Below are 72,089 nucleotides of genomic sequence, written 5' to 3' on the forward strand. Positions count from 1 at the left end.
TTGTATCGTTGTTATACATTTTTGAGTTGTTGGTTCGCATTCCGATCCCAGAATCCGTAGTTTAAATTTATTAAACATTTGCGTAACGAAAGCAAAACGGTGCCCCGTTAAATTTGGGAGTTTCTAAAACGCAGGATTCTAAAAAACCGAAACGCCGAAATACCGAAAAACTTTCTAAGAGAAACTGAATAAAAAACGGAATGAAAGCAATGAAAAACTGGTAGTCAACCCCCGCGTTGTTTAAATTTCACTTGTAGCTACTACTTTATTAGTAAACATTGTTTAAATGTAACTTATCAACCGCCGCGTCTATTAATTGCTGCTTTAAATTTTATAATAAAATTTTATAATAAAATTCATAACATGTCAATTTAAATTCACTTTATAATAAAATTCAAAACATGTAAAATTAAAAAAATAGTGTAGCAATAAGTTTTGTATTGCTATGGCATCTGTGTATCGTACATCGAAGTTAGAGTGATTTGCAGCAATTAAGTAAGTTTAGTGGAATCTGCAGAATAAGAGAAAAGTCTGTCACTAATGTTAAATATGCACAGTAAGAGAAAAATCTGTTATCACAGCAAGAGTAAATTTTTTAGTAAATTTTTTGTTGGTAATTTTTTCTATATGTTTCTTTATTCTGTGTTAGTTAACACAGATTAAAGATTAACTAATTTGTATTTTTTAAAACTGCGTTAGTTTTAATTTGTAACAGAAAAATTAGAAATGAAAGAATTGAAAGTTTCTTTTTTTAGTTTTTTTTGTTTAAAATTTTTATTTACATGATATAAAGTAATCTTTGAAGTATGCCTGTTTCAATAGTATGGTGGATTCATCAGTTTGACAAACCTCAAGACTTGAGGTTTGTCAAACTGATGGATCCAAGTACTTTAAGTACTTGAGTCAAGTACTTTTATTTATATAAGGAAATTTATTTTACTTTTATAAGGAAAACAGCCATTTTTTCTATAAATAAGCTGAAGCAACAACAAAAAGCAATATACTTACCAGATATATAGATATTTTACATAGGCATGTTATAAATTATAAAAAATATATTACAGTCTACATTCTGTATGGTTCACTCTCATATAGCCTGGCTAAATGAGCGCTTGCTTTATAAGCAGGAGATCCAGGTTCGAAACGAGCTCTGGACAAATCTTCGCGTCACGGTAAGGAAGGAGGCGTGAGCTTGCATTTAACTTCCCAGTTAAATGCACTTCCGCGGTGCTCTGTGACAAGACCGTTAGGACTTCTTGGGGCACCTAAAAATAAAAATAAAAATAAATAGAGTGACCATAAACAAAACAAAACATAAGCAAATAAAATAAATAATACACACACAGAAGGTTGCTATTAGTCAACGTTCATATTTATATCTTATATATCTTCTATGGTGATATATTTTTTATCACCAGTGATACAATTGTTGTTTCTATTTATCTTGATGTAGAAATTAGTATTTTAATTTAGTTTTAAGGACATATTTTTTAATGTTGTAAGGAGGGATTGTTTTTGATTTATTTTAAAGTTGATTCCAGTCCATTAATGCAGAGTATTTAAAGGAATGTTTACCGTAAGATTTTGTATTATATGTTTGCGCACTAAGTGCACCTCTACAAGATTTTCTTGTGAGTTAACAGCTAGTTGCATCGCGAAGAATAAACCATTTTTAAATATTCGAGGTAATAAATAAACAATTTTCAATTTTGATTATATCATGTATTTTTAAAATTTGTAGTGCATCAAAAAATCTGAATGTATGAGTATTTTTGGTAAAAATATAATTATCCTGACTGCTTTTTTCTGCATGATAAATTTATGGCAATTCACTTATGTTTTGATTCCATGATAGAAAACAATATGTGAGATGAGAGTGAAATAAAGCAAAGTAAATAGATTTTAAAGTTTTTTTGTCGTATGAAATGTCTTAGCTTTGACAGAATGACAAGGGATGTATTCAATTTATTAGAGATATTGTTATAAGTCCAGGCTAAGCTATTGTCTAACTTTATACCCAAGTAGTTTAAAAATTTTTTGCACCAAAGTTTTTCCCATTTAACTTAATTTTAAGCTGCTGGTCTAATTTTTTATGACGACTTTTAAATAATATTAAATCAGTTTTTTTAGAGTTAGGGAAATTTTGTTGGCATTTAGCCAGTTGCATAATTTTTTAAGGTCATAGTTAACGTATTTTTATGGACTTAATAAATTAGAGAAGGTTTGTGTCATCTACAAAAGATTCTACAGCATTTTAAAGCTTTAGACATTTCATTTATATATATAAGAAACAGCAAAGGGCCAAGGACACCTACTTTGATATTGTTTATGTTTGAGCTCACCCCACTAATGGATACTAATTGAGTAATTTAGTAAAAAAAGATTTGAACCAGGAGTTTGAAACTCCTTTAACACCATAGTAGGATATCAACATTTTGAAGTTTGATAAAGAATAACACATCCAAACCTTCCTTTATCCAGAGAATCTTTAATTTTTTCTGTTAAACTTAGTAAACCAAGTGATGTAGAGTAGTTTGTTTGAAATGTATATAGTTTGGTATAAAAAGTTTTGAATCAGTTTTAAAAACAGATATAACTTTGATAGTTTTTAAGTTTTTTGGGAGAACACCATTTGAGAAAAAGATATTACAAATGTTAGAAAGAATTCTTGAAAGTTCTGTTTTTAATAGTTTTAAAATTTTAGACGATTGCTAAACATTTATTTTATTGACAGTAAATATAGAGTAGTTAGTTTAGCAGCAAACTTCAACTTGATTAAAAAATGTTTATTAAAGAAACTTTATTTTTATTATTCAATAAAGTTTTTATAAGTATACCAATTTTTTTTTTTTGTTTATTTATATTTAGAAAATTGACAAGAAATGCCAGCATTAGGAGAAGCTTTGAGTTTTGGAAAGTGTTGTCTATGGAAAAAGGTCCTAATCAAATGTCCTAATCAAATTATTATAGTAAAACTGTCTAGTAAGAGGAGACTTGAGTCTTAATTGATGAAACACAGTGTAAAATGAAAAAAGTTTGATAATTGATTTTCTACTAATTTATTATTGCTCTGTTCTTTTAAGAACCTTGAGTACTCTATTCAAATTTTTTGTCTACCGTTTCCTTGCTCTATAACTCTCTTCTTTTTTTTTCCTAGTAACTCCCAACTTAATAGTGGTTGCTTGTTGCCTTGTTGGGAGTGAATCCGAATTTAAAAAGAATGTGTAGAACACATTTAAAATTAATTGTATATATATATATATATATATATATATATATATATATATATATATATATATATATATATATATATATATCAGGGTGGTCACAGCTCCTCTAAAATCCTCTAAAGTCCTTTTTTTTTAAAAAAATCTTCTCTAAAATCCTGTATTATCCTTTAAAAAGTTGAAAATTTGATCAAATCTCCTCTTTAACTCCTTTCTTTTATTTTTTAATTTCTTGATGGTATTATAATGTTACGAATTTCTGATCTTCAAAACTGGTTAACGTCTTTAAGGGCATTGGATTGTAAAAATCATTTTTAGGAAATCGATATCATTAAACATTAAAAATGGCATTTTTAGCCTCTACCCTAACCCAAAAAATGTTGAAACACTGGTGTTAAACCTAGATAATTCTAATTTTCAATCTTTTAAGTTGTCTTTTAGCATATGCTGATGTAACTTCAAAGTTGTGTGAGGGTCAAGGAGTTTAGACGTTAAAGTACTTTCACACAAACTAATTTGGCTTTAGTCAATATACAAAAATTAATAAAAATAACTTTCAGAAGATTACGTATACTTTCATCCTGGCATCTTCAAAATGTTTGAAAAATTAATTTGGTATTGACAGGTTAAATACTTTTTGTGTTGCTAGTAGATGAGACATTTGTCAGTTTTAAAATTTAGACAAACCGATACTTTTCTTAATATTTTATATATACTGTGGATGAGTGAAATAAAAACGTTATTTAACAAGAATTTTTACTCATTTATTCTAAAGTGTTACTTTATAAGGCATAAAATTATCAGTAATTTTTATTTAACAATTGCTGTTTTGACAATTTTTTTAAACTCAATCATTTAGATTTAATCCAATTCATTAAATAGTAAAAAACTTTTTTTTTTGGTCTTCAACGGTTGAAATTATTTTGTAACCTTCAACTCATTGAAGGAACTGCTTGTCATTGCTCTAGTATAAATTCAGATCGTAGCACAATCTACCTCATGAAAGATGGTATTACTTATATATGTGATAATTAATAAAAGTCAATTAGTTTTTAAATGATCATATGAATGCTGGCCTTAATTATATGGCTGGTTGTGTATTATATGTTGTGCATAGTTAATGTAATAATATCAGTCTCTTTGTTCCAAAAGTTTTTTCTTTTAAGTCACTGGCAACTTAAAAAGAAGGATCGTCCTACCAAAATTGTGAATGTAGCGCAGTTCCGTTTACTGATTAGGTCTCTTTGTTGATTTAAACCGCCACTGCTCATATGAGCAAAATAACAGCATTTCAAATACATTCTTTTTTACTGCGCTCAGCATTTTTTCTTTGATACCTTACTAATAAAAAAACATTTTTTTCATTAGATTCTAAAACATAAATGAATTCTAACAAAAAGCCACCTTAATTTTCTACAAATGTTTGTGGTCAAGTTTGCAGTTCTAAAGTCTTTGAGCATACTCAAGGTGAGTAATCCTTTGATTAAATTAATTTGAGTAAGTACTGCAGAGATGATTTACTAAATAATCCCCCACGTACTTTAAAACTTAAATGTTATATTTTTCTGTTTAATGAAATAATTAATTCGATTCAAAACTAGGATATATATATATATATATATATATATATATATATATATATATATATATATATATATATATATATATATATATATATATATATATATATTTGTAATTTATTTTGTCACTACTTATTTTATATTCGATTAGCTTTAATACATTTATAAATTAGATAGGAATTAGAATAATGACAGGAGCAAGTAGAAGACTGTAGTCTTATCATCAAACCCCCTTTCATTTGCAGTTTTGCAATAAATTTCACGTGAGATTAACGTGACATTAAAAAGTAGAAATAAACCAATGATATAATCATCCATAAGTAGAATTCGTAAGTAGAAATAAACCATGGTAAAATCATCGTTTGTAGTCATCCAAAAGGGATAAATTCGTTTTAGTTATTACTGATTTGATCTTTAAAAATAAGAGAGTATGTCGAAGTCACTTAAGTTAAACAGGTGCTGTTTGACTGTTGCTTTAAAGAGATCTGATGACTTCATGTTTTTTATTTCCTCTTTAAGGATCGAATTCCATACCTTCGGTCCTCGAGATGAGATAGAGAAGTAAGTTATTTTAAGTAAAGTCTTCGGAAGTTATTTTAAGTAAAGTCTTTGGATTTTAAAGTTTTGAAAATAGTACTTCGTTGGGTATTTGTGATCAATGGTGGAAAGTTGATTTTCAAAGTATTTTGGCAGAAATTCGTTTTGCGATTGAAACATAAATAATAAATTTTGGAGGAGGTTCAGTTCATAAATATTTAGAGCTCCAATTTCCCTGAATAATGGTTTGGCGTGGGTATGTCTATTAGCATTGCATACTATTCGACACGCTTGCTTTTGTTTAACGTATGTTTTCTTTAGTTGTGAAGAGTATGAACTTGAATATTTAGCTCTATCTTAGTAGTTTTAAGATTCAGTTGGTCTTCAAGATGCTCATCGGTTAACTGTGACCTTAAACAAGACTTGATAAATGTCATGTGTGAAAACGTAGATTCACAGCAGTAGGTTGTACCAAAGCAGCTCAGAAGACGCCTGGCAATTTGACGAAGTTTTGGATACTCAACTGCAGTTTTCCAAATTTCCAATGGATCCTTCTTGTTGTCAAAGAGAGATTTTAGGATACTGTCCTCAGAAAGCTCAATCAATTACATCTTAATATATTCTGGAACTGTTGAAATTTCAACAAGATGAGGCTAAAAAGCTAGTTTCAGTGTTTCATTAAGTTCTTCAAAATCTTTAAACCTGCCATTAAATTCTGCAATCAAAGAATCCAGGACTGTTTTATATATTGATATATCATTATTTTCCAACCTTTTCTCATTTTTTTGTTCAAGAATAATTTTTGTGAGCTCTGGGAAATGTTCTGTTCATAAATTTGACTTAGAAATAACATCTTTGAGAAACACAAGTTTTTTCTTGAATGCATGAATCTGTTGCCACATTTCATAGATTGACTTAGTTTTACCTTGCAATGAACTATTCAGCATGTTATGCTTTGCCATCAAATTGCAGAGGAATGCAGCATCTCTACAAAATTTTGGGTTAGAAAGCTCAAAGATCTCCATTTGACTTGTAAAAAACTCGTCAATTTGTTTTCGAAGCTCAAGCAACTTTTGCAGTACTAACCCTTGTGACAGCCAACGAACTTTGGAATAGTAAGAAAGATCCACAAAATATGTTTCTTCATCAGATTGCAGAAGGTTTTGAAACTGTCGATGGCGTGAAGAACTTGCCCGTATATAATTTACAATCCCTATAACTTTTTTAAATGTGTCATCCAAAGTAGCAACTTTTGCACAAAGATTTTGCTGATGGAGAATACAATGAAATGTAATCAGACAATCTGGATCAGGCAATTCTTTTTTCAGCAATGAACCCTTCATTTTTTCCACGCATAGAAGGAGCTCCATCAGAACAAATGCTGACTAGATTTTTCAACTGAAGTTGAGCTTGAAAATTTTTTTCTTTGAAAGCAGCAAATATATCACAGCCTCGTGTTTTTCCTTTTAGTGTTGCTAAAGCAAACAACTCTTCATAACTTTTGAAGTCTGCAGTTATAACTCGAATAAATAACAGAAATTGGGCAGAATCAGTCACATCAGTGGACTCATCTAAAGCAATTGAATAATATTCGTCCTCCATTTGACATATTGAGATTAATTGCTCAGAACTATTTGTAGCAAGCTCATGTTGACGGTCCGTAATTGTTCGCCGAGAAAGCGGGGAACAATTACGGACTTTATTTGGATCCATACATGACACTGCTTCAATGAGGCAAGCCTTCAAGGTTTCAATATCACTATATGGTTTTCCTCCTTTGCCAAGAACGAGAGCAATTTTATATGTGGCTTCAGATGCTCTATTTCCATGTTCTTGAACAATTGAAAATGTCTGCTGTTGTTTGCTCTTTTGAGACTTCAGTTTTGCTAATACATTTTTTCGAGCTTCTCCCTCTAATTTTGCATACTTAAAATCCTTATGAATATTTTCATAATGTCTCTTTGCAGTAGCATTCTTCAAAGTAGCAATTGTGAGGTCACACAACAAGCAAAGCATTTAATCCTTTGTTGGAATCATGAAGTAATCTCCTCCCATTTTTTATTAAAAGACCGATTTTCCTTTTGCACTGTTCTTGCTTTTTAGGGAGAACTGACATTTCGATTATAAATTAGACATAAATAGAAAACCATGATATACATTATAATACAAAAACTTACACTCAATTGATTTCTACTGTCACAAAAAAAAATCCGTATGGTGTTTTTATTTATTCATTTTGTTTTGTTTTATTGTTATTTCTGTCAATCAATTACTACTGTACCAGTTTTGCCAAGTGAAACATTTTTTTCCCTTAATTAACATTAGCATTCATACACTTTAATATAACTAAAATGTAAAAATAAAGTAATTTTTTAAATTTCATTATTTTTTCTAAAATATTAAAAAAAAAATTTAAGTTCCTAATTTTATATTTCAGGGCCGCACAAAGAGTGTCTGGGGGCCGCAGGTTCCCTACCCCTGTTTTAGATTAATGATTTTGTCATACCTGATGGCAACATTCTCACCGTTTTGACGTCTTTTTTTGACTTCAGTTAGCAATCTCTTTCTAATAATTAAGGCATCGAGCGAAAAATCTTCGTTTATATACATGTTTGTTCCTTTTAATTTGTGCATTTCTTGAAAGACTTGGCTTTATCTTTGTGTTTAAGTAAATTAATTAAAACTGTTCTTGGGCGTCCATCCTTTCTTAATCCGGTCCGATGAGCTTGCTCGATTTCAACTCCATTCATTCCTAATTTATTAAATAAAAATGATTGAACTTTCTCTTTGTTTTCAATCCAAGTTTCTTTTGCACTTTCTGTTCGCAGATTTTTTTTCGAGATCTATCTTCGGTTTTTTCGGTATTTTTCGTTTCTATTTTCCGCTAGAATGTTTTTCTGTTCAAAGCGTTCGTTGTTTTCTTCGTAGACTTTAGCTATTTTTTTTATCGAAAAGTTCTTCTTGAAAATTCAAAGATAGTTTTACGTCTTCAATATCTTTTACCAGAGTTTTGATTTAGTTAGCATTTTCTTTAAAATTTCGTTCGACTTTATCAAGCCGCCAAATATTTTTTCTTGTTGTTTCAGCATCGCCTCTGTTTCTTTTCTAAATTCCAATAACATTTCCTGTAGCATTTTTTTTATTTTTCTGCAAGTGTAACTGCCATAATGTTTTAACGTACAATAAATTTTTTATTTATTTATTTTTTAAACTTTTTTAAGTAGAACAATTTTTTTTTTTAAACAGATAAAAACGCGTCAGCTCTTCTTCAAGACTTATTGCAAAAAAATAAAAAATAATTAAAAAAATAAATAAAAATATATATATAAAATAGAAAAAATATATAAAAACTCTTTCAAAAGTCTGGAGCTGAGGCCAAAAAAGCTACATTTTGTTCCGTCATTTGTTAAAAATTTTTTGGTCTGTTTAACATCGCTCACAATAGCTTTAAAAAGATTTGTAGAAGACGCTAATTATTGGTGAGGACCTTCAAAGATATCGTGCGTCAATGTTGCTCAGTGTGCAAGGATTCATTTTAACAAGAATTTGAGGTCCGGACAGAATATTTTTTAGTTTCGTGTAACAAGAATTGATATCACAAGAGATGTTCTCTACTTGGAGACTAAGCTTGCTTAAAATTCTTGTTGTGTACCGGTAGGCATTCTTACCCACAAACGATGGGCTTTTTCTTAACACAGCTTTCTTATAATTATCTATGTGAGCATTCGCTTGCCATGGGTCACCGTGGTGATTATATTATTATTATTTTATTAAACACCCTCTGTAAATGTGTTTACAAGGTAAAAGGCATAAAAATAGTTTAAGATATATAAAGAGAGAATAAAGTATATCACTTGAGAATGTTTTCTTCAAGAGTATTTTTGAAAATTGTTCGCTGTTGCTTTGCATTCCAACATTGAATTGCCTGTACTAAAACTTGATAAGTATCTTCAAGAATTATATTTTCTGAAATATTAATTTTCACTTTCTTTTTATCCTGAATTAAGTTTTTCATATTTATTTTATAGATCTTTCATAATTCCTTTATATCATCTAAAAACGAATATTTTAATGAACAATAGTTAAACTGAGAATTGATGATTTCAAAAGTTACTTTATTATTTAATAGACGGATAAATAGGTTTATTTTTTTTGTTGTATGTAAGTTGACATCTCCCGAACTTTAAATAGAGAGTTTATATAGTTTTTGCTATACTTAGAGATATTAAAAAACGACTACTTAGAGATATTAAAAAACTTAACTGCATTTCTTCCAAGTTTATTAAGTCTTTGGATTGTTGACGCTCTATTTTCACAGAGTTCCAGACCATGCGTTAGCGTCGGAACTGCTAAAGATGGATATAACTGAATAATTGAAGATGGATGTACAAACCGAATACAAGATTGAATCAGAGTTTGCACTATTGTTTGGAAATTTGATACTCTATTGTTAATATTTGTTCTATTGAGTGAGGCAAAAATAGATTTTTGTGGAACACAAATAAAGCCAAGATGATTAAGTTTTTCATTTGGTATTATTTGATGGTCGTCTAGGGTATCATGCAATTAGTTAATTGTCTTTTTCCCGAAAGCAACAGTTGTTTTGACAGCATTGAGCTTTATACCGTTTAAGTTATTGTAAATATTGCATGTTGTAATCAGCCTTTCAAGACCAGATAGAGTAGAGCTAAGAAGAATGATGTCGTCAGCATAAGCAACAACACCTGTGAAGTTTCCATGTATAGAAGTACCCACAACATTATCATTTTTTATAGTTTCGAGTAACTTTTTGGTGTATTTTTTTTTTTTTTTTTGTAACTTTTTTCAGTGAGCAAATATAGGTTTTACGCTTTTTTTTATTTATTTGTTATGCATTTTTTGTTACATAGTATACATTTTCGTGATTACATAATAAAGATTCGTTAAGATTGAATATACATATAAATATAAAAATAAAAATAATAAAAAACATATATAATAAACAAACTTCTGTAATACGTACTGTATGAAAAACGCGGGAAACTTGTAGAAGACCAAAAGGTCTTATCATCAAGAACCACTTTACATTGTCATACATATATATATATATATATATATATATATATATATATATATATATATATATATATATATATATATATATATATATATATATATATATATATATATATATATATATATATACGTATAGAAAAATTAAAATATTTACAAAATTTTTACATGAAATTGTTACATTATAATTGTATTAAAGTGTAAGGTAACAATTATACAAACATGTATCATTACTTTTTCTTAATATTACCACGTTTATTGCTAACGCAATGTTTGAAATATATATTAAAGTATATTAAAAAATAAGAGTTTATATAAGAAGCTAGCAGTGAACAAATTTAGAAAAAATCAGTAAGTAAATTTTTATACTTTAAAATACTCTTTTTGATAGTTTTTTTAAAGCCATTTAAGTTTTCAAGGTTAATAATATTTTGATTAAGTAATAAAAAACTTATTCCAGATATGAGGTGCACAATAAGTAATTTTAAATTGCACAAGCTTAGTTTTGCATGAAGGCTCAAAAAGGGTACTATTTGTGCGCAACAGGTATTTATACTCGGGCTTTTGTTTATAAAGACTATAGAAAATTGAAAGAGTTTTTTTGCATTTTACTATTATACATAAGACTTAGAACATTATATATATTTAGTTCAAACAATGTTAGTAAAGACATCTGTTCAAAAAGAGGCTTTGTGTGTTCGTTTTTATTTTTAAAATTAATTACTCGTATAGCATGCTTCTGTTTACGATAGAGAGGTTCTAGTTTGCTTTTATAGGTACTACCCCATGCTGTATTACCGTAATTTAAATAACTTTGAACAAAGCTATAGTAGATTTGTTTAAGTAGCGGCTTTTTCAATAAATGGCGTGATCGGTATATTATTCCGATACTTTTAGATATTTTACTACTTAAATAGGAGATATGTTTATTGCAATTTAGATTTTCGTCAATAAAAACACCTAAAAATTTAGTAATATTATCCCTACTTATTTCTTTATTTTCAATAAACAATTTTGGACGAGAAGATTCAACTTCTTTTTTTTTATAAGAAGGATGAAATAAAGAAAACTTCGTTTTACTTAAGTTAATAGAAAGTTTATTTGCCCTAAACCATCCAGAAATTTTTTCTAATTCTTGATTCATTTCTACGCACAGTTCGTTTATAATTTTTCCGGAGATAAAAAAGTTGCTATCATCAGCAAACATTATAGTTGAAATTCTTTTTGATGCCCGATAGAGATCGTTAACGTAGATTAAAAAAAGCAAAGGCCCAAGTATTGAACCCTGAGGAACACCACACTTTAATATGGAAGGATTAGAGAGTTTATTATCTCCATAGTATATAGATTGCACACGTTTGTCTAAGTAGCTTTTTATCCATTTGTTTGTTCTACCCCTTATGCCATACATGTTAAGCTTTGATAATAATATTTTGTGGTCGACTGTCTCAAAAGCCTTAGAGAGATCTATGAATACACCTAATGTAACTTCTCCGTTTGTAAAAGAGTTTTTTATTTTATCAACTAGGTGAAGGATTGCGTGTTCAGCTGATGTATTTTTTTGAAAGCCGAATTGCTTGGAGTAAATAAAATTATTTTCTTTAAAAAAAGTATATACTCTATTGTGCATAATTCTCTCAAGTATCTTAGAGAATGTAGAAAGTATTGATATTGGTCTGTAATTGCCTATTTCACTTGTATCTCTTGATTTTAAAATAGGTTTTACTTTCGCAGTTTTCAGTTTTTCAGGAAAGATACCTTCCTCTAAGGAGTGTTTAAATATTTTAAATAAAGGAACTTTAAGCTCGTTTTGGCAATTAATTATAATGTTGCTATTGATGTCGTCGATTCCGGTTGCTTTGTTTCTTTTTAGGCTTTTAAAAGCATTGTTAAATTCTAACATGGTTAGTTTTTCGTTAGTCAATTCATTTTTATTACGATCTAAATATTTATCAAAAGATTTATTTGCACTAGGAACTTGGGAAGCAAGTTTAGATCCTATATTAACAAAGAAGTTGTTAAACTCATTTGCAATGACGTTTTCATCATGAATTGTTTTGGGGTTGATTTTTATAGTTTTAGGAAAGCACGGTTTGTTAATTTTTGGTTTACCAATAATTTCATTTAAGAATTGCCATGTTTTCCTAGAATCTGTTTGACACTTATCAAGTAGTTTATTATAATAATAATTATTAGCTTTAGCGGTTTTTTTAATTTTCTCAATAAGACTTGCATAACTCTTGTATTCCGATTTTGTTTTATCACTTTTTTTTTTAAGGTACTTTATATATAATCGTTGTTTCCGCTTAGATGATTTTGTAAGACCTTTACTCAACCAAGGTGAATTTATGTCTTTAAATTTAATTGTTTTTACTACTTTGGGGAAGTGTTTATCATAAAGAAATACAAAATATCTATAAACGTATTATACATTATATTGGTATCATTTGAGGATTCTAAATTTGACCAATCAATATTGGCTAACTCACTTTTAAAGTTAACCTGGGTATCCAAAGAAAAATGTCGCCTTGTGATTATTTTTTTTTCATTTATTTTAATTTTATTTGAGGTACTTCTTGAAATAAATATCGGAAAGTGATCCGATATAGATGTTTTAATTACTCCTTTCTTTAAGGAGATTTCAAATAAAGAATTTGTTAGTATATTATCTATTAGTGTTGCCGAATTTTTTGTAATTCGGGTTGGTTTATTTATAAGAGGAATTACACCAAATTGAAATAAATTATTGTAAAAACTTTGTGTTTCTATATTATTTTCATAATTTAGAGCATTAAGATTAAAATCTCCTAGGATAAATAATTTTTTTTTTTCTTGTAAGCTTTTCAAAATAATATTTTGAAGATGATTTGAGAATATTTCTGTTGATGTTTGTGGCGGTTTATAACAGCATGATATTAAGGTATTTTTAGAGTCATTGTTAATGATTTCAATAGAAACAAATTGCCTGTCGTAATCAGATGTGCATAGGTCGTTTCGTAATTTATACCGCAAACTATTTTTGATGTAAATTACAACACCCCCGCCTCTTTTTTTCGATTTCCTCTGCAAATGCACTCCTTCATAGTTATTTAATTGAAAAAGCGTGCTTTCGTTAAATTCGTCATCAGTTAACCATGTTTCGCTTAAACAAATAATATTAAAAATAAAATTGCTTTCCTCTAAGAATATTTTAAAGTTTTCAAAATTTGCTTTAGCACATCTAATATTAAGATGAACAAGAAAGGCTCTTAATAGGTTTAACATCTTTTAAATACTTATTTATTTCATCTGGAAACATGTAAGGTGTTTCCATATTCATTAATGAAAAGTTATCAATAAAGTTTTTGTCAAGGTCATATTTATCAAAAGTATTTTGATTATTTATTTTAAAAACCTTCTGAAATGTTTTCAAAAAGACTTTCGTATTCAAACGTTTTCGGATTCATTTTAACGGGTTTCGTTATTGATATATTATCAATAAAAATATCCAAAAAAATAAATAAGGATTAAATAAACCGTAAATAAAATAAGTAAAAGATTACTTTTTATTTGTCTTCCACTCGCGTACAATAAGCTTGTCGTATGATATGTAAGCAAATTTTCCCAACTTTCTTTCAATTTTCATTTTTTCACGCAATTCCTTTCTTATTTTATTCGTTTCCATGCAGTAATCTTCGTTAATATATATTTTTTCCTTTTAACTTTGAGGCATTTCTAAAAATTTCCTCCTTATCTTTAAAGTCCAATAATTTCAGAACAATTGTTCTGTTCTCTTTTACACCTTTTTTACCAGCTCTATGTGCTCTTTCAATTTTTACATTTTCTACACCCAAGTATTCATTAAATTTTTTGTTCGCTTTCCAGCCAGCTTTCATTATCATCTTCTTTAATTCCGTCAACTCTTAGATTGTACCTCCTTGTTCTATCTTCAATTTCTCTTAGCTTACTGTTAATTTTTTTGAGGTCAGTGTTGTTAATTTGTATTTCATTATGGTTAGATTTATTTTTTATGAAAATATCTAACGAATTTTTTTTTTTTTTTCAATAAGTTCATCATGAAAATTTAGACTAACCTTTATTTCTTCAACTTCTGCTGCCAGTGTTGATATTTTTTAGGCGTTCTCTAAAATATTTTTTTCTACTTTGTCTAATCTTTCGTTTAAGATTTTGGTATTTGAACTAACGATACTTATAAAGTTGCTTTCTTGTTGCGTTAGCGCTACTTCCGTCTCCACTTTGTAGTTTGTAAACAAGTCTTTAATCATTTTTTTAATTTCAACAAGTGTAACTGCCATAATATCAATAATATTTATTACCACTATTATTTAAAATATTATTTTAATATTATTTTTTGTTAATATATATAAAACAATTTTTTAAAAAATAAAAAGTCATTATTACTTTTTTTTTTTTTTCTTTGTAAATTTTCAACTTGCAAAAACACGTCCGCTCGTTACAATAACCACGAACGTCTTTTTTATATGTTATATAGATTTTTATATGATATATTGTATATGTTATATAGGTAGGGGGACAGAATGGATCCTTGCTTAAAAGCAAATGAAACTGATTTGGAACCTAGGTAAGAGACAGTTGCATTACTTTTGTGGTATAAAGAAGACATAGTGTTAACTATTTGGAAAGGTAAACTTTTATCAAAGAGAATCTCCCAGTTGCAGCTGTCAAAAGCTTTTTCAGCATCTAAAGAACACAAATAAATAGGCGAATTATTGTTGTAATGCTTAATTGTTTCGCTTATAACAAATTCAGCATGCAAGGTTGAACTCTTACTATTATCAAAACTCCAATTAAAGTTTTCAAACTTTAATTAGTTAATAATTTTTGCGCAAACCTTTTCGATTAAATATGAAATTAGCAAATCAATTTATAAATAATTTTATAAGAATTAATTTATAATACGAAAATTAAAAAAAAACAGAAGCGAAAGCCTAATTTGGCTTTTCCTTCTGTCCCTTCAAACTTCAACATTAACTAATGCTCAGTAATAATGCGGCTGTTTTTATTTATTGGTTAACGAAATTCTTTCGTACAGTAGAACTACTTATTTCGATTAGTTACTTGGCGGAATTTCAAGCAGATCGAGCTAAGTAAAATTCCGATTGAAAAGTTTAGACCTCGAGATCAAATGCAACCGCTGTATAAATTTTAACAATACAAACAATATTATACCATAAATTAACGATTTTTGATTAATCAACGAAGTAAACCTAGTATAGGACTCGGGAATTATATAAACCTATTGCAGGCGGTACCAAATATTTAAGAGTCAATTAAATTTGATATAAATAAACCAACTTCACTAAGACTATTAACAAGATCTTCCCGTTTGGCATTGAAATTTCTGTCGCCATCTTGAATTATAACGCACTTAAAAAATACTTAATGTGACAATACTTTATATAAGCATCAGTAGACTAACGCATGTGCAAAATATCATATTCTAATTTTATCTACTACGATCGACTTAACGTTACAGCGACCCAATACAATATAAACTTATACGTCTTCATCGTTTACCTCGCTCAAAGAAGGTAATTCTAAGAGTCGTTAGTTTTATTAAACTGGACGTTGAGTTAATTAAACTTTCATTAAAATTTAGCTACCCAAGACCTTTGCCTATTTTAGTCTCATTTAGAGTGGAGCGTCTGATAATAATTTAACCAACAACGGACGAAACTTAGCTTAGTTCGACTTAGAATTCACACATTTAAAATTAACGTTTATATACATATTTAATACTTTTTGAATTGCAATGAAAATTATCGATAGCAATTTAGACGAAAGCAGATAGCCCACTCTAGCTAACTTAAACCTAGAAGTGCTTTAGTCAAAAACAAATGTTTACTACACAAATACTAATGCAGTAACTATGAATTTTCGTATAAAGGCCGTCTGGCTAAAATCTTGCTAGAGCATTCTCCGCCAGGTGAAATTAATATTATAGTTTGATTAATTTTGCGGAATAACAGCTTTCTTCTTTGAATCATGTATTTACTTTGTGCAAAAATTAATTTATCATCATTATAAATAGTTATATTGGCATAAGACTGTGCACCCCACCCTCTTATAAAAAGTAATTCTATTTGTTTTAATGTTTTGATCCCAACATAATAAAGAGACAAAAATTGCAAATACGCTTAGTAATTTATAAGACTATTTACTTCTTTCGTGCATCAGCTTTCATCAACTTCAGAACTGCTTTTATTTTTCGATTTTTCTAAAAGAAAAACATTTTATTAGTATTAAAAACCTAACTACACCATTTGATAAAAAAAAGCACTTTGCACTAAAGAATAAAAATAAATTTGCTTTGAAAATATTGTTTAAATGTGATTGACGAGAATAATTTTCAATAAAGTCAACTCAAATAACTTGAGATAACAGTTATAATTAAGTATTTAAGCTAACTGCCACAGGATTGAACTACAAGAAATAAACTTACATTCTGTTTGGCATTTTTACTCTTGAACCTATCAAAGTCATTTAAGTTAGATTTAGCAATTCTGTTTTTAAGTTTTGCACACCAAGCTGTTTTATCCCATTTAGCATTAATTTCGCTTTTTTCATACTGCTTACGAACAGCACCACTTCGTGCACCAAGAGGAATATCTATCTTTAAGTCTGTTAAACTTAAGTCTTTGAAACGCATTACTTGACGAGGGATGCCATTCACAGGATTTTCAACTATTCCCTAAAAATTAATGTAACCATTAGGAAAGAAGCCAAATTTAGGGCAAATAAAAATAAAAAAAAGCGTGAAAAAAACCCCCACAAGGTATCGATATTTACCTTGTACTTAAAGCCAAATAATTTAAAAATAATTAAGGGCATTTTGCTGCTTAAATGTAAAGAGGTAAACCTCAATATTTCTGGAACTTTTTTTTGTAATCGTAATTTTTTATATTTACCCCAAATTTGGCCTTCTTGTATATGTGGCTTTTGAAAATATTTTTTTTAAACACCTCTAGTAAAAATGCAATAATTCTAATATTTTTGCAAAAAAAAGGTAAAATATAAGTGACACATTAAATGCACAATCAGAATCCTTTGTAACAATCATCTTAATCATAGGTGTCCTAAGGTTATGAATCATCACCAGTGCATTTTATTTCTAGTAATATTTAATTAAAAGCCACAAATAGAGAAGAAAAGTTTAACAAGATTATTAACACAAAACCCTAAACAATTAAAACAAGCACTGCTGCACACCACTCATGTTACACGGAGAAAAAAAATTCAACCATGCAGACAGTGATTAAAAACAGAAGTGGAAAAAGATAACAAAGAGTATTTATAAAAAACAAACATAAAAACTAAAATTAGCTGTACTTATATACAAGTTATTCAGGTGCAACAATATCAATAAAACATAAAAGCTGCACATATCAGATTCCTCATTACAATCATATTACTCATAGGTGTCCTAAGGTATAAATCATCATAAGTGCTTTGTAAAAGTTATCTGAAAAAACATTAAAAATTGTCAAGAGGCTTCCAACCATTACAAATTTATGTTGTAACTGTATTTTCCTTCTATTATTATTTGTGCACTTGGGAACGAATGAGTAACTACTAAATTGGTTAGCCATTAGCTTTTATGTGCATTTTAAAACCAAAATAATCACCTAACAATACAGCCAGAATGATTAAACAAATCACCTAACAATACAGCCAGAATGATTAAAATCATGCAAGTGAGAAATTACTAATTTAAAAAAAAATTTTTTTTTAGAAAAGAAAATTGTATCACTAAATTTATTTAAATGTCAAGAGGCTTCCAACCATTACAAATTCATGTTGTAACTGTATTTTCCTTCCATTTCTATTTGTGCACTTGGGAACGAATGACTAGTGATTGACAATACCAGGCATTAGCTTTTTGTGCCGACTATAATTTTAAGTATTACTTTGGTTATAACTTACTAATTGCTATTTTTGTATAAATATATACTCTCACTGCCTTCAAAAATTTTAACTTTTAAAAATTTTAATATTCATTAACACAAGAAATAGCAAAGAGATGATTGAATATTTTGAATCTTTATAAATATATTATTGAAACTAATAAGATTTTTATATAAAAAATTATATATTTTTTAAATATTAAAAAACTATAACTTGACACCAAAAAAAAAAAGTTGTAAGGACATCAAAAAAATTATTTATAAAATAAATCTAAAAAAATCTTATACTTAAAACAACCTTTAAGTGTTTGGAGGCTTCCAACCATTACAAATTTATGTTGTAACTGTATTTTCCTTCCATTATTATCTGGGCACTTGGGAACGAATGATTAACTATTGATTTTGTTAGCCATTAGCTTTTTGTGCCATTTAAAATTAGTAGAAAAACTAATTAGAGTAATTTAACTTATAGTATTAAAATCTTATTTACTTATGGTAGTAATAATTTTAGGGTACTCAAAATTAGTTTTAAGAAAAGTTTTCTAGGATGTGTAAACATAGCACCATTATAAAATACTAATAATTATGAATATTACTGTCTAAATCCTTACAGTCAACGAATGTACGCATATTTTGTGTTAATCCCCAATGACCAGTCAATGCATGAACATTTAACTGCATCCATCACTCATGGTCAACTGATAAAATTGCACTCAAATTAATTTTAAATTTTAGATACACATGTTTTCATTTAGATAAATATGTTTTAAATTATAAAGAGGCTAGTAAAAGGGTTAATTACATATTTGACAAGATTAACTTGTTGAAACATGGGTCTCAAATAACTGATATATATTTAAATTAAATTATACAAAGTGTCAGGTTCAAAGAGAAGTCAAATCTCTTTTCTAAACAAAGGGAGTAGAAAACACAGTAAATATTTTAAATAAAAGAGAGAAATGCATCTCCTACATTAAAAGCATCAAACAAATTACAAAAAACTATATACAAAAAATAACAAATTTTAATAAAACAATAAAATTCAATAGGGAAGGATTTAACTAGAAAATGTGAAAAGCAACCCTTAATGACAAAACAAAATGGCTAGAAACTGTGAATGGAATTATAGACCAGCATGCACATTTTAGTTAAACCTTTTTTTGTGACACATTTAGACAATGTTGTTAATGTATAGAGCGGTTTCATAAAAATTAAAACTAGTTGAGACTTGTAGACAAGAAAGAGACTTAATGGCAATAAAAGTTATCACCGGTTGCTAATTTGTTAGTAAAAAATTAAACAAGCTAACAACATTCACAACTAAAAAACATTCAAGTACATTAGTGTATTAATACTCTGAAATATAAATCTTATTCTGAATGTGAATTCTTAAAGTGCATTTTCTAAAAGTAAAGTGTTTTATTACCATGCATACTACAATCACAAGATTTTGAACTTCTGAAAAACTATAATTATTATAGCATTAATGATATTTAAACATTACATTTAACAATTATAAAACTATATTCTTCAACTTTAATAAAAAAAAGCAAGGCAACACAATTACGCAAGAAAGATGTTAAATATATTGTTATTGTAAAATTTTATCAAAACTTACTCTTTTTAAGTCGACTATATCACAAATGACAACCAATTTTCCTTCGTATTTTCCTAAGTTCACTAAGGCTACACGACCGGCCTCAACAAACCTCGTATAGACCTAAACATGGCAGTAAATGATTCATAAGAACAACCACATTTGTAATTTAAACGCTCAACCGAATGAAAATAATATAAAGCGTGCAAGTTTACCAACCATTTTGCGTTCTGTGTTCGCTCAAAAAGGCTGAAGAAATTCGACGAATGATGGTCGTTGGTTCAATTTTTCATATTACCTCCGGAATGTTTCAAAACTTAAAATAAAATACTGCTAGAAACGGGGGTTAAAAATGGTATCACTAACTCCAGACCGCAAAGTAGTTTAAGTCAATATAAAGTACCTCCTAACTAATGCTCAATATTTTTATAAAACAAATGGCAATTTTTGTATAGACGGGCGTAATAGGCGTTAGTTGTGTCTAATAAGAAATGGCGTCAAATATTGAAGGTACAATTTTTATGAAAAAAATATTATATACATTGTTTGTATATGCTCAATAATGAAATTGGCTACATTTATCTTAAATTCAAAACAAAAATTGTAATAATGATAATTAATGTGTTAGTCCATTATATATCCGTTCAACGTTATCTTGCTTATATGAAATTAGTATTATAAATATAAAGCCAAAGAAGCACTGTAATTAAGTTTTATTTCTAGACTTACCAAAACAAGAATAAATCATTTGATGAATTTAATGCCTCTCAGCTTTAATTTCAAAAGAAAATTAATAAATAAAGTCAGCCTAGATAAATACATAGACAACAGCAACTTTACCATTTCAAATGAGATATAAATTCATTAGAAAATAAGGGAATATTGTGCTAACTGTTTTATCCAATTAATATAGATAAAAAAAACCTTGTACAAAGACGTAAAAAGCCTAGAAAAATAACTGCTGACTCACTGTGTTCGTTTTGAGATTAATTAATTTTAAAGTTATTTTTTTTTTGCTTATTTAGCAATACAAATTTTAAATTTAAAAATTGAATTGGATGTCTAGTATTTTTTTCATAAAAACAACAATAAAATAAAGCACAAGTTGAACAATTAGTAAACAATGAGTTTACTGTAATATAATAATATCAAAAACTTTTCTAAGCTTGTTTTACATGCTTCAAACATTTGCTTAGTTTAGACAGGTTTACACAATGCTAAATTGGTTTGTTTTACCTAGTGGCCATAAGATACTTTTAAACGCCTAAAATATATCTTAAGCCTAATGGGTAGATATTTAAATTCAGACCTAGTTATAAAGCTATGCAGTATACATAACACGTATCAAATGTTGACTTATTCACCTACATGTTTAGCAATTTACGTTTAACAAAAATTTTAATCAATTGGAATATTTAAATGGTTTTTGATATTATTTTACAAACAGATAGCAATTTATATTTTTGCTTTCCTCTTTAAAAAAACAAACAAATAAAATAAAACAAAATATTTTTTTTTAATGTCGACTTACTTTAAACAACGATTTAATAAACTTTATATAAGAATAAATGACAAACTTTTTTGAAAGCTGTTTGAATTAAATAACTTTGATCTTTACTTATGCTTTTCTATTATTGAAACATTTAAATAAAGTAACAAATCACTGCTAAAGGTTTTTTATATAAATTTTTTATGAATATCATATATATATATATATACATATATATATATATATATATATATATATATATATATATATATATATATATATATATATATATATATATATTTATATATATATATTTATATATATATATATTTATATATATATATATATATATATATATATATATATATATATATATATATATATATATAATTATGTATTTTAAACTATAAATGTCTTTATATTATATAAAATTATATCAACTTTTTAAAGAAACAATTTAATTATCAATTCTTTTATTTACCTTACCGCAAAGAATTGTTAAGAATCTTTTTTTTTAATTTTAAATGTGCAATTTATTGAACAATCGTTAAATTGTTTAAAAGATATGCACATTTAAAGTTTAAAAAAATAAATGTTTAAGTTGATTCAATAACTATCACATAATATTATATTATAAAAACATTAGTAAAGATAAATGATTTAAAGTTATTTATTACAAATGTAGTTTAAGTAATCTTATTTTTATAGTTTATTATTTTTAGTTAAGTTTTAATTTTATTTTTTCAGTTTTAGTCAAGTTATTTTTGTTTTATTTTTCGTTATTTTCTCTTATCAAGATTTTTTGCTTCTTTTCAAATAAGTTTATTTATAGTTAAGTTAAGATTTTTTCAGTGCCTTTTTAAAAAATATATAAATTTTCAAAACATTTTCACAAACTCTGTCAAGTTTTCAAAATCAAATAGTATTTGCATGGTCATATTATGGTGCGAAATTGCACGCCTTCCTGGCCAAGCCTGTTAATTGTTTATGAAAGTTATGTTTGATATAAGTTTAATTATGTTTTATCGTAAATTAATCTATAACTTACAAAGCATATAATTTATGATTAATCGGTTCCATGTTAAATAAAAACTTACATAGTGTTCAGTGACAGATCGGGGGGGGGGGGGGGATTGGGATGCATCCCTCCCCCTCACTACCAAAAATTCCTGAATCCGTCCCTGTTATGTCAAGTGTTATGTCAAAGTATGCACCGCAACACTCATACTGTACATTATACCAACCTCAAGGCCACACTAAACCTTATGAGAATGTATGTTTAAAAATTAATTTTAAAAGTATATTCGTAACTAATTATTTTACTAAATAATAATATATGAAAGATTTTTTTCTATTAGTTCCTCGTAACTTTCGACTATTGGAAGAACTCGAGGAAGGTCAAAAAGGAGGTGATGGAACTGTTAGCTGGGGTTTAGAAAGTGATGATGATGTGGATCTGGTGCGCTGGACCGGAATGATTCTAGGACCACCAAGGGTAATTTTCTTAAATATTTTAAATATGTATATATTATTCCTGGGTTTTTTCAATATCGCATTAAGTAATTTTTTTGCCAAATCAACTGAAAATGTGACTATTTTTTTTAATTGTTTTATAAAAAATCACAGATTTTTTTATATTATTGCCAAACTACCTTTGAAGTTATTTGCTAATTTCCAATTATTTTAAATTAAGTTCAAATATCTAAATTAAGTTCAAATATTTATGAAATATTTATTACTTAAATTACTTTTTACGTATATTACTTATAACATATATTTCTTTTTTTTTCTTTCCTTTTTTGAAAGCTTATTTGTTAGGAAATGTATATTATTTAGTTTTAATATTTTTTAAAAAATCTTTAAAGTTAAAATATGTTTTCTCTTTCAGTCTTTTACAAAAAAACTACAAATGTTAAATTTTTTTATTTAATTACTGTATATGTAACAGTTGTTTTGTATATTACACAAACACAATAGATGCATCACTAGGACATTGTTGCTTGTGTTTAAATTACTAATCCTATTACTTCTATAATTAAATCTATTACTTTTATTTTTCTATTACCTTTTTATTTATATAAATACTAAAGTACAGGTATAATTTTTTTTTTCCTTATTTTACCATCTTTATTTAGTAAGTGATACACTAGCACACCTTTTAGTACTTTTTTCACTTGTTTTCAGCATTTAAGAACTCATGATTATCTTGAATCTAATGCAAGATTATTATTATGAGATAACGCAACAATGAATTAAGATATTCTTTACTTAATTTAACACTGGTTTTTGGATAACCATCCCAAAACATCTTTGAAAAGTTGTCATTAAAAACCTCTAACATCATATTTACATCCCTTTAAATTCTCATTAAAAACATTGTACACTTTTATGCATTAACCTTCCCAGAGCCATGGCCCCCTCCCCCCAAGAAAAATAAAACAACCTGTAATTAGGGCCCCTAAAAATTTTTTTTTACCAAAAATAAGTATTACTAAAATTGGTATTCCTAAAAAAAAGCTCTTCAAGTTTACAAATGGGCCCACTATTTTTTGCTCCCATCCCCCTCTTAATTAGGGCATGTGTAGTAGCCTAGCCATGGCTCTGAACCTCTCTCAAAACACTTTTATGCTTAAAACACTTTTACATATTAACCTCTGTCATAATCAAAAGAAATTTTTCGACCACTCCTAAATCTTTAAAGGATAGTAGCAAAAAAACTTTTTAAATTTCTAATTAATTAATTACAGGGCTCGAATTAAGTGATCGTGAGTTGCCATATCTGGAAATGCTTTAGGTCTTGAAAGGGATCCCCAAGTGCCTATGAGTTATTGAATGAGGTTTTAACAAAGAACTTCCTAATTTTTGATGCCATTTTGTTTCTCGCAAAGGAAAGTTCTGACTCTTTGACTATTTTTAATTTTATATCAGGTCTTATTAATGTGCTTATACTTGACGTCAATAAAAACTTTTTATTTCAAAATTCTTAAATCAAGATTAAGTTGCAGGGTTTCCTCTATGGCAATTAAACAAAAATATAAGTATCAAGTTTTTAATATCAATTTTATATATATCTGACAAATATGTATTAGATCATTTTAAAAACAGTTTCTTGAATTATAAGTATAAATTTTATAAACATAAGTTAAAAATATATATAAGATTTTTAAAATAGTTTCCTCAATTTATTAAAAAAAATTAAGATTTTTAAATCTTTCAAAATTTAACTATATTATATTATATTGTGTTGTATATAAAAAAATTGATTACTTATTTTCTAAGAAAAATATTCATCTCGTGTATTTTAAAGTTTGCTTTGCTTAATTACTATTTTTATTATACTAGTTTATTTAACTCAAACACTTAATGTTAAACAAAAAACAAAAACAAGCTATAGTTAACATTTTTTATAACACCACAGACTAATTAGAAAGGAAAAACCCTGATTGTATAAAAAATCTGATTGTGTAAAACTGAACTGAGTTTAAAAAACTCTTTGGTGAGCTAAAACATTCATTATTAAAACCAAATGTTTTCTTAACGGAAAAAACTATGCAGATTTAAAAGTCTAAAATTAGGCTTTCAACCAGAAATAGAACTGCTAGTTCGAACATGTTCAAGCTCGAATGTTCGAACTTTATGCAAAAATTTCAACGTTCAAGTTTAAACTTTTTTCTCCTAATAGTTCGAACTTTTAAATTTTAAAAAATAATGTCTTTTCATTAATTTTTGTAAAACAAGCTAAAATATAAATAAAAATTATAAATTTGAACATATTTGCTTTTTTTTTGTTTTGTGTTTGTCTGGAAACTCTAAAAATATAATCAAAACTGCATCACCTGTAGCTCCATCGCATTTAAGGTAGGATCGGTTTTTTCCTATTAAAAAGTAGTTAAACAACTGGTATTTTTCACCATTTGACTGCTGTTCATTTACGTTTGAAATTAAAATTATAAAGAGTTTTAAGTTCAAACAAAAATGGCTACTCAGCGTTAGCACATCTAGAAGATTTGAAGTTTTAGAGTATTTTCTTTTTTTGCGAAAAACTGCAATGAGCAAAATGTTCCTCAACATGTACTATTACAAGGTACTTAAAAATAAACACAAAACAGAGGTTCTCAAATGTAATAACATCAATAAAAATTAAATTAACAAAATAATAATTTAGTACATAAAAATGATATATTTGTTAAACCCTGTTGTTTTAGGTCAAGGTAATCAGTTTGAAAACAAAATATAAAGAAATAATATAGATAATTTTGCAAATTAATCTTATTCAAAGAATATTCCAGCTTAGAGAGATAGATTCGACATTAATAAAATAAGCCAAAAATGGTAACGATATTAGAAATTATAACAAAGAGTTGACTCTAGCTAAAAACCAAAAATGTTTTATTAAAAAATGATTTTCAAATGGTATGATCTCGTGCAGAGGCGTGGTGGCCCCAGAGGCTAAGCGAGATTCCCGCATGGGCTTTTCACTTTTTAATCTAAGTATGGGCCTTTTGGCAAATTTTAATTGTTTCTACATTTTAAAGAAATTCCACAATCATTTAAAATATTTATGTAAGCACAAATTAAATTTTATTAATCACTTGATTTAAAAAGTCTTCGAGTTTGAGCGCAATTATATTAGTATTTTGCATAATAATAATATTGCTCTGAAAACAAAGTAGATGTTTTGAGACTTATGATATTTTTTCATGAGAAAATAATGAACCCATAAACGGTTTTTAATGATTGTAATGTTGACAAATTAAATTTAAGAAAGTCCGCAGACCCAACAATAATAATAGCTATTATTATTGTTAGACTTAAATTAACTTAGTTTAAAATTTGACCCCAAAACATTTTTCTTAAATAAATTAAAACGCAATACAATTACTATATAGTAATTGTATTGCGTTTTAATTTATTTAACAAAAATGTTTTGGTGTTAAATTTTAAACTAAGTTTTATATAAATAAGGATCGAACTCATGTTTTGCATTTTTGTAACGTTTCGAAAAAAAATAATAAATAAAGTTTTTTATTTTTATACAGTTTATATTGTATATAAATAAAGAAATCACTCCGTAATATCCTGTCCTCAGACAGATTAAAAATAGGATGATGAACTGCTAAATGAAACCACATTATAAAAATTTTTATGTTTAAACTATGTCAATAACGTCACCATTTTAAGAGCGGCATTTTTACTGTTTATGCGAAAATGTTAAAAAAAAGTTAAAACACCGAATTAAACAAAAGCATAAACTAAAATGAATTTTCTCATTTTTCAAGATTTTCAATATTTATTTTAGAAAAAAAATTATACATAATTTAAAAAAATTTATATTATTGTACAATAAAATATATATTATTATATAGTAATAGAAAAATTAAAATCTTTGATTTTTAATTTTGTGTTAGGCTATGTTCTTCAAACAATAAAATACTAGTCGTATTTGCTTGCGGTAAAGTTGTGTTTTAAGAAAATCAAAACAAAAACGTGGTCGCTGCATTGTGTTGCTACCATTTTTATTTTGAAGTATTACAAACAATATTAATTATATATATATATATATATATATATATATATATATATATATATATATATATAAATATACATATATATATAATTTTTCGTATGGGCCTTTACTTCAAGCATATATGGTAAAATCCCGCATATATAGGTCTTTTAATAAAAATTCCGCATGGGCTTTCTAGAGCCACCACGCCCCTGATCTCGTGAAAGGGCTCTCTAGCCTTGGATTGTTTTCGCATAAAAAAAGAATCTGGTTGCTGGATGATACCTTGCATTTAATAAAAAGTCTTTATAAATAAGTTAACAGTTATGTGTTTACTTGTACCCTTTTGTTTTCAATTTTAATTAAATAAAAACTATTCAAAAAAGTTCAAACTTTTTTACTAAATAATTCCAAAGTGTTTTAGTTCGAACTTTTTAAAAAAAGTTCAAATTGGCAGCCCTAACCAGAAGTGTAATGGCAAAACAACTAACGCTTTTATTAATATCTCATTCAATAGTTTGTTTTGGAAAGTTTAATTGGTGGGGCAAGCAACTTACAAGGATGCAAGCATTCACATTCATGAAACATACATGATTCATTTTCTAATGAATATACAGTTAAGGCCATTATATCTTTCTTGCATTTTTTCATGCTTTACCATAAGATTCGAATTTTGATAGTGACTATCAAAAAGTGTGCCAGATTTTCTAGCAAATATGCAATGTTTGATCTTAAAAGGGAATTAACAAAAGTTAACTAAATTACTAAAAGTTAGTTGCCCCCTCCCTCCTCCTTTGATTTACGCCACCCCTCCCCTCCCCCTCACCTTAGGGAGTGGGGTTGGGATGGATCCAGACCACTTACAGACAACCAAAATCCCATAATAAAATAGAGTTTAAAGAAATAATGGTTTCGTTTTAATATTTAGATTTTTCATTAAGATATTTAGATATTAAGTATCTAAATTTGTGCCCCTATCTATTATAAAGACCAGATCAAGGAGAGGCAACCCCTTTATTTGTGCCCCTATCTATTATAAAGACCAGATCAAGGAGAGGACAACCAACCATATCTTTCTTTTTAATAAGAAATGAGTTATAGTTAGTTGCACCCTTCACATAGGCCAGTTGGCAGATTAAAGGGGGCACTGGTTTCTAGTAACATTTAACTGTTAATAATTAAAAATTAGAGTTATTTAAAAATGCTGGCATTTTTGGTGTGGATTTGACAAGTTTATAATGTTTGCATTTTCAGATAGTTGGGTCTAATGCTGCTAATCTTAGATCAAAACAAAGTGTTAGAAAAATTTACAAGTATCTCAAAATGGCTGAAAATTGGACTTTTTATGTGAGTGGACATTTTGCTTTTAGATATATTTGAGTTCTAAACTGCTGCCTATATTTTGCCCATTTATTGCAGTAGTAGCTAAACAGAAAACTTATCTGTAAAGAGTTGTGGGTGAATAGAATAATGCTACAGTTAGTTTCATTTTGGCATATTTTAGCAATTTTAGGATTTTTTCCAAAGTTGAGGAGGTCATAATTTTTTTCTACACTTTCTTAACACAAGTTAATAAAAAACACTTTTTTTCAAGAGAGAATTATCCAGAAAATGGTTCTTAAAACAATGAGACACTTGTTGAAAGTGAGAAAAAAGTTATACAGCTCTAAAGTAGTCTGTTTAACCATTTGTAAATCAAGGGGAGCCACTGTGTCATGTTTCTAAGTCTATAATTTCTAAACCATTGTATTTGGAAGTCTGAAATTTCAAATTTAACCTATCTACATAATGCACATAACAATATGTAAAAATAAGGGAAATCAGAGATGGTGACCCACAAAGTTTTTTTCAAATTGGTTGAAATATAATAATTTGACCCTTGAGCATAATTTTTTATTGGTTGTTTTTTAAATTACGGTGTAAATTTTTGGACCTTTTGTAAAAACAATTTTTTCTTAAAACTTTTTATTTATTTATAATCCTTAAATTACCTTCAAAAACATTAACTAAAAATATGTAAGTTTTGACTGTTATTATTTTTGTAATTTATTGTTTTGCTTTTTAATTAATTTTTGCAATAAATATTTACTGTTTCATTTTAGAAATGTTCACGGTTTTTAATAAACTAAAAATTTAATGATTAGAAATATTTCCAGATATTGCATTTTGCAATAACTTAATTCGGGCCTTGAATTAGCTTTTTAATATTATATATAACTTATCAGTCCTGATTATTCTTTATGAGTAATTTAAGGGTAAATTTTAGCAACCCTAATACTTAATTATTCAAAAATGTGTTAAAATTAAAAGGTCAGTTAATTTAAACTTGATAACTCTTAAATTAATTTTGATAACTCTTAAATAAATGAGAATTCTGAAAACATGTACTTGCTTTGACCATTATAAATTATTTCTTCAAAGGCAGCATATTTCTTTTCTACGATGGTTAACAAGATCAACAGATATGAATCCCATTTAAAATGTTTGATCATGCATAAAAATGTGAAAAGAGTTGCACAATTAAAACTTGTACTGAAAAAAAATTATAATGAAATTCTAAAAGAATTATTTTAAGAAATATGTGAGCATCTTATTAAATCTATGCCAAAATATATTTAAGTTTGCGCAAAAGCATGTGGTGTTCCTTCGAAATACTAAATTAGAACATGACATAATATTTTTGACGCATTTTTTTATTGTAGTTTTTTTTATCAGATTCCCTTTTTGATTGATTTAGCACCAAAATAATAAAAGTTTAAAATTTCTGATAGATTCGAAATTTAAAAATTTTATTTTATTTTTTTAAAAAAGTCTAAAAATAATTAAAGTAATTGATATATATATATATATATATATATATATATATATATATATATATATATATATATATATATATATATATATATCAAACCTTTCCAGAAAGCGCATGCATTTGCACGTCTTGTTCGTCAATGTTTAAAGTAATTTTTTTAGGCACTTTATTTGAACATTTTTATTAATGGCGAATAAATTGTATATTAAAAAATGTTTTTATTTTCGCTTTATTTTCTTATCTGCTTTTTTCCTTGTCTTGTATCAATTTTGGTAGTGGACAATAACAAACACCCTAATAAATAAAAGAAAACAAAGACAATAATATATTTAGGTATATTTTTTTTGACATTTTATTTTACAATTTTCATTATTACAATTTTTCTTTTTCTAATTTTTTTTATTATTAGTTTATTTAATTTAGAATTTCTATTTCGTATAGTATTCGTTTCTATTCTTCAAGTATTGCTGTTTTATTTTCTGTAGTTTGTTATTGCTTTATGTTGCTGTGAGTTCTTAAAATGCTTACTATAAAAACGTGGTCATGTTGTCTAAAAAATTACTTTAAACATGGACAAACAAGACATGCAACCGTTGTGCTTCCTGGGAAGGCCAAATATATATATATATATATATATATATATATATATATATATATATATATATATATATATATATATATATATACATATATATATATATATATAGTATGATTACACTGAATGGTTTTAGTTATTTTAATTAAAAAGTAATTAAAATTTTATTTACTTTTAAAGACTTGTTATGAAAATCGAATTTACAATTTGAATATTCGATGTGGCAGTAAATATCCACATGAGCGTCCAACATGCACATTTACAACTAAAATCAACATGACTGGTGTGGACAGCAATGGCAATGTATATTTTTATTTGATTTCATTATCAGTTAATATCAGTTTTACAGCCCTCGAAATTGTAAAAAAAAGGTCAGCAATTATTTGCTCATCTTAATCTTTGTGAGGTTGGCAGAAAAAATGTGAAAAAGTTTGACCATAAAACATAGAAACAAGGTCAATGATTTTTTGCCGACCTCAAATATTTCTAGGTTGGCATTGCCAAGTGCTGACCCCTAATTCTGAGGACTGGTTTTAATTGATATTAATTGATTTAATATTGTTTAATTAAATAAATTCATTTAACATTGGTTTTAGTTTTAATTTACCTACCTAGCTACCTACACACTGTGTATAGTTGTATTTTGTACTGTATGTATTGTTGTATTTTAACCAAGGCCTTTGCCTTGGTCCTGCAAAACTCTTCTATGAAGTATATCAATGATATTTTTTACTTTTTTTTTTTTTTTTGCTTTGGTAAACTATTTAAAATATATAAAAATTTTACAGCTTATAATTTTTATTCTTAAAGTCTGGGAGTCTTTTTATAATCTCAGGATGTACCACTACAAAATAATAATATAAATTCAGCTTCTAAATTTTTTTATTGTGCCAAAAAATGTTAAAATTTTAATAATAAATTAAAGCATTGATTGTTATATTTGTTAAAAAAATGATTTGTTCATGTTAATGATATTTTTTTGTTAAATAAAAAAAAAAAATTAAAGATTTTTTAAAACACAATTAGGAAGCTTATATAAGTTGTCTATTCAAAATAATTTTATTTAGTGTATGGTTATAGTTAAAACAACATTTTAAAAATATTTTTTTCTTACATCTTCTTTATGTGTTTTATGTAGTAAAATTTAAGGAAGATTTCAAAAAAAATTTTTATTTCACAATGGCCTGAAAAGATTTAATGGCACCTTTCTATTGTAAAAAAAAAATTTCAATTAAGGATGATAGAAAAAATAAGTAAATAATTTAATAATAAAGAAAAAATGTTTAAAAGTTTTTTTAATTTATTTTTAAATTATAGAACAAACATAGAGAGCATGAATACAATGTGAAAAGACATTAAAAAAACAATGTTGTTTTACTCTAATGTGGTGCAGTAAAATAATTTTCTTACAGATAAATGTTATAAACCATAAGTAATTTGTCAAGAATTACTTAAAGAAAATATTGAGGTTTCAGGTTAACTGCAAATGTTACTTATGTTATGTAATACTTCGTAGTATATAAGCTGGTATCTAAACTTTTCAGGCATACATGGGTTTATTGATACTGTCAGTTAGCAGTTGAAAATTGGATCATTTTGCTTGTTCTAAGGTTGAATCTGTATAATATTTCTCCTAAATGTCTGAATTTTTTTTTATTACGTAGTACCTGTATTATAGTTATTTTTAAATTGTTAATTATTAAGTAATTTTTTTTTTTTAAACTTAAACCAAAATAGTCAAATGAGAAAGTAAATATAACCAAAATAATTGCATGGAAAAAGTTTTAACCAATGATTTGTGTCTTGAAGAAATGTTATGTGTTTTTTTTTTTAATCTTATTTATTTGGAAGAAAAAAAACACTGAGGTCTGTTTTTTTGGGAAAGGTTTAAAAATTCATTATTTTAGCTACTAAATCTAACTAAAATTTAGTATATTAAATAACAATAAATTTAGTATTAATATTTTAATTTTAGATTTAAATATGACAATTTATACTGAAATTTACTAATGTTCTTTTTATTTTGGTATGCTTAAATGTTAGTAAAGTTGAAGCAGTCCTGTATTAAAACTTATAACTTTATCTTCCTCAATTTTATTCTAGTTGGTTTTAGTGTTATATATTGACACAATAAACATTGTTTATTTACATTTATTACATTTAATTACACCTAATATTTGATATCAGCCTTTGGATTTAAGGTCAGGATTTGGCAATGCCAACCTAAAGGTGTTTTAGGCCTGCAAAAAATTGCTGACCTTGTTTCTATGTTTTATGTTAAGACTTAAGTATCATTTTTTTTTTTTTTGCTGACCCGATCCCAACCTCTAAAAGATTGAGGTTGTGGAATTATTTTTGGTCTCATTTTTCCTAATTTCAAAAGTTGTTGTCTATATATATATATATATATATATATATATATATATATATATATATATATATATATATATATATATATATATATATATATATATATATATATATATATATTCATTCTGATTCACACCCAATAAGGCTGCAAGCAACCAATATTAAGTTGGGAGTTACTAGGGAAAAAAATGACTTAAAGAGTTGTAGGTCGTATGAGTCAAGAAAACAAGAAGATGGAAGAGATTTCCAAAGAGTTGAAATGCGAGGTAAATAACTAGACAATTAAAAGTGTTTATTTGTTGATGCTTTTTTTGACCTTGTCTCAAAGAGATCATTGGGAGAACATCATTAAGAGAACTAGCTTAAATAAGAGATTTAAGCTGGTTCTTCTAATAAGAGATTTGTAGAGGTAGAGAATAGAATCAGGGTTAAGATATTTGCGAGCATGATGAAGAGAAGGTTTTTCGAAAGATCTGTAGTAAACAATAATAAAAGAAGATGTAAAGAAGAGGACTCAGTCAGAGGGTTGCCATTCATTAATATAGGAATTTTGACAGTGTTGTGATGGTTGTTTGCAGTAAATAACTGAGTTTTGTTGGAGTTTAAATTTACAAGCCACTGCGTGCCCCAATCTGTTACAGAAGTGAGATCAAATTCAAGATTAACTGCCTGTTCAAAGCGATTGAAAAGAGAAGACTTGTTGTCAAGACAGGAGTTCAAAGTTGAGATATCTGCAAAAAATGCTACTTTAGATGTTTAAATTAATGTAGATGAGAAACAAAACAGGACCAAGGATAAAACTTTAAGGTTTAAGGATGATGAGGTACCCTTTAATAAAGTGGTTAGAAAGAAACAATTTTATAACTTCTAAAACTTTACAAGATACCCCATATGAAGAAGACTAACATGCCTATCTTTGTTAAAAGTTATAAATATATATATATATATATACACACACACACACAGTATTAGACAAAACATTTGCAACCAACATCCAACAATGCTAAAAAGTGTTCCTAATTTTACATGTCTTAAAAACGAAACGAACTATACTACCACAGCAATCAGTTCAGGAGTTTGGAATCATAGCATGCCATGACATGAGCAATCATCTGACAGGTGACAGCACACAGGCAGAATTTAGTTGACAAGTGCCATTTTGCAGCGGACAAAACAAGTGCAACTTTTTTGGCTTGTTTCATTTTCTTAAGTCTGGTCCGTGTCAACGTCACGGAAGTTTTTTTAAAAATAAAGGAAGTTTCCAGAAGTCTCCAGAAGTATGCAAAAGCTTCCTGTAGTTTCCAGAAAAAGCATCTGGAAGCATCCAGAAATATCCAGAAACATTCAGAAGCATTTAGATGCATCCAGAAGCATCAAAAAGAAGCATCTAGAATCTTCCAGAACAGGTTCACACAGGTTCATTTTACTATATAAGAGACATGTAAATCGACATGTAATTCAGTCAGTATATGGAAGTCAATCAGTCAGTATTATCAAGACTGTTTATCGAAGTGAGTTTTATCAAAGTGTTTTATCGAAGAACATCAATACAAGAAGTGAAATACAACAAGTGTTTCATTACATCAATACAGTCCAAATCCAACCAAGACGTTGTGTTCCACAGAGCATTATTGTATCATCACTAGGTAAATGTAACATGGTAAGCCTTTTTTTATGACTTTAAGTGCAAAAATGGCTCCCGACAGTCTTGGATTGGAACTAAGAAAGAAAATTATTGGCAATTACGTGAGTGGAATGTCACAAAAAAGTATTTGTGAAAAATATCGCGTGAAAAAATGGACCATATCAAGACTATGTTCCAAATATCGTTCTACGGGCAAGTTGGCAGCAGATAAAAAAGGTGGAAGACCGCGTTCCACCTCTTCTAGAGAGGATTCTATGATCGTCAGATCCGTCAAGAAGGATCCCTGGATATCATCAGTCGAGATACAAAAGCAATTAAAGCTGCCTGTATCAGACAGAACAATCAGACGATGTGCTGTTGAAGCCGGATTGTTTTCTCGACACCCTGCAAAGAAACCGCTGATTTCACTTAAAAACCAGAAGAAAAGACTCCTGTTTGCTACATCTCATATTGACTGGAATGTGCAGAAATGGCGAGATGTCTTGTTCAGTGATGAATCGAAGTTCAACATCATTGGAAATGATGGCATTTGCCATGTACGTCGACCGGCCGGAAAATGCCTCGATTTATGTTACTGTCATCAGACCGTGAAGCATGGTGGAGGCAATGTAATGGTTTGGGGGTGTTTTTCTGCTAACAGTCTAGGTCCAATACATCGAAACGATGGAATAATGGACCGTTTCATGTATAAAAATATCCTGAAAGATTTTATGTTACCTCATGCTGAATGCCAATAAAATGGGTTTTTCAGCAAGACAACAATCCGAAACACACTGCAAAAGTAGTCAAGCAGTGGTTTCAAGACAACCACTTATCGGTGATGGATTGGCTGCCTCAATCTCTGGATCTCAACCCTATCGAGAACCTGTGGGAGATCGTCAACCGCAGAATTAATTGTGAAGGTGTTCGTAATAAGGATCAACTGTTTGAACAAATCCAAAAGACTTGGGCAGCGATTCCACAAAGTTTCATTGATCACCGAATTGAATCTATGCCTCGAATATGCAAGGCTGTGATTCAAAGGATTCGCCATGAAATATTGATAGCGAAATACAGCTTGGTCAACATTTTGTCGAGTTGCACTTGTTTTGTCCAGAAGGAAATCAACTTTTTTTAATACTTTTGATTAATTTATTAATTTTCATGTACAAATAATGAACTTTGTGATGAATAAAACTTGAAGAACTTTGTTTCTAAACAGTTACATATTTATTTCTCTAAATTGAAAAAATGCAGCACTTTTATATAAAGAAACTAAGTTAGCATTATTTAGTTGCACTCGTTTTGTCCGATACTGTATATATTATGGTGTCTTTAACCCCCTTTAAATAAAAAAATCAGAACTCAGTGTTTTCAATGTGCTGTGGTTATCTTTTTTGATTAATTTAAGTCTAATTTTAAGTTTACTTATCCAATTTTTAGTACATGCTCAGGTCCATTTTATAATTACAATATTGTTTTTAAAAAATTTCTCAAAAAATGGATCAACTTTGTACACAAATAAATAAAAATTTACACTAATCTTAAAAAAAAAATTTTTAAATAGATATAAAAAGCTTATAGAAATTCTTTAGAATTACTGAGCTGTGGTTTTCTATCTAAAGGGGTTTTAAGGCACCTTAATATCTATATATACATAAATGTATACGAAGAGAGAAAGGATATCTTTAAATTATTTAGTGATTTCTTCTTGTCCTTCTTGTTCATAATCAATTATGATTAAGCTCGACATACAGGAGGTATGTAGAGCTTAATCATAATATGTTATTTAAACCTTTAATCCAAATTAGCAAAATGGAAAAAGTTCAATGTTTCTTTTGCCATAACATTATGTATAAGCTGAAAAACACCAGCAAAAAAAACAACAACAACAAAAATGCGTTTTGTTGACCCAAAATAACCCAAAATAAAAAAAGGTTTTTTCCTGCTCTTCTAGGCTTATGTACTTACCCTGCATGTAAAAAGTTACTTACCCTTATGTAAAAAGCACTTACCCTGTCACCTGAACTGATAACATAGACAACCATCATTTGATTCGACTTTATGTTTACATATTTTTCAATGTTGGTAGTTTTTTGGTGGCACTTTGAAATCTCCCATTAAAGAGATTTTATTTGATGCTAAAATAAACATAACTGTTTTAGCTTCCGTAATCTTTCTCTGATTCAATGATCTTTTATGGAACCTTTTATTTTTTTAAAAAGTGCTGTAAAAACATCTAGATCTTGATATAGGTTGATTTAACTTTTAATTTAGGATTATTAGATTTTAAGGGTATTAGTAACAGTATTGAAAACAACCAAACTGAGTAAATTTGAAAAGGGACTTTTTGCATATATATCGAAATAAAGAATGAAAACGAAAATTTGAAAAAAGTAATAGTATTAAAAGTTCCAAAAGCAGAATAAGATCAAAATTAGCAGCAAATGACTAATATCGCAATAATTAAAAATTTAGTTTGTTGAAAATTAGAAAAATAATTTTGATTCAATTTTTTTTTATTGATAGACTGTCTGTCCAAACTAAGCTCTTAGTTAATGTAGCACCACTCCTCTTATGTTCTACCTATTTGTCAGTCGATGCAGCAACACTCCTCATGTTAATAGTTGGAGATTAACTGAATATTATTTTTATTATTATTCTTTATAGGTTGATGCAAGATTATCTCCAATGTTATCAAAGTGGCAAAAGTCATATACTATAAAAACACTATTGACCGAGTTGCGTAGGTAAGATTTGCACTAAATGCATTATTTTTTGTTACAGTAAATTTTTTATCAATTATTATTTGATAGTGCATAAAATAAGTATGTGTAACTTTTTTAATTTTGTATGTGGTATGCGTGAATGTATATATATACACACATACATACATACATACATACATACATACATACATACACACATACATACATACACACATACATACATACACATATACATACACACATGGACACACACACACACTACTACAGACATTTGAGGCAGGTACTGAGTTTATGCTTTAAGATATATGTTAAAGTTCTTTATTTTCTTGATTTCAATGATTTATGCTTTAAGATATATGCTTTATGATTTATGCTTTAAGATATATGTTAAAGTTTTTTATTTTCTTGATTTCAATCAGTGTCTTTATGTCTTAGCTTATGGTTCTAGTTTATCATTAACAGTTTAGACTGCGCTTCATAAACTTTTTGTTCCACCACCTTATTTTACTCTTAAAAACTTCAAAGGATTACCCTAAGAATGGGTATATGTAGAAATCATCTCAGGGGGGGGGGAGGGTGTTAAAATCTGTAACATTTATAAGGAGTTAATTTTTTTAGTTTAATTGCACTGAAACAATCATGATTTTGATTAACAGCAGGTTTATTTTTAGTGTCAAAAAAAAATTAATATTTTATCTTTAGTATATCTTTGAGCAAAATATTATATTTATACATATTTACTGCCATAAACTTAACTAATTGAGTTTGTTAAACATGTTTTAAAATAAATTTAATGTGATGCTTAAACATACTTATTTTGACGCAATAAATTAAACCTAGGTTTAATATCTGTAAAGGCAGTTCTCATATCAATTTCTATGTTGCTAAGACAAGAGTGCTGTTTTGATGTTTATCATTACTGTATATACCATTCGCACATAAGTAATTGCAAATGGTAAGAGTATTTTTTAATTAGTCTGAAAACAGAGAGAGCACTCTCTGTTTTCAGACTAATTAAAAAATAATTCAATCCAATCCTTCTTTAAAAAATTCATTTACTTGTAAAAGAAAAAATATCTTTGCCTGTTGTATAACTTTTCATTAACTGATAAAAGAGTAAATCTTCACTTATATTGAAGGGTGAATTTGTTATATCTGTTGATTCATCGAGCTAAATTGCAAATTTCAGATTTTCTTTGCATAAGTTGCTAAAACTGATTACAGCTGATATCCTTTTAGTATTATTTTAGTATCATTGAATAGTGGAATTTGCTTTAATTTTATACCTTTAATATATCGTCGCATGAGAATTATAAGGTTCTATCTGCATTTTTTTATGTTGTGAGAACTTAACTTTCGATATTTAATTTCAAAATGTTTTAATGCTATTATTCTTTATAGTTATAAATTACAAATCGTTTATGTTATTATGGTTTCATTATTAAAAATATATTATTATTCATAATATTTTTAAAGTTGTTTGTTTTTATTATTAATTATTAATTGAAACTTTAATTGTTAGATAAAAACATAAAACATAAAAAAATGCAGATAGAACCCTATAATTCTCATGCAACGGTATTTCGAAAATATTTTAAAGGTTTTATTAAATAAGTTGTTGTTTATTGTTGCTTGTTGTTGGAATGCCTCAGTAATTTTGAAGGTTTTGTACTTTCACTCACAAAAGTATCATTAAAAAATGAACAAAAAGTAAGTTGTGCGTAATGGCAGTAAATATGATTCTATATTGTAAATATGATTTATTATACTTAATTTTTTTCTCCAATGCTAGTTTCCTTTTTTTTTTTTCTTTTTTTTTTTTACTGCTTCCTACCTCAGAAAAATTCTTGCATCTACACTTCTAGCTTTTAGTTTTCAACATTTATCCATATTTATGGAATATTTAAATGTAATATTGTATTTGAAATTCTATATTTATAGAATACTCTAATGTAATGAAATATTCTAAAATAAATTTGTAAAATTAATAAAATATTTATATGATAATTTATAAAAGTAAAAATCATTTTAATTATTTTTATTTCTTGTATTATTAACCTGTTATTGTATTATTAAGTCCATAGTAAATTGATAAAACTAAAAATTGATCTGTCATAAGTTTCTCTACAACCACCCAAAAGGGTTGCAGCCCCTAATTTAAGAATCACTTGTTTAGGCCATTTCAGCATATATCAATAATTTTTTTTTATTCAAAAAAAGATTTTAATTAAGTTTCATTTTAGTTTAAAAAATTAATAAAAGCAAGAAATTAAGCAATACCTGAGGAGTAACAATTCTTGTTTACTTTTATGTATGCATGTATACAGGATGTATGGATATATATGGATATATATATATATATATATATATATATATATATATATATATATATATATATATATATATATATATATATTAGGGTGGTCCTTATTTTCGAAAGTTCATATTTTTTCAAAATTATTTGTAATTTTGTTCAGTTACACCAAAACATTAAAAATACAAAATTTCAATCCTATAATATTAACACGTGCCGCATTAGCCTTAAAGTTTCATGCATCTGACTGTCTAACATGCTATGCGCAACTAACCAAGAAGTGCATTCTGAATTCGCTACAAGTGCAACTACAAGTCTCTACAAGTCAATTTTTTTTTTACATATTATTTGTTCAATGCTACATTAGTTTTAGTTTTGTACATGAAGTGCATACAAAAAGATGTGCTATATAAGTAATTGATAAAAGTGCTAAAATGTCCACTTTTCGAAAAAATATTTATCTAGTTGGAGTGATGAAAAATCAAATCTGCGTTAGTAAATTACCATGTAAACAAGATGTTTTGAGTGTACTTTTTTATAACATGAGAGTGGTAAATTTAAATCCTAATGACAGCAGTGCTTTAGTTATTGATGAAGTGGTCGTTTTTTGGAAAAAAGCAAGAATCCCAGTTTAAAACCGTTCAAACTGTATTTCAAACTTAAAATCTTTGTACGATAATGTCAGAAATTTAGAAAAATCTAAAAATAGAGATACTCAACAGCAAAGAGAAAAAGAAAATGATTTTAAAGAAGATTTAGACAACCTTTTCGATATTGCCACCTTAAATGCGTTAAATGAGATTAAAATCGCCGAAGATAGAGAATTTTTAATTAAGCAAAGAGAGAAAGGTAGAGTAGGTTGTATGTTGGGAGTAGATATCAAATTATTACGTAAGGAAAAGCGGAAAGAAGAACGCACAGCTGCAGAGTTAAAAAGAAAAGAAGATTTGTTAGAAAATTCTAGTTGTTCGATTGCATATTTTGAAATGGAAGATAAAGAAAACGAAGATTCACAGAAAAAAAGTGATAAATCAAGACAACAGTGAAGATGACACATATTTAATATTGGAATCTGAACAGGGTCCATCTTCAAACAAGAGAGGACGAAAGACGTTAATGACACCTCGCCTGGCCGCTGCCTTGGACAAATGTAAAGTGAGCGACAGGGATGCAATGCATATTATTTCTGCCGTCCTAGAAGCTCTTAATAAAGATATCACCAAGTTTGTTCTCAATAGATCGTCTATCAAAAGAAATAGAGAGATTTTGCGGAAAATAAAATATTCATCAATAAAATCGGTAGGAAATGATGCAAATTTTATTGAAGTGCATTGGGATTCCAAATTATTGTCTGATATTACAAAAAATGAGAAAATTGATCGGCTTCCTGTAATCGCGGTTGGTTTAGATTTTGAACAATTATTAGGAATACCTGGAATTGCATCATCAGGAGGATCGGAAGTTTGCTCTGCTGTGTTCCATATCACTGATGAATGGAATTTAACCGAAAAAATTCAAGCCTTTTGTTTTGATACTACAGCATCAAACACTGGGCGTATAAAAGGAGCTGCAGTTCTGCTTCAACAAAGGTTAGGGCGAGATATTTTGTGGCTTCCATGCCGACACCATATATTTGAGGTCGTTTTGGCTGGTGTATTCACGAGGACAAAAGCAATTGTAGCATCCGGTCCTGAAATTGCTCAATTCAAAGCACTGAAAGAAAACTGGAAGAATATTGATAAAATGAAATTTTTAGATTATACCAGCGATGAAGCCGTTTATAATGCACTGAAAGATGTAGCGCCGGAAATTATTTATTTTTTGAAACGGAAACTTGCAGAAGAGCAACCACGTGATGACTACAAAGAGTTTTTGCAATTGACGCTCATTTTTTTGGGAGATAAAACAAATGTGAGTTTTAGGGCCCCCGGTGCATATCATTTAGCGAGGTGGATGTCTATAGCGATTTATTGTTTAAAACTTTTTTTATTTCGCGATCAAATGAAAATGAGAAAGGATAATTCAAAACTGAATGCAGAAATTTGCGTTTTCGTTGTATACTGTTATGTAGAGGCCTGGTTTTCAGTAACGAATACTACAGGAGCTCCCCTAAATGATATATATTTTTTGAGAAAATTGGTTAAATTTAAAAATATTAATGAAAACATTGCAACCATTGCAATAACAAAATTTTTAAACCATTTATGGTATCTAAGTGAAGAGTGTGCTGCCCTGGCAATATTTGACGATAGAATTGAGAGAGTTGAAAAAATTAGAATTGCTCAAAAAATTATGGAATGTGCAAGTAAAAACATAGAGACTGTGAATGAAAAAGAAGAAGAAAATGAAGAGACAGAAGTCATTGAGAAAAAATTGTTGTTGCAAATCCGAGATGTCCAAAATTTTGTTCAAAAAGATCTACCAACTGAATTATTGTCCGCCAATTCACTTCAGTTATTTAAATGATTCGGTATTTGTGTTGAATTTCTTCAGGACGATCCGCTGAATTGGGAAAACAGAGAGGATTATCGCACAGGAAAAAATATCATTTCAACCTTAAAATGTACAAATGATATTGCAGAAAGAGGAGTGAAGTTGATTGAGGATTACAATGAAAAAATGACAAAAAATGAGCATCAAAAACAATTTTTTATACAGGTATGTATAAACAAATTTAATTTTTTGTTATTTTTTTCTTGAACACATTCTATAGGCTAGGTTTAGAAAACACATTCAATATTATTTTTATTTTATTCAGGTTGTTCAGGAGTACCGGAGAGAGTTCCCAGTCGCCACAAAAGGAGGCTTACTTTAATCCAAAATAAGTATCTGAAGTGGATGTATCATTTCAATAAATAAAAAATATAGTATTAGGATAAACTATATCTTTATTTTACCTTTTCATTTTAATTAGTATGTTTTTATACTAAAATTTAAAAAAAAATGCGTAATTTTATGTTAACAGTCGAGTGTACATTGTCGTTCTTATAGGTAACTGCCTTACATTGAATCTCACAACTTCAGCGTCGATGTGGCACGTGTTAATATTAACCGATTGAGCTGAAATTTGTTATATTTTCATGTCTTATATAAAGGTACATTCTGGCAAATAATTTCAAAACAATTCGAAAAAAAAATTTTTTCCTTATAAATAAGGACCACCCTAATATATATATACATATAGATAGACAGACAGACAGACACAGACACTAATGCTGCATTAGACGCACAATCATGATGTCTTACAAAAATATGTAACTGTGGGGGTTTCAGTGCATACATTGACTATCTTATACCTTGCTGCCGGTAGGTGGTACTACTATATCGACTGAGGATTTGGGCTGGGGCAGCAATTTTCTTTTAAAGTTCTTTGTTTTTTTTTTGTTTTTCTGGATGATTTAAGCGCACATTAAAATGCAAAAAGTATATTAAAAATTACTTTGGATATGAATTCATCATGATAAATTTTTACCTTATATAAAATACGATGACCTGTGCCAACTTGCATCGAATAATGTCTATATGAGTTGCCCATAAGTAGCGGCCTATGTAGTTTTTGTCATTTGTTCTTAGTTAAATAAGTGTATTTTAAAAAGTCAAAAGAGTTTTTACAATGACACATAACTAGTTATTTTTATTAGATAATCTTGATAATTAATAATAATTGATAATTATGCATTTTTTGACACATTGTTTTACATTTATAAAATGGCAAAGGAATTAAGAAGCAATTAAAAAAATTTCTTTAGTCAGTGAGGTGAATTATCAAATAACGTGCGCAAAGTTACAGCCTAACTGTAAAGTTCTTGCAGTACTTTTTTTAACATTCCTGAAGTTAAGTTGACTGCTAGTGATAGCTTAAATCTCGTCATTTAAAAAATGTTATGATTTGGTAATAAGCTAGAATCCCTACCTAACTGTAGAGAAAAAAATGTAAATCTTCACCATGCTTGGAGAGTTACAAAAAAATTAAAAAAAAAGATGTTTACAAGCATCATGGGCAGAACTTACGATACAATTTAAATAATTTATTTGATATAACACAGTTGATGCTTTGGAGTTAGGTTGGAGATATAACACAGTTGATGCTTTGGAGTTAGGTTGGAGATATAACACAGTTGGATGCTTTGAAAATAGAAGAAGATTAAGTATTTTACAAAAACAAAGAGAAGCTGGGCGAGGTAAAAAAGAAGAAAAAGCAAGACAGAAAATTGAAAAAAAAAAAGACAAGTAAATTAGTCTTGGTAGTTTATCTCCTCTCTTACTACGCAAGATTTTACAAAGCAAGAACATCACAATCAACATACCAACACTGATAAAAGCCTTGAGTAACCCATGCAATCCACATCTCAAATGAAAAATGCGTAAACTAATACAAAAAGCGGAATGAAAAGCTTTACCTTTCCTAAGTTACTTGCAGCTTCGATAGATATCAATTAAATTTGATTTAAATTAAAAAGAGATTCTGTTTATATACTTCTGGCTGTAGTAGAACCACTAGATCTTAGATGTGATCATTTTCTGATAAGCAAATTGTTTATAAAACGCATTCAAGTCTAATGTAGAGGAGATAAAGCAGAATCTAAAATATCAGATTGCAAGAATAATATGCTTGTAATAGTGACTGTTCAGGAAACTATTTCCTGGAATAGATGTGAGAAGTTCTAAAGAAGCACACCTGTCAGTTATAGTTTTATTTGGAGAATAGGAATTGCTGCTGACTGTACCCCAACTGGAGAGCTCTACTGGCCAGGATCAAGCTAAAGCTGTATTAAACGCATTTTATGGCTGGAACATTGATGCCAAAACACAAGTAGTATTTTGTGGCGAAACAACATCTAATATAGGGCAACATCTAATAAAGGAGCTTGTGTACTTTTAGAACAAAAACTAGACACATTATTACTACTCTTTGCTTGCCGCCATTACGTTTACAAACTGGTTTTAAAATGTGTTTGAAACAAAAATCTAACATATTACATGTAGCCATACTCAATGTCAAACAACATTTTTGTAGTACAAAAGAAGAATTGTTGACATTTTATGATCAAGAACTGCTACAAAACCATTGTGTGTGATGATTATCAGGAACTGATTAAACTATCTGTTGTTTTCTTAGGAGGTGATAATAAGAAAAAAACTTGAAATCAGACTTCCTGGAGCAAAGCATCAATCAAGGTTGATTGGTAAAGCTATTTATAATGGGTGGGTAAAAATATTTACTCTTTAAAAATTAAGGAATATGAAACTATTGACAAATCGATCTCTAAAGCAGCCCTAAACTGCATTTGTACTTGGTACAAAGTAACATTATTGGTACTTGTCAGGGAAGCATTGTAGTGAACATTTTAAAGAGAGAGTTTGCTTGATTCTGGAAAAAGATACATTTCATAGTCAGAAGTTATGTCTAATTATTTGTATGGTAAGTAGGAATACATTGTATTATTTTTTGTTATTGTCTTCACTAAAATGATAATAATACTGCCTTATTTATTGTCGCAGCAAAATTTTTAAGTGATAAGTGATTCTGTCCTGAGTACAATTTTTTTTTCTTGTTTAATACTAATGAGAATTTCCTTTTAAGTCCCGTCTCTATGTGGAACAAAAATGTTGGCTATATAGAGTCATAAAAAAAATCTTTATTTAAGAACAGTACATGTGCAAGAGCACAGGTATCCAGACTGTAAAAAAGAGACACTCAAAGGAAAATTTTTTACTTGATCTGCAATAATATATTATTTTAATAAATATTTTATAAAATATGTTTTGATTGGTTTAGCTACATAACGGAAAAAATTAAAAAACAGCAATTTTAAAAATCTTTTAGAGTACTGTTGGCATTGGTTAGTGTTGTCATAAGATTTATTTTTGTATTTAAGTAAATCTAGATAGTTTAAAAATAAATAGGGGTGAGATATATAGGGACCACCATAATATAAAAATAAAGGTGGTCCTCAATTTTTTTTAAAAAAGTCTGCTTCCACTAACAAAAAATATTCTATAAAAAACATAACCATTAGATTTTAAAGATAAGAAATTTTTGAATAAGAAAATGTTTTAAGGGGTGCCCCAAAACCCTTGAACACAAAACAGGTCCCTAATATTATCAAAAATAGTTTTTTAAAAGTATGTTATGTTGAGTTAATTTCAAATATATTTGTTTTAAAAAACATGTTATAATGTTAAATATATATATATATATATATATATATATATATATATATATATATATATATATATATATATATATATATATATATATATATATATATATATATACAGGGTGCGTAAAAAGTTCCCGCACTCAGTATTTACGACGTTAAAACATTTGTTCTCGATAACATACTAAACAACAAAAACAAGTCAGATCTCAAAAAGCCTTTTTTTGCCTTTTATACACGCCCTGAGGCGCTTGGGGAATGCTTTAACCGCGGCGGACACCATATCATCGTCAAGAGTGGCCCATTCTTTTTCGAGTGCTTGCCGTAGAGAGTTCAAATTTGGATAACGAACAGCTCCAACCTTGGCCTTCATATTTCCCCAAATGGAATAGTTGAGGGGATTAAGATCCGGGCTGTTTGGAGGCCACTCTTCTCGTGTGATGAAACCCGGAAAATTGGCTTTGCTCCAATCCTGGACGACCGTTGCTTTGTGGGCTGGGGCGGAATCCTGTTGAAACGTCCAAAACCGCTGTCCGAAGTGTGAATTGGTCCAAGTTAATACCTCTGTCGTCAAAATATCATCCAGGTAGTTTTGAGCTCTGATTTTCACTCCTTGATCGGCTAAAACCAATGGCATCTTGCCGTCTCCTGTAATCGCTCCGAAAACCATCAATGCTTGGGTGTGAGCTGTCTTTAAAGCAATTCGATCTTTCTGGTTTGCTTCTTGAACGTTTCCAGCGATTATCCGGTCATTCTGATGGTTCACGAACTGCTCGACAGTGAAGAGACACTCGTCCGTGAAGAGAATCGTCGAGGCGTTCGCCGGCTTCTTTAATCGCTTGAGACGCTCCTTGTAACGGGCCAAACGAGTGGCTTTCATCCGATCAGTAAGTCCGTGAGCTTTTTGAATTTTGTACGGGTATTTTCCAAGCTTTTTGTGGAGGATTTGTCAAACTGAACCTTCCGAAATCCCTTCATCCTTGGTCATTTGTCTCATCGATCGTTTTGGGTTGTACCGAATCTTGTCGCTGATTTTTTTGACGATTTTACCCGAAGTTGCAGTTTTTGGTCTTCCGGAACGTCGATGATCATCAATGAAACTAGTTTCTTCAAGTCGCTTCAAGCAAAGACACACACACCTATTAATAAAATTAGTTTATTTTCCTCATAAACGTTTGAATGATAATTTTTTAAATAATTAAAAAAAAACGAAACAAAAATATGCTTTAAAACTTATCATTGCGACTGATTATCATTCCAAATATAAATATTAGGGCGCTTCATCCAAAAAAAATTAAATTCTGTCTGCTTTAAATCCTTAAATTTTCTTTCATAAAAAAATGATGCTGCATTTCAAAAGCTAGTTTTAAAAAAATATACTTTATTGATTGCACAATTACTCTTTAACTCATTTTAAAAGTCCTTAATGCTTTTTTCATGTTAATTTAAAAAAGGGTTTAAACTAAACAAATAAAAAATTCATTGTTTCAATCATTTTAGTTTTATATAACTAAAAATCTTCCGAGGTAGAATATTAAAATTTATTTGTTTTTTTACTTACCTTTAATGTGTGTAAGAGAATTTGTAATTTAATGTTTTTATATTTAAGATCCATGACACTAAAGGAAAATGCTAAGTTGGCACAGCCTCCAGAAGGTTCAAAATATTGAAAATGTTAGGTTGGCGCAGCCTCCAGAAGGTTTAAAACATTGAAAAATCTCAAGAATGTAAATGCTTGCATTTAAAACGCTGCTTTGTTCTTTTTAATCTAAAATTTGTACTTTGTATTTCGAATTAAACTTTTTTTCTCTTTTTAAGTCAAAACTCAACTTTTTCGAGATTATAGGTTTTTTTTTATTGACGTGAATTATGGTTTATCTTGATTTTTGTTGTTGTTGTTTTTTTATTATATTTTATTTTATTGAAAAATTTGCGTTAAATTGTTAGTAGTACATCGGTATTCCAAAAATGGTAGTAATTTTTATCCCCCAGAAAAATTTTGGGGGTATTATTTTTGATATGTATGTATATGTTTAAATATATGTATATATATGTATGTATATATCTTTGTGCGTGTGTGTGAGTGTGAGTCTATATAGAGAGAAAATTATATGCAAATCTAATCTATGCAAATCTATTTTGCCAAGCACTTACTGTATTAATAATGTTAACAAAAACAATAAATGCGAATGGTTGACGATGATAACATAAGATTCTAATTAAAGGAGTGGCATCAAATTTTAAAAAATTAAAAGAGTTTTGACAATTTGGAATATTCTAATTAAAATCCTATTGTGATCATAATTTAATATTAAAGGTAAAATTTCAAAACCGGCCGGGTTCATTTAAAAAAAAAAAAAAAACATTTTAACATTTGCAACCATAAGGGTGGTCACTGTCTAACCTTAATCTCCTTTAAGAATCATTTTAATAAATTAGAAAAAAAAAACTATTTAAAATTTTAGTGACGGAGAATATGTCAAGAATACTGAACCAATTTACCGTGAAAAGAATACCTACTCGTTGGTATTGAATACTAACAACTGTGAGAATTGTGTTGTTTCGATTTGTCGTTATGTAATTTATTTTACCTGTAATTTCATTACCGTGTGTTAAAAAATATATATAAATAAAACTGATATATTTTGATATTTATAAGCATTTTCGAATTATTGTGAGGACTGTCAATGAAAACTTTTTAAACGTTTCACGTTAATTTTTATTTGAGTTACTAATAATTTTTTATTTTAGTTTGTCTTGACAGTGATAGTCAAATATTCTTAACAACTTCCTTATTGAAAATATTAAATCGCGTTCATACACAAAAGAACAAGTTTTATTTCAAACTTATTTTACATTTTTAATGTTAAAAGCTATAACGCAGCAATAAAACAATATTGACTTATACCATAGTTGGTATTACTCAATAGGGGGTGTAAATAAAATTTTCAAAACGCGAATGCACAAGAAACCGAATTTGGGAAAAATATAAAATAATTTCGATCACAAATAAAATTCCAAAAATATTGACGTTTACCTTGTGCTCAAGCGGCAAAATGCCCCGTATTGTTCCATAAATTATTTGGCTTAGAGCGCAAGGTAAATTTTGTAAAATTTTATTTCTAATGATCACATTAGAAATAAAATTTTGTTATAAATAAAACAATGGTCTAAAGTTTTTTTAGATTGTTGTGCATCCTAGCTTTTTCATAATGGCTGTTTAAATTTATAAAATATTTTTGCGCAAATACGCCAAAACAGTCTCTCTTTTTTTACATATATAATGCGAAATTCTTTTTTTTACTTATATAACAATGTTAAAACCAGGACAAACAAATCTAAGAAAAAAAATTTTGACCGTTATGACACTAGAAAAGAAAATTATTTAACTTGGCTCAAAGCCAAATAATTTAGGAACAATTTTCGGGGTATTATGCTGCTTAAATGTAAAGAGGTAAACGTCAATATTTTTGGAATATTTTTTTTGGAATCGTATTTTTGCTATATTTGCTCCAAGTCTTGCTTCTTGTGTATTCGCGTTTTGAAATTTTTATTTATTTTTAACACCCCTATTACTCACAGATATATTATAAACTAGATGTCTAACTTCAATCCGAAAAGGTAAGCCGTTTTTGCCTTTTTTTTTCAAATGGCTGATTAAGTTTACTAAACATAAACCATATAAATTAATTAAAACTAGTGATGTCACGAATATTCGGCGACTTACTAAAAAAGGCAATCGTTTAATCGTCTTTTCCATTAAAGTTATACCATGCTTTAAGTTCAGGTTGTGAAAATAGCATTTTTAATAAGTTCAGAGTTTTCTACACTAATTCAAACTGGCATTTTCTAAAATTACCTTGAAAGTGCAAGATATACCTGAGCTGGTTATTTTTGAACTTTTCTGAATGGTCTGAAAAGTATAAAACTTTTAGGCATAACTATAGTTAAAATATTTGGTCTACCAGTCAAAAAATAATGCATGTTGTGACACAACCTTTTTATAAATGCCACAGAGTAGTTGACTTATGAATTCGACTACAACGAAGCAGGTTGGAGACCTCGTTATAATTAAGTATTGCCGAATAATCGTGGCATCTCTATTTAAAACTACTTCTTAAATCAAGTAAATATATTTTATATTAAAGTACTATTTATGTAGAAGTGGAAATAAGAAAATTTGTAAAATAATTTATTATTCCTAAATTTATTAACGATTAGAAAGAGAATAAAGTTTAACTATAACACTTTTTAATTAACATAGGCTCAAAAAAAATAGTTTTATCAGTACTTTATAATTATTAAAATGTGTTTTTGAATTATCTTTAATCTATTGGAAACTTTTGATTTGCATTTTTAACATTTATTCTACACATCGACTTCAGTTTTTGCCCTTTTTAAAAATGGCAGACTTTATAAACAAAAAAAACGACTTCCAACAAAATCCCGCTTGTTAGACATCTGGTTTATATAATATATACTTGATTTTTTCAAGAACCGAAATAGCGTTATTAGTTGGCTGTGATTACCGGTTTTAAAAATATATGTCCAGGGTTTGTGATAAGGCGGGCGCAATTGCTCTTTTCACGCAAAAATATGCGCAAAGAGATCTTCCATTAACTACGCAACGCTATACTTCAGTAATAAATAAGAGATGAAAAGTTTTTTCCTCAGAGCCTACGAAAAATGAAAATAGCGCATTAAGTTTAATAAAAACTATCGCGTAAAAGAGCTTTAAATTTCCGACTTCTGTCCTTTAAATAAACACAGCGTTGCGTAATTTATGGACAATCCCTAATACAAACGCATTGTAAATAGAAAACTAAAAGTTGAGATAATTTTGTAAAAAGGTGAAGATAATAGATTATTAAGCGTTATTTCTGGTGTAACTTGCCAAAGGTATGCCACATAAAGTTACAGTATTAACAGCTATTACAACTACATTTACTAAAAAAAGCTTTACGCATTTCGAATTAATAACTATAAACCAATATCATATGTCTAATGGATGGCATTACTTTAATACCCAGAAACATAAAATATCCCAAAAAGTACTTGAAGAATTCAACACCGATGTACGAGTTGACTAAAATCTGTGTTAATTTTCTCTTCTCTAATTATCTTGCAAAGAATTAGAGATGCAACAAAAAGATAAAATTAAGTACCAGTAGACTGCATACACATCTCAGAGCTAACCATGAAATTAACTTGCTGAAGATATAATTGTCTTAATTTTTTCTTCAGCAAGTTAATTTTTGTACTGTTGTAAAAAAACCCATACCTCTGATCAGCGATTTCATACAAAATTAAATTTTTTTGTTTTGTTTTTGTTTGTTTTAGGTGCCCCAAGAAGTCCTTATGGTCTTATTACAAGAAGTTCTTATGGTCCTATGCTTGATGAAATTCTAACTATACCCCGTGGTGGGGTAAGTTAGCGCAATTTTTTTTTTGTTTGAGGGCCCGGAAAGGCCCCAAGAACTTTTTTTTGCAAATGAATGCAAATTTTATAAGTTACCCTAATCCATAGTCTTTAAGACTACACTTTAATATTTAAAAAAAAATGTACTGTTAGGGCTACAGAGCTCATAGAGTAAAAACCGAGCCAACTAGCCCCGGTCTCCCCTACTCAAAAAAATCTGCCACATCGTTTCAAGAATAAAATTGCTGGTACTTATTTTAATAGTTTTTAATATTTATTTTATATTCGAATTTAAAAATTCAATCAAAATCAGTTTTGTCCATATATCTAAATAAAATATTAAAATAAAAATAACCATATTTATGAAATTAATAATTTCAGGCAAAGATTGGCTTGCAGGATTTCTCAGGCGCCGTGATGTTCCTAGGAAATGTGAAAGTCTGAGTTATGGTAGGCTAATGCAATTCAATGCTGAAACTGCTTAAAACTTTTACAATCTTGTTGATAAAGCCTACAAAAAACTAAAATTGGCACACCATCCTGAATTGATTCACAACGTCAATGAATCTGGATTTCAATTAACCATGACTGGCACTCATATAGTAATGGCAGAAAAAAGGAGCAAAACGTGTACACACAGCTACTCATGCAGATAGAAGAGAAACTGTTACTGTGGTTGCATGTACGAGTGCTACTGGAATCAATTGGATTCCACCTATGATTTTGTATAAAGGAAAAAATTCGAAACATGAGTACAGGGAAAATTTGCCACCTGGAAGTATTTTTCGCATAACTCCAAAAGGATATATTACTAAGGATGAATTTTTTAATTTTTTGCGTCATTTTAACCAGCACCGATTACCAGGAAAAGCTGTTGATTTTCGACGGACATCGTAGTCATTTGGATATTGCTGTAATAGAGGAAGCCGAAAAGTTAAACACTCATATGCTTTGTCTTCCAGCGCATTGTAGTCAAAAACTTCAACCTCTGGACAAAAGCGTTTTCAAACCATTAAAAACTTACTGGAATGTTTCCAATGATAATTTCCGAAAAAGCTTTTCTGGACAACCACTATCAAAACTGCAGTTTCCACTTATATATACTGAAGCATGGTTGCGTACCGCTACACCAGAAAATGCTATATCAGGATTCAGATCAACAGGAATTTATCTTTTTAACCCTAATACTATCCCCCAAGTAGCTTTGCACCCAGTAAAGTTTCTAATTGCATAAACGTCAAAAATCCCGATGTTGACAATTACTTTGGAATCTAGATCTTCAGATCCTGCATCTAGTAGCCGTTCAATAATTCCATCACCTAAAATAGTTATAAAATTAAAAACTAGAAGATCATTAAATGTGCAAGCTGTTGTTGTTGTTGTTGTTGTTGTTTTTGTTGTTGTTGTTGTTGTTGTTGTTGTTGTTGTTAATCGAAATTTAGCTGCAAATAAAAAAACGCCCAGGCCAAGTCAAACAAAAATGGCCATGAAACATAGTTTGAAAAAAACTAAAAAACTATCGAAAAAGAGAAGTAGCAATGAGAAGACACGTTTTGTGGTGATTGCGGACTCTTTTACAAAGACAACAGAAAAAAAGATAATTGGATTCATTGCATCGGATGCAAAACTTGATTCCACGAGCACTGTGACACAGAAAGCATCATAAAAAGTGGCCTACACACTTTGTGCAGCGTAGGGTGTACATCAAGTAGCAAAAGTGACTAAGCAATCAGATTTGTACTAAAAAATTAAACAAACAAGACGATTTTATAAATAATGATTCATTTTTTATTCGTTTCTTTAATGTAATCTGCGAGTGATCAATAAATTTATGATATTTCTAGAGCTAAATAATCATACTAACTAATCAAAAAAAGATTTTATTAAAAGATAAAGTTTACATAATAATAATCAACTAAATATAGGGTTGCGTTTTTAGACTACTTTACCCTATATCTATTAAAATATCCAAATTCAGCAAAAGGTTTAATCATTTTTATGGCAAAGCTATCAAAGCTAATTTAAATAAAAGCTTTAGCAAGGTAAAAGAAATGACGTCAGAAAATTACTGCTAATTTACTGTGTCTGCCCCAAATAAAAATGGTTAATTAAAGTAGTAATAAAAAAATCAGTTTACTATAATAAGACATCTAGTTATTTATAATGCACCATTGCTAATAACTAAAACTAAACGAATCACACGTTTTAACTATGACCTTCTATATAGAATAGTGTTTCCATTACCCAAGTAATGGGTAATTTTCATTTGCTTGAATAGTTTTATCAATTACTTGGTCTCATCATTATAGCAGCCAAGATACGGGTGTGGGCTGAGTTTAAAAAAAAAAAACAGAAAAAAAACAACAACAAAAAATTTTATAACTTTTTTCTACTAACTAAATTTCTGTAATAAATTTTTTGCAGAAAAGTTAAAGTATCAACGCATTACAATCAACGTATCAAGGGTATTGTCGCTCGATCTATTCTGGAATAATAATCGAAAATATGAAATACACTTTTAAATGATGCTAATCTAAATTATGGAACACACTTTTAAATGATGATCTTAAAACACTCTCTTTGCTTAACCAATTTAAAACAAAACTTAGGCAAACTCTTCTACTAAACGACAATGAATTTTTAAATTTCTAAAAAATAAATTTCTTCACGCTTTTTTAAAGCTATGCTATTACGGGGCTTAATGATAAGACAACTATAGTCTTCTATTCTATAGTCTTTTGCTCCTGTCATATTGTCAAACGGCGAAATATATATTTATATATAAAAAAATCTGTTACTTATTTTTGTGTCTAATAATCCTATAACTGAAAAATCTTGTTCGGACTCTACTGATGTTAGTTCGATTATTAATGAAGCTTTAAAAATATTTAAAGATTTTTAGGCTTAAGGTGGTTGACCACTATTAAAAATCGAAAAAATCATTTTTTCAATTTTAAAGTTTTTAAGTAATATAAATATCGTAGATTACGAGTTTCATATTAATTTTATATAAAAATAAAGCTAACCCTATTAAAATCAGTTTTAAATAATGCGGTTTAAGTTTTTTCATAAATTTGTCCATAGCAACGGATTGTTTATTCCGTTGCTATGTAGCATAAAAGGAAGTTATCCAACAAAAACAAAATACCTTAAAATTAAGACAAAAAACTTTATTTGTGGTGACTGCTACTCTAAAACTACTTTTTGTTTATTATTAAATGCTTTTGGTGCAGTTTGTTACATGTTTTTTATGGATTTCTTCAGTAAATGTCTAATTACTTTACAACAACCACAACTTTCTTCGGCTTATTTTCTGTCATCTATACTTTGGTTAAATAATAACTGAAATATTAGGAAATAAAGATAAAAGAAAGAAAATAAAGCATAGCAAGAAACGCAGACTCTTTAGAGGAAACCAACATAAATCATCAAACGTTGTAGCTGAAAAAAATTTAGAAGAATTACAATTCAAATGTAGCTCTGCAAAAAAAAAATGAAGATATTGTCATCCTGTCAATTGTCAGTTTCTATTTATTTACTATAAACAAATATTTGATTAAGTTGATAAGAGTTAAAATTGAAACTAAATCGCAAATCAAAAGAAAAACTTTCTTTTTCATGTGTTTTTTTTTAAATGTGTTTTTCTCAGTTCTTTAAAATTCACGACTTTGCGATAATTATCTCTTGATTCTCTTAACTGATTTTCATAAAATTTTCAGGAGTTGTTCCTTTAGTTATTATGGATGTCCCCTACCACATTTATTGCATTATGATTACTCGATAAAAAGATATTAAAGTTCATATATGGTCAAAAATGCCCATTTTTTGTTTTCGAAGTTTTTTTTATTTAAAAAAAAACTGTTTAATGTTTTTCTTTTGTTTTGGTACAGGATCTTTTTCATTATATTAAAAGCAAGTCTGAAAAATTTCAAGTTGATACCATACATAGTTTTTGAGATATTCACCGCAACGAAATAACCCTATTTTGGGGTTTTCGGGACCAAATTTCTTAAGCCATTTAATAATCAAAAAAAAAAAAAAAATTGTCATTAAAATGTAAATTTTAATCAAATTATATAAAAGTAATTTCTAAAATGTAATTTTTGAAGGATTTTTTTTTATTAGTGGTCTACCACCTTAATAGCTTTAAAACAATTCATTTCCTTCTTCAAAAACTTAAATCTTTTCTCATCTACGGGATTAGCTTTAAAGTGTAAGACCCTTCAAAAGTCATAAAGAAATTAAAAAAACATATTTTGTGTAATTCTTACACGAAATTGATTGCTGAACTCGGATTTGAAAACCATTTATCAAAATAAGATTTTGTTCTTGAGATATAAATCAATTCCTTCGACTGGTTAAATTTGATCTGCCTAGCAACACGCATAGCAACAGGTTTCTAAACCGAATTGCAAGCTATTTTGTTATTTTTTGTTATATGATAAACTTTTTAATAATCGGTAAATCATGTAGAGTCAAAAAAAGTACTCAAAGTAAAAAACCCAAAAATCATCATGGAAACAGATATACTAAAAACTTCCCGATCGATTCAACTTTATCAGTTGCTTCTGTTATTAGTTATGAAAATGACCATATTTCTTCTAACACTTCACTAAATTTATCTACATCCTCAAAAAAAATTGACACAACTCAGCATAATAAAAATAAAACTGTTGGTTATCGAATTGTTAACATAAAAATTTTGTCTGGTGTGTTTAATCAACTATTAAGTACGCGTAAATCCGAATTTTACGGAACCGCTTATTTCGGCCAAATTCTGTGAAACGTTTTTTCAAGTTTATCGAAAAGTTGCATGGTAGGAACACGTTTTATAGTGTTATTTTTATTTTATTTTATAATTGTATATTATAGTTATATTTATTTTATAACTATGTATCAACATAGACTTTTTTTTGAATACTAGAGTTATGGAACTTTAATTTTGCGCGAATTTCTTTGATGTAAAATTTTATTTATCACGAGTTTACTTGTTTTTAAAAACTTGCTTGTTTTATTAGGTAAAAATTTGCTTGTTATTTGGACATCAAGTAAATATCAAAGAAATGCTGGACCATTTTTCTAATATAGCCTCTCACCTTTAAAAAGCACTTTTCTTACTACCTGCTAAAATTCATTGAAAATAAAAAACCCTTAAAACTATACCCCAATTAGGTAACTATTTTAGGCTTTAATAGTGTTATACACAGAGGGCGGAAAAAGGAGGCAGATTGTATGAGTAATAATAATAAAGATGTTAAATATAGATTTAAATGATTTAATTATTTATAATGTAGTTAGCAATTGCAATTTTAGTATGTTTACCATTATTTTAATATTTTTTTTTTTTTTTCTTTAAAAGTAAGCTATTTAATATAATTTTTTTTCTATTTTTTTTCATGGATCCAAAAAAAAGTGAATTTGTGGTTAATACAAAAAGTATTTAACTGATAGTTTTGCATTGTCTCAAATAAGCGCTGACTCTAATACAGAGTGTAGAACAGTTTGTAGAAATAGACATTCTTTTATTATTCACAAAAAATAGTGGGTTGTTAATCAAAACATCTGAACAGGTTTTACATGTTTTTATCTTAAACATTTAAAGATAAAAACATGTAAAAATTAGGTTAGGAGTCTCATAAATAAATCATTGAATTGGATTTGACATTTTTACAGGGCTGTGGACAGTAATCATTTTTTTGAATTTCGCAATAAACCTTTTTTAGACCATACATCAAATTTGACTAAAATTGAATTATCATCAGGCTCTTTTGATGTTTCATTTGCCAATATGAATGTTTTATATCTTTTAACTCATGAACCATCTTCATTTGCAGGTTAGAGCAAACGAAATGTTACTAAACATATATTTAGAGAGAAATTAAGCCCTATAAAACAAAAACTAAAAGGTAGATTATCTTACTTGTCTTTTTGGTTGACTAACTCATATATAGAACTTCGAAGCAAGATAGCACTATTAAAAGCTGAATTAAACAGCATGCTAAATTAACTACTTATTTTAAGAAAAACATTAAACAAAAAGAAGAAATAGTTAAAGCAGAAATACGTGATCTGAAAAAAAAAACAAAAAAAGTATATTACAGTGAGCGGATACGTCACTTAAAAGCTGAAAAAAAAGCTTAGTAATTAAAAATAAGTATAAGTTAAGGCAAATCAAAACTAAGAAAAATGCCAGTGTTTTGAAAAATAACAGGGTAATTGCTAGTTTGGAGAATGACTTCTCAAGGTGGAGGAGGAAAGAAATGTAATTAAGGTAGAAGATGAAAAAACATATTCATTATAAATACGAATGATAGTTTACAATATGTTGTTCTGTAATGTACCAACAGGTAACATTCCATATCTTATGAGCAAAATAGGGCATTATATGGGTGTTATTTTTAATAAATTTCTTTATCGAAGTACTGTTGAGGTATTGACTCGTGAAGTAGGCAGTATTTCAGATTTGCCAGCAGCAGAGTGGGCAATGGGTTTGATGCTACAACACAAGAAGATGTTACCTTACTGTTAGAACAGTAAAATTTAAAAGTTTGCAAGCAATTCTGAGAGCGGTATTTTATAATAAAACTGCCATAAAAGAAATGTGGGTGCTTGAATTGTTTAGAAAACTCCTTACAAGGTCTTGGAAAAAAAAGTTTTTTTTTGCTTCGGCTGAGGATACAACTTTTGCTCATGTTTCTGGTATTCAGGTAGTGAAAAAGGTTTTGTTAACAATTACAAATTGTAAATCTAATCCAGCTGCTCTGTTTTGCAGAAGAGCAAAACTTATACTTGCCCCAAACACCTTAAAATCAATATATGCTCCATTGCTACCAACTAACACTCGTTTAAACTTCATTGATAAACAGTTTAAAAAAAAGACTTCTGGTTGTCTTGATGCTGTTTGCATTTTCTTTTTGCACTCTTTTGCGCAAAAATTTAATTTATTCAGTATGAATTGTGTATTAGTGTAAATAAATTATTGCTAGTTTTCCCCATCTTTCCTTTATTTTTCAATCTTTTATTTTTGTAACTCATATATTGGTTCATTTAAAATCAACAAGATTTTAGTGCGGTTATTTATATTTAGAAGCAGAATAGAATGAAATAGGTACGTTTTGAGACATGAAATTTGTTTAACCTTGTATAAAAATGTTATTACAAAGTGTATTAAAATAGTCTATCTGAATTTAGCCAAAAAAGAATCGGAGCTTAAAAAAAGTATTAATTTTGTCTTTTCTAACATTTTGATAATAAGAATTAGTTGAATTAACTTTTATTTTAGTGGCGATAAAGCAGCAGATTGGTTAAAATATTTTATTTTAGTTCTATAATTAAGTTAATTATTAAATTAAAATAAAATATTATAAATTATAATATTTTATTTTAATTTTAAAAACTAATTAGTTAATTAAATTTACTAATTAGTTTTAAACTAAATGCTGCAATATTGCCAAGGCACTTGGTAAACTGGGGTAAGAGTAAACGGTTTAGCTTCAGATTCAAATATTTTAATATCAAAAATCAAAGGAAAAACATGTTATGTTTATTTTTTTTGTGTTTTAAAGACAATTTTTTCATTATATAAATGTATAAAAATTAAGAAAAAATATTTTAAAAACCTTTAAAAAAATCGATTTTTATGAAGAAAAAAACGTTTACTTTCCTCCTTACAATTGGGGAAAAGTAAACTAGGTAATTTTTAATAACAATCTTTTAAGATATTAAGGATGAAGATTATGAAGCAGTCTGACATGGTACTTGAAATGTTTGAGCAATTTGTAATTTTGGTTGATCAATTCTTGCGTCACCGAAGCTATAAAGTTTTGCTTGTAGTTGAATGAAATTTTCTTTTAAGTTGTTAAAACTTTTAGCTGCATAAAATTCTGTAAGTAACTTGCGCCAAACTCGTTTAACGTGACAATGCACACCTATAGTATCGGACAAAACGAGTGCAACCAAATAATGCAAATTTAGTTTCTTTATATAAAAGTGCTGCATTTTTTCAATTTAGAGAAATAACTATGTATCTGTTTAGAGACAAAGTTCTTCAAGTTTTATTCATCACAAAGTTTATTATTTGTACACGAAATTTAATAAATTAATCAAAAGTATTAAAAAAGTTGATTTCCTTCTGGACAAAACAAGTGCAACTCGACAAAATGTTGACCAAGCTGTATTTCGCTATCAATATTTCGTGGCGAATCCTTTGTTGTCAATCACAGCCTTGCATCTTTGAAGCATAGATTCAATCAGGTGATCAATGAAACTTTGTGGAATCGCTGCCCAGACCTTTTAGATTTGTTCAAACAGTTGATCCTTATTACGAACACCTTCACGATTTATTCTGCGGTTGACGATCTCCCACAGGTTCTCGATAGGGTTGAGATCCGGAGAATGAGGCGGCCAAATCCATCACCGATAGATGGTTGTCTTAACAACCGCTGCTTGACTACTTTTACAGTGTGTTTTGGATCGTTATCTTGCTGAAAAACCCATTTTATAAGCATATTCCATTCGACATGAGGTAACATAACACCTTTCAGGATATTTTTATACATGAAAAGGTCCATTATTCCATCCTTTCGATGTATTGGACCTAGACCGTTAGCAGAAAAACACCCCCTGACCATTACATTGCCTCCACCATGCTTCACGGTCTTATGGCAGTAACGTAAATTGATGCGTTTTCCGGCCGGTCGACGTACACGGCAAATGCCAATGCTCCAAATGATGCTGAACTTCGATTCATCACTGAACAGGACAGTTTGCCATTTCTGCACATTCCAGTCAATATGAGATGTAGCAAATAGGAGTCTTTTCTTCTGGTTTTTTAGTGAAATCAGCGGTTTCTTTGCAGGGCGTCGAGAAAACAATCCGGCCTCGACAGCACGTCGTCTGATTGTTCGGTCCGATACAGGCAGCTCTAATTGCTTTTGTATCTCGAATGATGATATACAGGGATCTTTCTTGACGGATCTGACGATCATAGAATTCTCTCTAGAAGTGGTGGAACGCGGTCTTCCACCTTTGTCATCTGCTGCCAACTTGCCCGTAGAACGATATTTGGAACATAGTCTTGATACGGTCCATTTTTTCACACGATATTTATCACAAATACTTTTTTGTGACATTCCACTCACGTAATTGCCAATAATTTTCTTTCTTAGTTCCAATCCAAGACTGTCGGGAGCCATTTTTGCACTTGAAGTCATAAAAATAATAAAAATAAATAATTACGCTTCTCAAGGCTTACCGTGTTACATTTACCTAGTGATGATACAATAATGCTCTGTGAAACACAACGTCTTGGTTGGATGTGGACTGCATTGATGTAATGAAACACTTTTTGTATTTCAATTCTTGTATTGATGTTCTTCGATAAAATACTTTGATAAAACTCACTTCGATAAACTGTCTTGATAATACTGACTGATTGACTTCCATATACTGACTGAATTACATGTCGATTTACATGTCTCTTATATAGTAAAATGAACCTGTGTGAACCTGTTCTGGAAGATTCTAGATGCTTTTTTTCGATGCTTCTGGAAGCTTTTGGATGCGTCTGGATGCTTCTGAATGTTTCTGGATATTTCTGGATATTTCTGGATGCTACTGGATGCTTCCAGATGCTTCTTCTGGAAACTTCTGGAAACTTCTGCATGCGTCTGGAAACTTCTGGATACTTCCTTTAATTATTAAAAAACTTCCGTGACGTTGACACGGACCAGACTTAAGAAAATGAAACACACCAAAAAAGTTGCACTTGTTTTGTCCGCTGCAAAATGGCACTTGTCAACGAAATTCTGCCTGTGTGCTGTCACCTGTCAGCTGATTGCTCATGGAGACATGCTATGACTCCAGACTCCTGAACTGTTTGCTGTGGTAGTATAGTTCGTTTTTAAGACATGTAAAATTAGGAACACTTTTTAGCATTGTTCGATGTTGATTGCAAATGTTTTGTCCAATACTGTATATATATTTTTTATGTATTTTTAAAAAATTTATTTTTCCTAATTACTCTCTATCTAAAAAAAGAAATTAAAAAAAAAAATTTATTTTTTTCTTTCTTTCTTTATTTAAAATATAATTTAAAAAAAAGTTTAATTAATATTTAAAAGATTTTCTTACACAGTTTTTAAAAGCTATGCTACGTATGGTATATATTACGGGGGTTAAAAAATGGTGTCAAGGGCATTTTTAAACTAAAAAAGACAAAGTAAATCACTATTAAGTTCTGTCTGATTCTTACAGAAAGTCGCTCTTAAATCTTAAAAAGAACACTTTTGTTTTCTTAAGAATTGTTTCCAAAAAATTAACAATTTTTTCTATCTCTACATAGAGGTATTTATTTCTTTTAAAATTCAAAATTTTGCTTACACTTTTTATTATATATCCTAAAGTTTAAAAAAAAAAGGTTTAAAGTTTAAAGTCAAAGTTTTTGATAGAAAAGAGCGTTTATTAAATCATTTAGCTACAAGTGGATTATGTTTTGCATTTCTCATTGTATTTTCTTAAATACAGTTTTCAGATTTAAATGCAGATTTATCCTTTAAAGAACAACTATAATACTTAAATCATCAACAATATGAAACTTTAGGTTACAATTTTACATGAATTATGGATTAATAGTGGCAAAAAGGCTCTTAGCAAATGATTGTAATTAATTTCTGTTATTATCATTTTTTACTTGTAAAATTCTTACAGTTACAGCAAATGCAAAAAACAGATTATAAACTTATTTGTCTAAAACTTTCTCTAACACAATACTTCTTGTATATAAGATAAATTGACGAAAATTTGTTGCCTTCCAATGTTCTAATTCAGAAAAACTTTTGGATACCTAAGTCAGACGCAATTGACCGGCCAGTTCCTAGCATTTGATTTAAAATCAGTCATTTCTGAGCAAAGCTAATACTATTTTTTTTATTTGTATTTCACACAAAATAAAGAAATAGATGACACGCTCCAAGGAACAAATTTCATTTTGTAAATGAACATACCATATCTAAACAATTTATCAGCACATGTTGTTTCTGTTCTTATGCAATGTTGAAGTATTTAAACTAAATTTAACATCAGTTCTTAAATTTTCATTACCATTTGTATAAATACTCCTCTTTTTTTAATACTCTGCCACAGAAGTACACCAATACACCCATTTTTAATTAGTAACCTGAGAAACATCTTTGCTTAACATACACTGGTTTGTATACAAAACTTCAAAAAAATCAATGTTATTTGATACTCTATTTTAAATATTATTTGATAAATATCGACTTTACAGAGAGATAATTAAGTCATTACTAATTATTTTTTAGTTACAAATGATCTTTAGGTAACATTTAACTTAACGAATTTGTCAACATATCAAGACAAATTGTACTAGAGATATATCTATTATTGCTTATATGTAATAATAGATATATCTCTAGTACAATTTGCACTGATATGTTGATATATGTGATAATACTTTAGCAAGACGATGTATATCGTTCTGCTAAAACTTTATCACATATATCAGTGCCAACTGTAATAGAGGTATATCAACAACAACAACAACAACAGCAAAAACAGCAACAACAACAACAACAACAATATATGTACGAGAAGTTTAGAAAGATTTATTCATCTATGCTTCTGGTTTCGTTTGTATCTATTATCTATTATCATCTAATATTATGTGATAACAGATATATATCTTTAACATTTTGCACTGGTGTGTAATTTATAACGTCGTTTTATAATATTATTATTAAATAATATATAAAAGCACAATCACAATTACCATTTGCTATTTTAGTTTAACTTGTACGGTTAAGTGCAAAAATTGTTTAATTTTTTAAATTATACTGTTTAGTGGAATTATCCATTTTATATTTAGTTTACATGTAGTAAGACGAAACTTGACATTAATTGTTTAAGAAGTAACATTTTATAATGACTCTTGATTATGATTTTCAACTTGTTGTGTGGTGACTTCATTTAGGAACATAAATGACCTCTATTGCTACTATTATTGTTGTTATGTTATTATTTTTTTCAATATTGTTATTATTATTACTATTGTTATTATTGTTATTATTACTAATTTTATTATTAATATTATTATTGTTATTATGGATAGCGCTAAGTTACGTGCAAAATTAAAAAAAATTATTTTTAATAAACTTTTCATTAATTAGAATATCATACGTTTTAGGTGTAAAAAAATATAGTTACAATATTGAGAACCTTTTGTAACCGCATTTCGGCCGCGTTATTGTGATTTGGACTCACATTTTGCATAACCTTACTCATAGCTACATAATTTATTGATTTAAAATTTGAACAAAAAAAATTGAACAAAAAAATTAAAAAACAAAAAGCTACAACAATCAAATTGTTGAACATTTGAATACCTTTCAAACAATTTAAAACAAAATTTGCTTTGAATAATAAATTAATGCTTGGTTAGAAAATAATAACTTTAGTTACACTTGTTTCTTAAAAAAAATGAAAAAAGTTTTTAAATTAAACAGAATTTGAACACATTTTTAATGGTTTAAATTAATCATTCAACGAAAGACTTCGGTACAGCATATACATTAAAAAATTAATAGTAGTAAGGTTGTCGTACAACAATATTTGCATAATATAAAAACAGTATAAAATATTTAAAATATATATATACATATTTTTATTAAAAAAATGGCATTAAACGCTTTTTTTTATGCATCTATTTTATATGCTTTAATTGCACAAGAATTAAGTTTTTTTCCATTGAAGCAATATATGGAAAACAATAGCGTTATCAACACTTCTATGTTTCTTTGTCATCACCGTGGCTCCGATTTTAAGTTTTGCAATTGTGACGATTCCTGCTTCGCATCAAAAACTTGTTGCATTGATAAAGTATGCAACAACACTAATCCATTACCTTTGGACATTTACCTAGAAATGTTAGTTAAAAAGTCCAATTCCTATAAAGACATGGTATGTGAAAAAATTATATCAGTACCCATTGACTCAGAACAAGAAAGTGGTGAAATTTTATTGGTGCATTTTTGCCAGGATGGTGCAGAAACAGAATTGACGAAACTGTATATAATCAGTTATGAACATCTTTATGCAAACAATGTTCCAGTTAAAGGTTCCGATAATGTTGATTATAGAAACACCACTTGCGCACGCGGTAACTTTGCTGAACCTACAGCCAAAAATCTTATGTTTGATTGTCTGTTAGATTCTCAACCAAAAAAGATACAAATAAATGCAACATTACTCAAAGTCAATCGGATTTTTCAAGAGTATAAAAATTGCACAGTGTCATTAAATAAAAAAACAGATACAAGTGACAACATTAGCAGTTGTTTTTCTCACGTGATCGAGCACTGCCCAACAAGTACTAAGCACTACGCATTGTGTAAAGCATACTCAGGGACTTTCTTGAATTATAAAAATTATAATTGCTTTAAATGTTTTGAAAATGAGTCGGTAGTATCAAATCAAAACACTATTAGCTTACAACTTTCTTATATTCCAATGTGGTTAAATTCTTCGTTGCCATTGTTCCATGATACTTTAAAATGGGTTAATTACACTACAAAATGGTTTAACTACACTACAGCATGGTTTAATGATAAAAAAAAAAGGTTCAACTACACTTCTGTATTGTTTAATTATAATCAATTATGGTTTAACTATTCGATAGTACGGTTCAATATCACTCCAGTATGGTCTAATTTTACCTCAGAATGGGTTAATTATACATCACTGTGGTCCAATTATAATCTTTTTCTTCGCAATAATAAAACAGAATTGTCTACCAACATAACAGAATCGTTTGACAATACTAAAAAGAAGTCTTATGGCCCTCTTATATACTTTGGTAACACTACTATAGTGAATTTAACTCAACCTTTGGGAAATATAATCGCGCCAAGCGTGGCGGTAAAAGATGAAAACTTTTTATCTAATACTGTATCTTTTATAAAAACTATACAAATTAAATGCGGAACGGGATTATATTACAACGAAGTCACTAAAACCTGTGTTTCAATTATTTGTTGTTATGGATACACAGTGGTTGGTTCTGAATGCTTAGATTTGCAACAAAAATTACCTCCTATCGTTATCAATAATGCAAGCTTTGAAAATTGTTTATTTAGCAGAAAGCCCGGTTTTTATGTTATTTCAAAGAATTTTCAATCTTTAAATTATATACGTTATATTTTACCTGGCGCTGTCTGCTTTATTATTAAAAAAGAAGATTTATCAAATTTAACTTTGTTACAATGTAACATATCTGTTCCAGTAATGAAGAGTTTGACAAATAAAAAAACAATTTTTTACTCACTTTCTTCTGGTTCCTTAATATTTTTTATTACATCAGTTTATAATCAGCTGAATACAGAATTATATAACTTTAATATTGGAAGATCCTTTACACAAAACAAACTATGCGCGCAGCCAATTGAGTTTACTTATACGGAAGGCAAATTTATGAGCTCATGCGATTATATAACGGAAAACAAAACAGTTAAAAATGAAGACCTTGTTTTGTGGATTGAAATTCATGACAATGAAATCAAAAGAAAAATGAGCATATGCAAACAGTTTCATTTAACATCTAATTGTATACTGCAAAATCCGACCAACAACTATAAGATAGAAAACCAGACATTAACGTACACGTACTTAAACAAAGAATACCGGTTTAATGCAGACCAGTATGTACCTTTAAACAAAGGTGTGGGAATATGTGAATCAACATTTTTGAAACTCAAAAATAAAAATATTTTAGACGACGCTAAAAATCTTTTGTCCGTGATTTTACTTCTTGTTAGTATGGGTTGCTATCTATTCATATTTACAACGTATATTTTGTTTAAAGAACTGAGAATAAAGTCTAACCTAAACTTAATAACACTTTGCGCATTTTTGATACTTTCTGATTTTTCTATTATTCTCGCAATTTTTGAAAACAAGCAAAAAAATATGTGTAAATGTATATCAATTATTTTACATTGGAGTTTGTTGGCGGGATACAATTTTGTACTGTGTATGGCGATTGAACTAACATTAAAATTTTGGAGATTTGCTCCAAAATTATTAGGCCGTACAAACTCTTTTGTTGCAACAATTTTTATTTCTTTAATGGTTCCAACCATAATTGTGTCTATTAATTTAGTGTTAGATTTTACTGAAGCAGTTTATATTGGGTACGGGGCAAACAATATCTGCTGGATCGGTGGATTTTACGCAAGAATATTTTCTTATATTTTACCGCTTTTCCTGATTTTAGCTTCATCATTGTTATGCTTGATGTTAACTATTTATAATATTACGAAGCTTGAAAGCACAAACAAAAAAACTTTAGGTGAAGGGAAAACGTCACGTGTAAACCTTGTTATGATAACAATGAAACTCGCGTTAATTCTTGGTGTAACAGATGCACTTGGTTTTTTTCAAATTTCAAAACCATTCTTATCTGAATGGGAGATATTATTTAATTCAATATTCTCTTTGATTTACACATGCTGCCGATCTTCAAAAGGAATTATGCTTTTTTTTGTATATATTTGCAACAAAAAGGTATTTAGAGTCTACAAAAGATTTACGGCAAATACAATCATTAAATGGAGGAAATCATTACAAAACACAATTGTCATTAAAGATACCAGTGGATTTACCGACTCAACATTTTGACCTTTAAACGTTAAAATTGTTAAATACAGTTTACAAAAAATAAAAATACTAGCTGTATATTAAACATATTTTCAAGTGTGCACTTTCAAGTGTGCACTTGCGTTGATGTTGACAATGTTTGCAACTAATCGGACTAAATGTTTTTAATTATTTTGACTATTTGTTATTTATTGCATTTGTTATTTCGATTTGCTTGTTTTGTGATATTTGTTCAAATAAGTTTATATCTCCAACAAACACATATATGTCAAGTATAACTAGCGTTTTGTAATATGTTTAACTTAATTCTTTTTTAATATTATTTATTATTAATCTGTTTTTTGTTGCAATAAAGTTAAAAAGCATTAGACTACTTGATGCTAATTTTTTTTTAATTTTTTTTCAAACTCCAGCACTTCAATATACTTTAAACTGCATTGTTTAAGCTTTAATTCAAAGTTCCATGAAAGTTTATCAAATTATAGGTTGAAATGCAAAATGAAAAGTTGAATGAAAAACAAAAAAGCATTCAACTACTAATCATATTTACTAGCTGTCCGGACCCGAAATTTAGGTCACGTTAGGTCTGTTTCACACCTAACATTTATATACTTTATAGTATAAATATTTTGTCTGCTTATTTCAATTAAGATAGAAAATAATTCATTTCGGCTTCAAATTAACTATTTACACTTTATAACTTTTAATTAACTATATATAGTTGTCAAAGATCAATATTTCTATCAATTTTTGCACAAAATAATAGAATTCCGACCAAGACAGAGCTTAAAATTAAGAAAAATTGTTTTAAGATTTTCATCTTTAATTAAACACCGGGGCGGGACGCCTAAAACTTATGAAATTCTTTTACACACAAACACTTTTACACACGATTTACACGTGATTTACACACGAGGGTGAGAGGGAGGTCGGTTGGAGGACGTTTATTAATTTTTACTTGTTATCAACAAAAAAATCTATATCACAAAACTTAAAAAAAAGTACAAAAAAATATATATCGATCACTAATAAGAATAAAAACTTGTTAAAAATCTTTGATTTTTCAAAAACTTTGATTTTTTAAAATTAATAAACATTAAATTCTCACCATAATTTAAAACTTATGTGAGCATAATAAACTCTACTAATTCATATTGAAACAACTGTAATAAAAAAAAAAATAAAAAAAATAGCGCATTTGGTCAAATGCCACGCCACACTCTAGACCTTCGACCATATAAACTGATAGACACGCCGTAAGTTAAATATTTTGAAGCCAACATCTTTTAGCGCGTGACGTCACGTTTGGGCAGAAGAAAACGCGATAGAAACGAAATAAAGCTTTAAGAAAAAGTTAAATGTAAAATTTTGTAGTAAACATTGTTATTGTTTTTTAAAATAGTATTAAATTTATCATTTTATTATTTGAATCAACTTTTAATACATTCTTAGATTTCTTAGAATAGAAAACGTGACAGTTAATACAATTTTATGTTTTATTATACATTACATTAACAAACAAAATAACTTCTTATTGATTCAAAAATAAAATTTGCTTTGTTAATACACTTCGTATACGTTTATTATGTCGTATATCGTTGATGGAGTGAACTTTGTGGTGCAATCGTATCTTTAAATATTTAGCAATAATAATTTTGACTAAAGATATTATATGATTTCCTTGAGGATCTTCATCAAACATATGATCATGCAAACAACTAAAAACAGATTTGTGCATATTACGCAAACATTTGATCACTAATATTTCTATTATGTTCTTTTTATTTAAACTATCTGTTTGCTCTAATATTCTGAATTCTGTTTCAGCCAACTTGCATATATAAATAACATCAGGTGAAGCGTTTATAAGGCCAGTCTTTGGATATAAGGTATACTGTTTCAGAGTCACAAGTGTAGAAGTATTTTCATCCGAAGTTAAGGCACAAATACAAGGATTACATTTTACCACTTGTTTAACTTGCCGAACTACAAACCCAGCAATATAGCTTACAACAGAAACAACGTAAAAAGATAGTGTTTCAAATTCTAGAAGCTTATAATAAGCATGATCATTTAACTGAGACTGACTTTCAAAAATATCAATATCACCCCTTAAATTAGCATCTAAACATTGTATTCCCGATGGTATAATTTGAGACTTTCGGTTAGTACTTGCAGTTAAAATTGATATTGGTGTTTGATCTAAGCAATTTGCATTTTGAGAACCAGTCACTTCACAATGAATCAAAAGACGTTTATACGCACTTTCAAATTGGCGAGCTGTTGGGTTATTATTATGACCACCGCAACTACGAATAGCACTAAAAAAAACTTCAAGATAGTCTTGGGATAATTTATATGCTAAAACATATTTCAATATCGGCTCATTGCTATTAACATTTTCTTCATAAATTGACTTCAAAGAATTCAGCCTAATTATCATGCCTAGAAAACCCATTTTTCTTCCTGTTGTATACATATATTGTCCATCTGGTAATTCTCTAAGGCTTTTCAGATATTCAATTATTTGATCAATGCGTAAAAACATTTTTTCTTTGTTCCAACTTTGTATGTCACACTTCAAATTTTTTGCTAGTAAATTCCGACTATTTAAAATATCAAATGCATTATTAATGTTAGTAACAAAAATTTCAGTTGGTTCACTATTTTTAAAATTTAAAGGGTGGTTTGTTTGCCTTAAGTACTTTAATGCTTTTGCTACAGTTAAACTTAAAGTCTGAGCTGCAATTTTCACTTTCATTTTTTCTCGTACCCAGTCAATGTGTCGATTTCTAATTTTTGTAGCATGGTGCATACCTTCACTATTCTGTATATCTACTAATTTCTGCAAGTGTGACCACTCTATAGGATTTCCATTAGTATCATTAATTGCTGATCTACTTGCTAGTGCATTTCGTATGAGCTTTAACATGTGTGGAGGATCAGGTAAAATGTGTATTGGATGATTTGATATAGGATGAGGAAACCAAGTCTTCATGTTTTCAATAAAAAAATTGGATCCTAAAAAATTTGCCATACTAATATTTGAATCAGTTCCATCAAATGTAAGCGATATAATTTCTGCACCACTTTCATAAATAAACTGTAGACAACGTTTAACAATATTAGCTTTTTCAAATCCTCCTAAAATATCAATTAAAAAATATGCAACAGGAAGTTTCCAACAACCATTTACACAGTTTACCATAAAAACTAAAGCTTCTTTTGCTTCGGGTAAACTATCATTATTAATATCAGCACCAAAATCAATATAACCAGAAAATTTATGGCCTGTCCATTTAATTTTTTTTCTAATGGCCATCTCATTTGTTTTTTCATTTTGTAGCATAATACCTATATATTTTTAAAAAAATCTGTTTTTTGGTGGTTTTCTAGAAAAAGAACTTTTTCTTAAATGTGTTGGGAAATCAAATATAGAAGGAATTGCATCAATTTTTAGTTTCTTTTGTGAACTCCACGGACTACCTTCATAACAGTCACTTGTGAAATGTCTACCACAAAGCTTAGACTGTTTACTAGGAGTAAAACCATCCCTCCGCCTAACTTGTATCCATTTTCTCATCAATTCCAGATCTTTCGGAAAACTACCAACAAAAAAAAAATATTAAATAGGTATATTAAAATAATATATTATTTAAATTCGAAATATAACGTAGGATCTAAGCAAAGATTTATTTGTAGCAACTTACCCATGAAAAGAAACCCCTTTTGTATATCTTTGAGTGCAATTATATGCAGAACAAGATAAAACCATGATCTATATTATATACCTATATTCTATTCTATTTGAAAATTAAAATTTAAACAAAATAATATACATAAAAAATATTAAAACTTTAAAAGTGTTAAATACATTAAGCTATTTTCGCCCTAAACCGATATTATAAATCGTTGAATGCCCAAACGTGACGTCACGCGCTAAAAGATGTTGGCTTCAAAACTTTGTGAATATTAATTTACAGTAAGGCGTGTCTATCACTTTATATGGTCGAAGCTCTAGACAATACTCTCCTCTCCTTCCTTGTGTTCCGCACCCGAGAGTAATTAAATAAAAAATGGTTGCAATTTTACTTTTCAAAAAAAATTGTTTCTTTTAAGTGTGACTTAGTAACTAAGTAGAAACGGTAATATCTCAAACCATAGTTAAAAAAGGCGTTATCCTAACAATTTTCTACGTGTATTTTCATGTTTTAAGACATTTTTTCAAAAATAAAAACTTATTAGATTTTAGAAATATTTCAACAGTAGTGATTCTTTTTTAGAATAACTTTAGACCGATTTTTTTTATTTTTCATGTCATAGCAAAAACTTTCACGAAAAGTAAAATGGTTATATTTTCATAAAACATCTGCTAGATTTTTTAGTAAATGTTTATCAGACTGTAGGAACAATTTTAATAAAGTTTTGGTAACTATCTTAGCTTAAAATTATTTTATTTGCGTTCTAGCACTAGTAATAGTAATATATTTGATTAAGTCCTCTTAGATAACATGAAAAATAATTAAAAAACAAACAAATAAAGCCAACAAATTATACAAAAATTTATGGTTCGTGAAATATAAACTTTCGTGAAATATAAACTTAAGTAAAAAAAAATTCTCACTCTTTAAAATAATATATAACCTTTTCTCGTTGTTTCTGTGTATCACTTTTTTAGTTTTGTAATGAATTGGTCGGTCTAAAATACCTTTAAAAAAATGATCTTTCTTGTTTTTCTATCCGTCTTAATATTATTTCAAAATTTCGGCAGAAATTATAATAATAACTTATTACTGTATAATTAAATATATATTTATAAATATTTGTAAACAAATTTTGCTTCAGTATAATGAAGAGTAAAGAGTTATATGATTGGTATCTATGCTTGAATAAATGTTTAAAAATGGATTGATAAATGTTTAAAAACGGTGTGCTCGAGTTTTAGAGAGTTGATTCTCTAATTTGTTTTCAATAATCGAAAGTAATTTGAGTTTCTAGAACAAAATAAAAAATATAAATCGTTAAAATAAAAACATTAAAATAAGCGATAAGCTGATGTACTTTATTCCGCCTATATCAGAAAATGGTTTTGAAGTATGTATACCAAGTGAGAACAATAAAACAAAGGGTAAATAAAGAAAATATAAACATCAAACCTCAAAAAAAATTTTTAAAACTTGCTATATCCGATTGTAAAAGTATGTTCAAATTTGCAAAAGTTTATAACAGTATTATTAAAAAAATACTTGCATCTAACGACTCAAGAAAGACATAAATTATTACATGCAAGTAAAAAGCAAAGATTCGACAAATAAAAAAGAAACAAAAAAAGGAAATGAAAGATTTAAAAGATTATTGTAATAAATTCATTACAAACCTTAATAGAATAGTTACATTTTTGATTGGTAGGCTTGAAAAAAGTGACAAAAAAGTTTCACTTCTTCGTGAGGAAAAAATTGGATGCAAAAAATCGTATTATGTAA

General features: G+C 28.4%; 2 protein-coding genes across 2 annotated transcripts; one reads left to right on the top strand and one right to left on the bottom strand.

Moving 5' to 3' along the window:
• Positions 1–16,542: 16,542 nt before the first annotated feature.
• LOC100201163 (uncharacterized) lies at positions 16,543–20,275 on the bottom strand. Its single transcript, XM_065820185.1, has 4 exons — positions 20,138–20,275; positions 19,940–20,041; positions 16,860–17,108; positions 16,543–16,634 (listed from the first exon to the last, which is right to left on the bottom strand). Exons 1-4 carry the CDS (start codon positions 20,138–20,140, stop codon positions 16,575–16,577), a joined length of 414 nt encoding a protein of 137 aa, XP_065676257.1. The 5' UTR covers positions 20,141–20,275; the 3' UTR covers positions 16,543–16,574.
• Positions 20,276–20,285: 10 nt separating this feature from the next.
• Positions 20,286–47,574, top strand: LOC100203605 (ubiquitin-conjugating enzyme E2 variant 2). The gene is made up of 5 exons (XM_065820184.1): positions 20,286–20,428; positions 22,766–22,902; positions 30,501–30,623; positions 36,985–37,064; positions 47,128–47,574. Exons 1-5 carry the CDS (start codon positions 20,410–20,412, stop codon positions 47,186–47,188), a joined length of 420 nt encoding a protein of 139 aa, XP_065676256.1. The 5' UTR covers positions 20,286–20,409; the 3' UTR covers positions 47,189–47,574.
• Positions 47,575–72,089: the final 24,515 nt, after the last annotated feature.

This window comes from Hydra vulgaris, chromosome 15 (assembly GCF_038396675.1).
Source record: "Hydra vulgaris chromosome 15, alternate assembly HydraT2T_AEP".
NCBI lineage: Eukaryota > Metazoa > Cnidaria > Hydrozoa > Anthoathecata > Hydridae > Hydra > Hydra vulgaris.

What these genes read in the sequence shown, in the direction of transcription:
- LOC100203605 (XM_065820184.1), top strand. An exon ending in TGATTCTAGGACCACCAAGG is followed by an intron (nt 22,903 to 30,500) that starts GTAATTTTCTTA and finishes TTACTTTTAAAG; the next exon opens with ACTTGTTATGAAAATCGAAT. An exon ending in CTATTGACCGAGTTGCGTAG is followed by an intron (nt 37,065 to 47,127) that starts GTAAGATTTGCA and finishes TTTATATTTAAG; the next exon opens with ATCCATGACACTAAAGGAAA.
- LOC100201163 (XM_065820185.1), bottom strand. An exon ending in ATATAGTCGACTTAAAAAGA is followed by an intron (nt 17,109 to 19,939) that starts GTAAGTTTTGAT and finishes ATTAATTTTTAG; the next exon opens with GGAATAGTTGAAAATCCTGT. An exon ending in GTAAAAATGCCAAACAGAAT is followed by an intron (nt 16,635 to 16,859) that starts GTAAGTTTATTT and finishes TTTTTCTTTTAG; the next exon opens with AAAAATCGAAAAATAAAAGC.